A 72,089-nucleotide genomic window follows, 5' to 3' on the forward strand; every position below is an offset into this window, starting at 1 on the left:
AGGAGTTGACATTACCTAATTGTCTAAGACATTCGGCTCGATAAGTGGTGGTGTCAAGGATGACTATCGCACCACCCTTAACGGCCGGTTTGATTGTAATGGTCTTGTCTTTCGATAAAGTGTCCACAGCCATTTTCTCAACACGAGACAGATTTTGTAAGGTGTCATTTATCGACAGATCTAGAGAGTTGATCTCATGAATCACTGCTTCCTCAAACGCACCAACCTTAGGAGGTACTTGTTGGAGGAGAGGAGTAAAAGTTGACTTCTTTTTGAGGCCAGTATTCGTTTCAGTTTCTGTCTGGTCATGATCTTTTGAGGTGTTTGTAAAGAAAAAGTGGAGGCTCTCTTGGCTTTAGACTAGCGTACCAAGCGTTTTTTATGTAAGGAATAGTCTGGTCAGAATTGGCAAGTTATTCATTTATTTTGACCTTACCTTTGTTATACTGCCTATTGAGTGCAGGCTATTTCTACGCTTAGCCTAGTTTTGGATTGTACTTAAATACTTTATTTTCGTCGCTAGCTCTAGGCTTGTGATTCTTTTGCTACCCTTTCCCTTGACAACAGAGTGATTACCAGTAATTGGGTAAAATACAATAAGAATCTCAACACATATCTGTGTTATGTTACATTATCATTTGTAATTCCATTTCTTTTCTTCATGTACTTAGTGCGTGGCCTCTACTTACCTGAGCGAGCGCCAGGCGAGGGGAGGTGTCCTCCATACATTTGATGGGTGAGTTCATATCTGGCTGATAGTTTACCATTGTTGCTTGGTATGTTACCAGACCGCTATACACTGCTGGTAGTATAAATGTTTATTTTTGTCTCGATGCAAATCTTTTTTGTGTTTCAGGAGAGAGATTCCTCACAAACCATGACTTCATACCTCCGTTAAGTACACTGCTCTCGGTAGGTTTTGTCGTGTGGTCAGTGCAAAATTTCACATTAATATTTTTTCACTGTTGCAGTAGTGGTATATAAACTTAGGTCCTGACGAAAGCCATCATGGCTGAAACATGTTGACCACATAGACATCTTCTTGATAGTAATATTTGTTGTTATACTATCACCACTTTGTTTGTTTTTAACCTTGTCGTTATGATGACCACCCTATTAAAATGTTGCTTCTGGCATCACAACAGGCAATTTTAATCACTATTTTCTTTATGTTATTACACTCCTTATGCACTGCAACTTTAGACCCACCAGCTGTGACATCTTTTTTCTCTCACTGGTTGACTCCATACCAGTAAACCCACAATACCACCGAGTGGGACACCTGGATGGTACCAATCTATACAAAAGAACCCAGATGACGAGATTCCGCCTATGGGTGGGCTGATGGGTCTATATTCTATATTCTTCTCTTCTCTCTGTAACACATATACACATTTATATATCTCTCTTTTCACACTACTTGATGAGTGTTAAAATAGTTAGAGTGTTTTGAGACCCTGGCATTCTTTGTGTTTTGTGATTAGTAAATTGGGGGATAGGATGCTAGCAGGTCTATAAAAGGTTCACCTTTGACCCTTTCTAATGATTAGTGTTTTATGTGCAGAATAGTCCCTGCAACAGTAGTAGTATGTCTTCCTATCCAATCAAAAGGTAAACTAGTATCTTATTCTTGGTGGCCATTAACATTTTATTGCTGGGAATTGTCAAAGCATAAACATTTAGAAGACGTCAATAGACATTATGGACAACCCAGACGACTGCATTCAGTGCTTAGAGCTATTGCTGAATAGGAGTTTTGTTTAACAGTACACCTTTTGCCAACATTGCAAGCTTAGCTAGCTACACAGACAGACTAATAATAATCTAGTAGTAGCACAGAGAGTCATAGTAGAGGCAGGATAAGAATTTAGAAACAGTACAAGAAGATCAAAGACGATTTAGGAAAAAATAGAATTATGAGGAACGTTTGGAATAAATAGGTGCTGTAAAAGAAAGGGAAGTATAATTAATAATATTAACAGGAAAACTTACTGGGGCCAGCAGAGGAGCCCTCGGCGGACCTATCCTGGCCTTCCTGTTGTTGTTCCTGCTCTGCCAGCGCTGCTGCCTCCTCCTCTGTCCTCTTGCCCCTGGGGGGAGCTGATGTACAACATGAAAGAAAGACACAAACATGGATGATTGTTTGCAACCAAATCAAAGATTTCAAAAAAACAATAACAAATTATTTTGGGGAAATAGACAACAATTGCACTAAATTTATTGACTTATCTTATGTGGTCTACTAGGATTTTACTAGTATTGCTGGATTTGCGGACCGTCTACTTGGAAAGTTGTGTAAGTCACTAAACCAACTACAAAAAGGTTCTACTAGGACTAGCAGGCAGCTCTCTGCAGCTCGCGAAGTGACTGACACAGTCCGTCATGATTGCAGACCACTAAAAAGTTTCCTACTAAATAACCAGTCATAATATACTCAAACTATCAATCCACCACCACTATTTCGTCTTAGTGGCGGGAGTACAAAGGAAGGACTGGACTTGAGTCTCTAGTGTATAGCAGTTCTGTAAAGTACACTCATACATAATCACCCAGGCCAAATGAGCACAAAAATGAAAACAAGTAAGCATAGTAGCACTGCCAGTGAGCAGGCGAGCACCTGCAATCACAGAAGCTTTTGAAACATAATTTACCTGCAATGTCATCTCTAGTGTCTAGCATTACGCACTTCTGTATAGTACTCTCATACATAATCACCCAGGGCAAATGAGCACAAAATTGAAAACAAGTAAGCATAGTATCACCGCCAGTGAGCCGGCGAGCCCCTGCAATCACAGAAGCTTTTGAAACATAATTTACCTGCAATGTAATCGGCAGCATTCTTGCTCTTCGAAAAAAGAAATATTTGCAATATCATAATACAGAGCAGAAGACAACAAAGTAGTGATTAAATAGCTACTAGTACTCACCAAGCTCAGGGATCTCCACGCCAAGCAGGTCGAGCAGGTCGTGTTCCCGGTCCAGGATGTCGGACCACCGGTGCGTCGCCTGGTTGCAGGTGCGCCGGACCCCAGACTCCCGATGGATGGCCCGGCATATCTTCCCCCATAGCTGGTGACGCTTCCGGAGCCCGTACCCGGTACCGGGCCTGCCGCGATGGTCTTGGGGAGGTGGCACTGGATGAAGAAAACCAGTGCGGCCTCCTCCACCGCGCTAAAGATCTCCTAGGCAGTTACTTCCACCCCGCTTAAGCGCCCGCAAGGTTGCCGGCTACGGGGTGTGGGACCCTTCCCCTTAGACTTGCCGGCTCCCTTGTCCTGGGTGAAAAAAGAAGAAAAGAATAGGGAAAAAAGTATATAAAAGAAATGAGAGAGCTAATCAAAAAAAGTAGGTGTTAAAGTAACCAAAAGTTGAAAAAAACACAAAATATAGATGTAGAAAAATAGAGGGATAGATAATGAGTAAAAAAGATTTAAAAAAAGTTCAAACAAACAAAGGATTGCAAAGATGAAAGCAGGATAGAAAAAGCATGCCCAGAACCATAGCAATGAATGAAAAACAAGATGGCAGCGCCCATTGCGACCACGTGGGTAAGTTTGAGCAATAATTTCCCCGCGAGCACCCAAAAACGGATGAAAAAATGCAATTGCGGCCCACACGTAGGAAATACTTAACGCGAGCATGCAACTGGCGCTCGGAAATGGAAATACGCAACGCGAACACTGAAAACAAGATGGCCGCGCCGATGTACGACCACATGGGTAACTTCGCGGTCGCCGCACTGAAAACAACCCCGCTACATCGCAAATTGCGATTCGCAAATAAGGAATAAGTGGGATTCGCAATTAAATTTGCTAATCCTACATACATTTTGTTTTGCGATTCTCTATTTGCGATTCTCTAAAAATCGCAATTTGAGAATCGCAAAATGAAAATGACCTACATATGCCCCCATGTTTGGTATGTTTGGAATAGTAGTGATAAATTAGCTTATTGGTGAAAGCAGATTTATTATTACTGTTTTTAGATATGCCACTTTTAGAAGTGGGCATTTCTGTGAGCTTCTGTGTTTTTGTGCCCTGCCTGGATGTGTATTGACCATCTTGTTCCGATAGACAGGGGAGAGGGGATGTGCATTCACTCCAGCCAGTCACAAGGGGGATTGAGGTGTGTCGTGCCTTTCTTGGGTGACTCAGCGCTGGGCTGAATAGACCATGGCTGAATTGTGATTAGCGGATGGCGTTTCTCTTACTCCTGAAGAGGTCTGGTCTGCATTTGGAGCGGTGGAAGGAGTAGCACCTGCACCTGAATAGGGCTGTGCCTGCCTTCCACAATGCTGGCTCCACCTCCCAGTGGTCTGTCTGGGGCCTGGACTGTAAATGTGAATGGGGGTGTTGTGCACTTCAATATAGTGTTAAAAGTGCCCCCCAGAACAAGACATTGGTACTATAAGTACAGGGAAAGTGACCCCATGATTTTGGTGAAGCAATGCTTGGACTTGCACCTAGAAGGCTGCTGGATTGCCAGAAGGAACCTCCGGGGGACGGCTACACTGCATGGAGGACCCCTCATGCTGGCCTGCCTGTCTGCATCTATCTGGTGTGACCCAGTGCTCTGCAAATAGCGCATGGTGTGTGTTTTTGATTGCTCCTTTCTGTAGGGAATAGCGCATGGTGAGCGCTTTTACTTTTGTGGCCTGAGCCCAAGGAGGTGGGCCTACTAAGCCTTTATACTGGACAGGAGCACCTTCATTGCTGTGTTGCATGGGTAGTGCTACATTCTCCTCAGATGCTTATAGCAGCGAGAAAGGATAGTTACCGTAAAAGCTGCACTCCCCCGCTCCCTAAAGCTGGTGTGAGGACTTATTAGCAGCCGGGGCTCTGCTATGTGGCCCCGGCCTGAAATATGGTGCACCAGTAGCGAGGAATCCCAGCTGAGAATTCCTCAGAGACAACAGGGCAATGCTGACATCAGAAAGGAAACAAAGCCCAGCCGGGGGAGAAACCGGATGTAAAGGAGCCGAGCTGACAGAGACTTTGCTACTTGTCAGCCTAGTCTTGGGGGCCTGACCGGGTTTCAGCTGGTGGCCGCCCACAGACTTTCTGTCTCCAGTGCCCAGCCAAGGATGAGTCCAGAAGGGTGGGGTGGTACCGTGAGTAACCGGCAGCCCCAGCTGTGAAGTAACTGTCAGGAGACCAAGGCAGGAATTCCAACTTGGGTTGCGGTGTGGGTGTACCACATTGCTTCCTTGGCAAGAGGTGATTAGCAGCTGCACCGCCTGGGCTGCTGCTAAGGCAGATTTCTTCAGCAGGGGGGATCCAGTGAGGTCTCCCTCGTGGCTCCTGCCCATGTGACATATCCGGGGGAGCTGAGGAGCCACAACTGCCTTTTCGGCACTGAGGGGCCAGGGCTGACTTGCTGTGTGGATTCACGTCGGGCTCGCTGCTTGTCTCGGTTCCGAGGGGCTACAATTTACTGGCACTCGAGTGTCTGTGTAAATTACTGTATTGCCTGTTGTAGATGCGTAGGTGGCCCAGGAATCAGATACTATATAATAGCAAGGCAGGTGCCGCCCTTTATGGTGTTTATGGTGGTACGCCTCTGTTGGCACTGCATTGATGACCCCTGTGTTGGTTATGGTATATCCGGTTGCAGCCAGGATTGATGTATGACCTAACCTGCCTGTTATGCCCCAAGGTGGATATATGTGGTGTTACATTGCCAGTAAAGGTTTCCATAAAGAGTGCAACTTACAAGTGTTTACAGTTGTGCACTGCTGATGATGGTAGGAGGACTGCCCAATTGGCAAAGTAGTTCCTGATGCCTTGTATTGTTATGACATTTGCCCTATGGCAAAGTGATTATGTGATTCTGTGTGAAGTCATGACAAGTGCCCAATGGCACAGTAATATATGTGATTGTTCTCTACTGTGTTTTTTATGAATAATCCAAAGGATATTTTTATATAACCTTGTGTGGAGTCTCTTTTGTGGTGTGCCTAGTGTGTCACTTTTGTGCAAGTGTGTTGCGCAAACGCTTAGCACATTGCCTTTGGGATAAGCCTGACTGCTCTGCCAAACTACCAAGAGGGTGCGCAGAGGTGATCTTCAATGGTTAACTCCCTTGCCCTGACTAGAGTGGTGGGTTTTGCCTGGCTTAGGTGCATACACTAGCCAACCAGATACCCCATTTCTAACACCCTCTCTGTCCAAAACCAACATGGCTGAACCTGTCTTCTCCTCTGCCATGCTTTAAGGTCCATTCTAGTGATGTGGCCATGGAAATGTGCAACCCCTCCTCTTTGTTTAGTGACAACTGGTTCTGGAGGCAGCTCCTCTCCCACGTGGTGTGGACAAAGGAAGGGGCAGACTAAAGTGTTAGTTACAGGGTAGACCTCTTTGAAACTAATAAAGTGTCTGGGCACAGCCTAGATGGTCAGCATGCCAGAGAGATGGACCACCTCTCCCCAACTATGGCAGTTGTCTCAGCTCTGGGATCAAGTTCACACCTCTACAAAAGGACTATTCAGCTCCTGGGTGTCAGCCCGATACCCCTGCAAATCGGCTTCTAGAAGCTTTAGGAAGGTGACAGACGTCTTTCTACAAGTACCTTTCCTGAAATTAATATTACTAATCGTACTTTACCAATGAATTGGACTTTTATATACAGAAATGTCCAAGAATGAACTCATTCAGCAGTTTCCTAGGCAGATATAGCAATAGTAAGCTTAATATTGTATACTCATGCTTTCCTATGAAACAGCTAACTCTGCTACAATGCAAATAGCCTTTTGGGCCTTTTCACTTTAAGAACATGTTTAACGTTAAGCTGTTAAATACCATGCACCCTGCCTTATGAGCAAGAGGATCTACTTAAGGGTTATGTATAAATATTTAAAAGGAGGGTTTAGGCCTGTCAAAAATGGTTATTTTACAGGACCAATTTGCAGTTAAAGCCCAAACAGCTGTTTTACACATGGCAGTCCTGTAGTCATGTTGGCCCCATTACTATCTGCACATGGCAGGTCAGCAGTCATGTTTGCCCCATTACTACAATGGGTGCCACAATGGTTGCTACAGCCCACTTGTGACATCTAACTTACAGGCCCTGGCTACACTTTGGGTTCCATGTACTAGTGACTTTACATCATCAGTTTAAATATGTTGAAAGTAGGAGCACAGGCCCTTTACCTTTGGTTAGCAGGGGTAAAGTGCACAAAGTTCTATAGCTAGCAAAAACAGTCAAGGCAAATACCTGAGTGTGCACAACACAACAAGATGGTCTTTTATGTGAACTGAAATGTCAAAGCAGAAACAAGGTATTCGTGATTAGCTTAAAAACGACAAGCTTGTTCATCCAAGGCTTTATACTTCATGTGCTATCACACAAGAGTGAAAATACAGCTGTTTGATGACATGATTTATATTCTTGATCTGTAGATCCCACGTAGTGTTAATGCAATTTTGCACCGAGATTTCGAGAATACATATATTGCCGGTGCAAACTTAGACCAATAGTTTCAACATATCACAAGTTGAAACAAAATATATTTGTACTATCTGGGTAATACAATCATAACAAATACTGGTTGAAAACGTCACCAGTGCCGTTGTAATACACATAATCCCGAACTACCTACACAATGCGTGTAATCTCGCACCATCCAGAATCTCCTGTTCTCTTCATTGGGCATTGGGCTGTCAATGAACTGCAGCAATCAAACATGCACATCCTGGCACTCACGCTCACTTATGAACGGGCTTTCTTCCTAGCACTGTAGGGTTTATTGAAATGCACTGCACTGCCGCACATTCATTACAGTGATTGCTTCTTTGTTAGCCCAAAACAGACTTGGTTGGCAGTATTCAGCCCTCTAAGAGGATACCTCATGACACGCATAATTGGAAAGAAACATTAGAAAGTGAAGCTATCCTGATTGAATATCAGATTGCCTCACATTAACGGCATTACAGGTATTTGGAACAAGTTGGTTTAATTAGCTGCCTTTCTCCATCGTGCAGCTACTCTGCATCTGTGCTCATCAAAGGTTCACAGGAACATGTGATTCCACCTACTTGTGTGAGGAGGCGACAGAGCAATTTCCAAAAGCCTATTCAACATGTTAATGTAACTGCACTGAAAGGGAACTACTGTCTCTCATCGGAGAGACTCTTTTTAACTTTTGACGTGACTCAACAGACTCTGCCAATTGACGTATATCATGATTTTGAGATGCAAATTCAAGTGACTCTCGAAAGCAACAGCTGTGCTCACTTGACATATGATCTGCTAAGCTTTATTTGGGAAAAGTGTGCTTGGAGGTTTCTCGCAGTGTGTGGGGGTCAATAGCGAATTGTCATGTTTGCGACCATGGCACCTGCGAAAAAGGGAAAAAAACACATCGGAGAAACTGTTAAGCATGTTGTCCTTTCGGAGGTGGACTGTTGGCAAAGGGTGTCTGACAGCCGAGCCAGCTGACTATCCCTCGTTGGTAATCGAGCAGTGACTGCATGTTAGGGCTTCATTGAAGAAGAATGTACAGTCTGGGAACATCAGCCGAATAACCTTGCCTAGTTTAGTTGGTCAGAAAGGTCAAAGACTTGAATTGCCATGACTTCAGTACCTTCTCGGTCAGCAGCCTTGTAAAAATCCAGGCAATATATTGCTACAGTTCCAATCACTTTTAATCCATCAATATATCACCCTTAGAAGGTGCTTAAAGCATGCAAAGGGAGGACACTCCTCTCTTGAGCGAAGCTGTCATTTGGGGCCTTGTCATGATGGCCATCTTCAACTAGTCTTCGTTATTCAGCTGCAAACATGCTTGGATGTACTGGCCCTGAAAATAATCAGAAAATGAAATTACAAACCTGTGATGCCTGTCCTCTAGGTCATTGAGAAATCAGTTGTCATTGGCCTGTATTTGAGGCCCCCTACTGATATTTAGTAATTGTACACCTAGACCACGCCAATCAGATAACTGAGGGGCATATCAGCAACAAATAGCGATATTTATCGCTAAATGCCCTTAGCGCATTTTTTTTATCACTGTCTATCGCCGGATATTATCGCAGCGATAATGTGCTATTAGTAACGTTTATCTCTAATGCGATAAAATATCCGGGGATAGCAGCTCAATGCGTGAATATCGCTGGAAATCCAGCGATATTCAGGCATTAATGCTAATGGGGACTTAATCTGAATATCCACCTCCCATTGGATATACAGGTTAAGTCATGGTCTGAGCAGGCGTTAGGTTCTGGCGATAACCGCACTTAGCACGACTTTTGTAATCGCACAGCCTGCCTTGCTAATATTCGATAGCTGTATTAGCGACTGCTTTCAGTCGCTAACAGGTTGGGTACGCCCACTTTGCATGTCATTAGCGATAAATATCGCTGACATGCAAAGTGGGCCCCAAACCTTTAGCTATCGCCTAAAAGTTGTCGCTAACTGCTGTTAGCAACAGCTTGCTAATAGGGCGATACAATTATCGCCGCTTTAGGGGGAAAAAGTCCCGCTAAAGCAGCGATAGTGCCCGTGCTAATATGCCCCCTGGTACTTCATTCATATTGGTAACTCTCCAATGACAATAGTAGTTTCCTCATGGAATCAAATGCTGAAAATTATGTTTTCCAATAACTCAGTGATGTGGTAAAATGCACAGAGATAGTAAAAAGTGTTTCCAAATTGCATAAACTTATTTTCAAAAGAAGACTGCATGGCAAACTAGTCTGTCTCCATAGAATAGCGATAATAGATCTGGTAATTCCTTTGAAAGAAAACTACGGGGCATATTATCAAGAACAGTGTTAACATTATCGCCCGTTTAGCAGCAGAAAACTGCAGCTAAAACAGCGATAATGGGCTTGATAACATGCCCTGGAGAATTCCAATAGAAGCCCATGTTCACACCAGAACATGGACTTCTATTGGAATTCTCAATTTTTAACGCCGTTCTTGATAATATGCCTCTACATTTGGTAGAGAATTAAAAAAAATCACTCACACCTTAAAGTGTGTTTTAAACCCTAACACATCACATGAGCGCTCCTTTGATGCAAAGTCAGTGATGGTGCTAAAAGTGCATTTATTTATGTGAGCAAAGCTCCGACACAAGCCCTGTTCACATAAATAAATAAATGCACTTTTTGCACCAGTGGGCGTTGGTGTGTCCACAGTCTTTCTTGCAAATAAATGGCAAATAAATATATAAATTAATTACATTTTTTATATCCACACATATACATACATATAAACAAGGTCATCTTCCTTGCAGTCAAATTTCGTCTGTTCTTCAGTGAATGAAAATGATATCATGAGTCTGTAAACATGGACCATGCAACCAGTCCTGCATTGTACCATCATTAATAGGACATATAGAAGAAGCCTTGGCAGATTCTGGCTTCCACCTTGGGAAGCATTATGTATTGAGGTGTGCGATTGAGTTTCCTCATAGGTTAACCTTGTTTTTACCCATTCAGCAATCAAAATCCAACTTACATCACTAGTTTTTTGAGATCACAATTGTGACGGACTTGAAATATCAGACGTGTTTTGGAGTTGGGGTGTTCTCAGTATCATGAGCAAGAGAGTAATGGAAATTTCAGCATTGCACAGCTAAAACAGTATTTTCATTTTCAAAATGCACATTCAACAATACACCATCACTTGTTCAGAATACAACACAGTCCAGTACACACAAATGGTCTGTCCACAAAAGGATTGATGTAGTCCTGGGTGGTAAATTCCGTTTGCAGAATTTGTGGAATTTGGGTAATTTCACGTTACGCAGGGAACGCGGAATTGCCCAGAATTCTGCGTTCCGCGACTTCGTGAATTTTTTGCTTGTTCGCGTTCTCAAATTCGTGTTCGTGAGATATTTCCCCCCGAGCACCCAAACAGCGATTGCGAACAGTAAAAAAGCATCGCGAACAAGCAATTCTGCGTGTTCGAGGAGATTTTTTACCCTTTTGCGGAAATTTGCCTAACGCGATTATGCAAATTTCGCCCACCCCTAGTTTGATGGAGGGGTGGGATTCAGGAGAAATGCTTGCTGCTCTCTGATCATACCTGAAGAAATGGATAAAGGATCAGTAGTTTGTGAGGAACATGTTAGAAGTGCCAACTTCATCACTTATTTTGCCCGAAAGTGTATGAAATTCAGAGGTATTAGGGCTATTTAGCAACAGCGTCAATAAAGCATGAAATGTGTTTTCCATTCATGACACATCATATGTATGCCCCTATGAGAAATTGGGTTGTTGGTTGAAGTGGGATTGGGGGATTGGGGGGACACCTGTTCAACCAAAGCCACAATCCATGTCAGGGTGAAACACAATTCATTAGATTAACCTGTGTTAAGCCCTCTGGTAGCTTGGAACAACAAGGCAGTCAGGCTTAACTTAGAGGCAGTGTGTAAAGTATTTATGTAGTACACACATGGTGATAAAAGGAAAACACATACAATAAAGTTCCACACCAAGTTAAAAAAATGGTGTCAAACATTTTTTGACACCAACATGAGAAAAATCTAATCAGTAGAACCGAAGTTATGATTGTTGTTGTTGTTGTTAAATCTAGCACCTGAAAGATCACAGCACTAACTGCAGACATCTAGTTGCATGAGACTGGGTTGAACAAAAAAAATGTCTGACAATGATTGAGCACTGTTTGGATACAAAGAGTGAATTCCACCTGGTCAGTGCTTACCTTCGGATTTAAAAGAAATTCTTGAGAATGTAGAGTTCAGCGAGGAAAGGAGGCAGGCTGTGTCCGAGGAGGGAGCATCATCGTCAGGGAGCCGCTGGACAAAGTCATGGTGAAAATTTCTATGTTTGGACTTAGTCTATTTTGGAAGTCAAACATCTTCAGTGGGACAAAGCTGGAGGTTGTAGCCAACGACAGTACCAGGATGCTGGATACCCTTTCACCAAGGGATGACTGAAAAGGATGTCCTGCTGCAGAGAAGAACTTAGTGGCATCTGCGGCGAAGGCGGATAGACAAACATGTTAGTCTGGGACTTCCATCAGTTCTCAGTGCAGTTTTCAGCCAAAAACATATAAGTCCCAGGTTTTGGACGTTGGCTATCTTGGCACATTTAGCACCACCACCAAGGGCCAGTCCTTCCATGTGCAGCAAAGCAGTCTTCTGGAGTACACAGCACCACTTGAGGGGTTAGGACTCATTCAGGTTAGGTCCATGTGCAGGTTCAAGTTGGTTGTCAACTTTTCTGTCACTGAGGCTCCGGGCAGGAGGCCAGCAAACTAGCCCATGGAGTCACTCTAGTAGTCATGTGTTCATATGATGAAGCAGAGCTCAAGCGGCAAGGCAGACCTCTGAGGGAAGCAAGATAGTCCTTCCAAGGGCAGCAAAGCAGCCTTGTGGAGTACACAGCAGGCTACTGCAGTGGGAAATCCTGTGTGATGTCTTCCACAGGCCCAGAACATGAACTAAAGGGTGGTCCTGAGGGTCTCCCTTTAATTCATTATGTCTCCTTTGAAGTAGAAGTTTCTAGAAAATTCCCTATGAAGTGCTTAAGTTTCCTGACTCTGCTGCCCTGTATCCAGGCTGGCTGGATGAACAATGCAGGGGTGACAGGTCCTTTGCGTGAAGGCAGTGCACAGCTTATTCAGTTGCAAGTGGGGCTGTGCCCAGCTCTGCTCCCCACATCCTGCCATTTGATGGCTCATCCAAGCACACTGTGCTGCTGTCTGGGTGGAATAAACAAAGCCAACTGACAACTACATCCAGTCATGTGACCCAGGGGAGGCTGCAGGTACCAAACAGTCAAGGGTAGGAAAATGCCCTCTTTCTAAAAGTAGCGTTTTCAAAATAGTAACTTACAAACAACTTCACTATTAACGAAGACTTTTAATTACAATTTGTGGGACACTAAACATGAAATGTTCACCTGGTTTCAATCAAAATTTAGCACATATTAAATGTTATAAGGTAACCCACTGTTCCTATGGGACAGGTAGGCATCATAGTAGTGAAACTGATTTTTTGAGTTTTCCACTACCAGGACATGTAAAATGTTTAAGTATAATGCACCCTGCCCTGTGGGCTACCTAGGGCCTACCTTAGGGGTCCCTTATATGCAATAAAATGAGAGTTTAAGACTTGGCAAGGAGGTTATATTGCCAAGTCGAATTTTCACTTTAAAACTGCTTTCGGCTGCATTGTCAGACCTAAGACATGTTTTAAGGGGCTATTGAAGATGGTGGCACAATCGGTACTGCAGGCCCCCTAGTAGCATGACAGTTACCGGCACTGGTTTTGTGGCATACCACTCTACAAGGAACTTGTGGGTAAACGGAAAGAAACAATCTGGGGTAAACCAATTTTCCATGTTTATGAGGGAGAGCGAAAGAAAATTAGAACTGGGCAGCAGTGGTAAAGTGCACATAGTCCTAAGGCCAATAAAAGTGAATTCAGCAAAAAAAGGATGGGCAAAACAATTGGTGGAAGACCACTCTAAGGCTGACAGGTATAACAGGTCCTTTCTCGTCTACAAAAGAAAGTTCTGTGGGGGAGGAAAGAAATTAGATGGTTCTCATTGATCATGTAAACCCAGGGTTACTTTTAAACAATCTCACTTCCACTACTCTAGTTGACTAGAAGTGAAAATGCGTAGTTACCAGCTAGAGCAAGCTCTTCTATTCCCTGCATTGGCGACGTTTCCAATAATCCCTCTCCCCTGCCCCACCTACACTGCCCTCCTTGCTCACCATGTCTCACCATTACATGCTGACCAAACCCTCTAGCTGTTTTTTTGAAAGATTCCTTTTGAAATTACATTAATTTAGTTTCAGTAGATTCATCTTATTCTCCTTAACCACCACATAGGTGGATTTGCTACAGAAGCCAATTCACAAAGACTTTTGTTTTGCCAAACAATGTATATGGTTCTTAATTGCCCTTCTATTGTGGGCAATAACTGTTACACAAATGAGGCTCCTGCTGCTTTTTGAGCCAGCTATACAGCTTCACTTTAACAGAATATCAGTTTAATACATCTTTCACATGACGAAGTTAACCAGTTGAAGTGTTCCCACTTTGTTGTTTTTATAAATATTTATCTTGATCGAATAATTTTTAGTGGGACACAATCACCATTAGTATTCAATAAAAAAAGATTTAGCTGTAATTCGAGAAGCAATTTTGTGGCTGTGTGCTGCTGCCCAATAGATTACATCAACAGCATTCTCGCCTTCCATAATTACATGAAACAAGTGATTAACATCAGTCTAGTTGGGATTACATTACTCAGAAACACTTTGCAAATATTCTTGGGATTTCTGGGGGTTATCCTGTACTTTGGGAAAGTTTAGGTGCTATTCGGAAGATCAGATGTGGACCAAGAGGCATGAATCTTGACACAATCCTCTTTTTGAAGACACGAGTATCCTTGAAAGGACAGGAGGACATGAGGCTGGACATCGAACAGGCCATTTGAGTCATTACTATTATCCTCACTGGGTGAAGGGTCCTTTGTTTCAGGCCAGGGCACATGGTCAGATCCTGTGGCTTTTTGCTCCATATTCAGTCGCTGTCAATCCCTGGTAATGGTTAGACTGCATGTCTGACTGTTCTGAGCCAGTGTTTTGCACCAGCAGAGTAGGTGAAGGGTTTCCATCAAATGTGGTAAATTTCATGTTACTGTGTCAGCCTCTTTGTCGTGCCCTAGTGTTTGTTGCATTGTTAAACAGGAAGCCACCTGACACACTTCTACTCACCTACACTCATTATACTTGCTCCGCTTGCTTATGTCATTGCTGCCTGCCACCTCTCCCAGTACATTTTTGACATGTCTGGTGTTGCATGATTTCTAGTGGAGAAGTGTGGCTCACCGGTTAGAGGCGGCAGACCCAGAAGCAGAGGTCGGCCCCGGACCAGGGTTCAATTCCCGACGCGGCAGGGTACGGAACCAATGTCAGCGGGCTCGATAAATCTCGCCTCGGTGCCTCTCTAACCATGGGTCCCACGCTGCAACTCTGGGCAATAGCTTGCTTAATCTCCACAACAGCCCCCTCGCTGCTGGGGATGCCTGGCTTCACCTTGGTGATGCCCAACAGGGACCATCTCACAGGGAATGCCAGGACGGGTTCCCCAGCGGCACACAGCGCCAAGAAACCATGCGGTGAACGTGCACTCTACAAATTCAGACTAACATAACATAGATGTGAACGGTGGTGCAACCCGACATCCTCTAACAGAAAAATAGAGATCATCTTGTATTTCCTCCTTATTTTCTTCTATTGTTTTATAGATATCATTAGACATTTTGGCAAATAACTATGGGATCATGCGGTAGTACTACAGGCTCATTCTGTGTCTCTCAACTAGATAATATGATATCTCACTTCTGCATGGCCATTGTTAAATGCCCATACCTAAGATTCCTACCGATGGTTTATAGACTCCTTTTATCAGTTTAGGAAGCCATCCAATATTCTGGACTTGGTTTATTTTTACGTACTTTAAATCTTTTCTGAAGTTTAAAATCAAATGTGCTTTTTTTACAAAATGATTTTTTCCCATTGTCATTAACAATATATCTATTTTGGGTTTTAGACAATTTCTCCCGGCGCACAGAATCCTAAAGACCGATGTGTCCCCCTCAACTGTGTTTGCAGTGGCAAAATTCCTAACGGCACTGTGGTTCACTCGCACCCGCTTTTTGAAGACGGAAGTGAATTTTTAAAAATGTTCTACTAACTACGATTTTAAAGTCTCCCTGAGGATGATCTGACTTTTATCCTGTGTTCAATCTTTTTTTAACTAATGTTTGATTGACCGTACAATTTACAATGTTTTAACTGTATTGTATATCTTTTATGATCTAAATTGATCGAAATAAAGATTGAAAGTAAAGTATATATCTATTTCTCAGTATACCTCACATACTCCTACACTACTGATGGTACGTAACATGGGCAGGAGTACCTCTCAATGGGGTCTTACTGATTTCAAATTATGTGACTCTCATTTTCCCACTACATCCACATTCACAGCCAGGAAAACGATAAGGCCCTGGTTGTGAGGGGGTTAGTATTTTCTGGGCCATGGGCAATCCCAGGGGTCAGAATTCCGAGTTGTGTGGTGTTAGACCTGGCATCATTTGTGTGAGTCTCCCTTCCATTTTTGACGGATTGCCTCCTCTGTTTTGATATGTTTTTGCTGGTTTTATGCTTTGGACACTGTGCCACTGCTAATCAGTGCCACAGTGCAAGTGCTCCCTATATTAAATTGATGCACTAATTGGTTATTCCATTATTTGATTTATCTGTCAGCCCCTTGTACAGTGCACCATGTGTGCCCAGGGCTTGTAAATCAAGTGCTGCTGGTGGGCTTGCAGCACTGGTTGTGTCACCCACAGAAGCAGCTTGTAAAGTGTGTCTCAGGCTTGCCATTGCAAGGCCTGCGTGTAGTCTAGCACTGCCATGTCGACTTGGCCAAGTGCACCCACTTGCCAGTCCCTAAACCTTCCCTTTGCTTCATATTAGACACCCCTACGGTAGGCCCAAGGGCAGGGTGCATTGTAAGTATAAGGTAGTATAAGGTAGGACATGCTCTGATCTGTGTAGCATGTTCTAATAGTGAATTACAGCCGTTTTCGTTTTTCACTATTGAAGGCTACCTGTTCTCATAGGCCATAATGGGCAGTTAGATTATTACATTCTTATAATCCTAACTGACTCAGGGAACATGGTGGGAATTCGAATTTAGGATGCCTGAACTCAGAATAATAAAATACATCTTTTAGTAAAGTTGGATTTAAAATTCTGTGGTTGAAAATACCACTTTTAGAAAGTAGGTATTTTCTTGCCTAACTATCCAGGCCTGCTTCTGCTAGGTTGTGTATTCCTTGTCTGGGTTTGTGAGTGACAGGGCTGGGTGATTCCAGGAGACAGGCTGGGGCAGCCCGGAGGTGAATAGAGAGATCTGCATCTAGATGGGAGGGAGGAGTTGCACCTGGGACCTTAATAGGGCTGGGCCTTCCCTCTACAATGCTGACTCCACCTCTTGTGGCTTGTATGATGTCTCTGCCCTGCACTGTGAAAGGAGAGGAGGAATCGTGTCAACAGAGTGCTCCAGAGCTGTATCTTCCCTCCCCTGTGCAGGCTCCACCTCCTGTGGGGCGGCAAATGTCTCTGCCCTGCACAGTGAAAGGAAGAAGAGAGTCATGTAAACAAAGTGCTCAGGAACTGGTTTGGACTAGGCAGGTGCCTCTCTGCCTTCAGAGAACAAAGGATTTTGGGGTATAAATATTAGGACCCTGATCCCAAGAAATTAGATCACTTCTGGACACGAACCTTTCTGCCAAGGAGAAGAACCAAGGAAGCTGCAGGAGTTGGGTTGGCCTGCAGAGGTTGCTTCATTGCCAAAGGAAAGGAGAAGGAACTTTGTAAGGACTTTCATCTACAGAATATTCTCCCAGGGCTTGAACTCTGCTTGCTTCCTGCTGAAGTCTCAGGGACAAAAGACTTCACTTCCAGCTCCCCACTGAATTTCCTTGCTGGGAATTCTGACTCCAGACACTTGCGTGCCGCTGGGAGCTGGAAGCGCGATGCAGCTGATATCGTCGCATCGCCGGAGAAGCGAGCCTTCGCCCCATCTCCTTGGGAGCATGTGTTTATCGAAGCTGCCTGTTGTCGCATCACCAGAGAAGCGTGACGCCATCGTGAGAGTCGCCATCGCATCCCCGGAGAAGCGCGTCGCAGGGACTGTCGCGGCTCAAAAGTGCAGAGTCGTCACCAGGGCGTCATCGCATCGCCGTATCAAGGGCGCCATCTTCTCGTATCGCAACCGGATCATCGCATCAAGGTGCCATCTTGCGCACCGCAACGGGCCCGCAGGCCAAGAATCTATGCATCACCACTGCACCGATCAGGATCACGACTCATCCCCTACTCTGCGCAAGCATTGAGGCACGACGCCCTTTATCTCCCCGGATCACGGAACCGACGTATCTCCCCTTTTGCGAGCCTTTTGTTTACTTTGCGTTACGCATCCAGGTACTTTGTTGAGAACTTTGTCGCATTTACCATCAACTTGAACTAAGCAACTTTAATCATCTTTTAAGTAATCTTAAGTGTAGTATTATAGATTTTTGTCGTTTGTGGTCTTGTGTTAAGTCTACATTAAGAATACTTATTTTTTATAAAAACCCGTGTTGTGTCCATCTGTGGTGTTTTCACTGTATTACTGTGTATATTCACAAATGCTTAACACACAGCCTCTGAGATAAGCCTGTCTGCTTTAGCCAAGCTACCAAGGGGGTGAGCAGGGGTGTATTAAGGGGTGTAATCCCCTTATCCTTACTTAGAAGTAAGGGTCCCTATGTGGACAAAGGTGAATACCATTGCCAACTAGAGACCCCCAGATCTAACATGTGGTATTTAACATACCTGCTAACTACCAAGTGCATTAAATACCTTGCCCTTTGTTAAAGTTTGGCATGTCAAACCTGATGAAATTTAACAGTGCAATAGTGTATGTTGTTTACAATATCATGCCGATTTTGGAGCATTGTGCACCGACATCTGCAGGTTTTCCCCCAAAATTTGGACTATTTGCTACTTTTCACACCTGATAATTAACATACCCTGTGGTATCATTATTGACCAGGTGTGCTAAATAACACCTATACAACCAAGCCTATTCGACAACAAGAACGTATGCAAGATTCTGAAATAGTTTGCTGCTTCCTCATTCTGTACTTGGCTGCCCACTAACTATAATGTACGTATAAGCAATTCTCAAAATGCACGAGTGGCACTTATCAAGTTTTATATCTCAGAACATGTCTTTAATATTATTCATACAGCACAAAACTGGCCAAAACATATTTCATGACATAAAATTGCTTTTTTTCGAGGCCACAAGGATAATATTCATTGCACCATTCTGGAAGACAAACTACAAAACATGCAACACTTTAAAATGAAATCATATATAACTTAATCCATAAATCAACTATTCACATATGCTTCTTTGTTTATATATGTTGCTTTTCCTAACTCTATTGCATGCACCTCGTACATTCCAAAAGACCTCTTCCTAAAAGCATACTTAAATCGTCTAATTCAATTGCCTCACACTGATTCATATCTTACAGTTAATTTTACCATCTAAACTAATGATGAGAAAATTGTATTATGTAATGACATATGTCTGTAATCAAAGGCATAGGACTCAAGGGAGAAATATTTCACTAAGAATATATCATCTTCCCTGCTAAAGAACAGATTAAGCCGCATTATATCCCACATAACTTAAGCACAGCATCCTCTAAACTGCATTTCATTCTTTTTCTATTCTGAAACATATTTATTTCACTAAAATTCTATTATGTCTACAGGTTTACACTCTCAAATCACATTCTCAACAAATTAAATCAAAATTATAATTCATACATTCTTGTTCAATCATTTTTACACAGCAAATTTGCTAAGTTCTCTCACTTGTGTGTTTGTGTAAAAGCTGCACATAAGCTATGGGATTCCTGAAAGGCAGGAAAGTGCCAGATTGATACGTTTTCAATAGAGGGTGTTCAGCAAATGCCAGTTAGGACCAATGAGGTAAAGGGGAGCCACAGAGAATGCCTATTACTTACTGGTAATCTTCATTACTCCTGGTCCCATTGTCCTCGTCCCATTCATTACAAGTTATAGAGTCCCATCTCACCAACGGAAAAAAAGAACGAAGGAATGCTGGACCCCTACCCCAACTTCTCCCACCGGGAGGACATAAATGTACTTACCCAGCATTCCCTATAAACTACCAAGCCCAAGATGAAGGGCAGCAGATCGGGAGGGAGGTATGGGAGTAATGAATGGGACGAGGACAACAGGACCAGGAGTAATGAAGATTGCCAGTAAGTAATAGGGCATTACCCCCAAGTCCCTCCTGTCCTCGTCCCATTCATGACAAGTGAGAATATTCAAGCAACACACCAGCATTCATCAACAACAAACCACCAGGACACAAGGAAGACAGCAACACCCAGTGATTTTTTGGAACACAGAAGCAAAAAGTGAGGAGCTCACAGCCTGCAGCACCCCCAACCCAACATTAGCATCATCACCCTGGAAATTCTGGATTGATAATGCCTCACAAATGTGTTAGAGGACACACACAAGCAGCCCAACAGAGCTCAGAAAGGGAAACCTCCTCACAACAGGCAAGGATGCCACCATCCCACAAGTAGAATGTCCCTGCATCCCAGAATGAGGAGGGGAACCAGATAGGGAGTGAGCCAACTCAATGACCTCCTTCAACCAACGGCCAATGGATGAAGAAGAAGCCTTCCCCCCATGAGAGGAAATCCCAACAGACACAAACAGGGAGCCTGACCTCCGTAAAGGAAGAGTCCGACCCAGATAGACACGCAACGTATGACTGACAGCTTTTAATGACCAAGGAAGATCATCCCCAGAAACCTGACCCGCACTCAAAGCAGGCACAACCACTTCCTGGGAATGATGGAACTTTGAAGGTACTTTCAGGACAAAAGAGGAATCCAAATTCACGGGGGTCCAGCATTCCTTCGTTCTTTTTTTCTGATGGTGAGATAGGGCTATCTCACTTGTAATGAGTGGAATGACGACAAGAGGAACCTGGGGGTAATGATCATGTTGGTGGTGGCTATCCTATCCAGTTTACCTGAACCTGTTACTATAGCAGTTTTCCCATAACAACTGACAGTCTGAAAGATCATGCACACCAATTACGAATACAGTTACAAAATGTTAAAGGGTCCACAGTCATGTAGAAGAACACTGCTTAGGACAAGTCAATGCTGGTACTCAGCATCTGCCGCCAGATAAAGTAACAAACCTGGACCTTCAACCCCCATCGCCCCGTGCATCCGACCGGCATCATCGCACATGACTTCTTGAACTGCCACCACTGCCAGAAGTCAGGCAAAAGGAACCAGAAGAGCTTTAACTCCCCGGAAGAACAGAGCCAGCTTCTAATAGAAACCATTACAAAATAATGGGGTTGACCCAGACACGTCACTGGGACCTGGGAGGGATGCAGTACAAAACAAAGGGTAGTCCCAGTGGAAAAGCAATAGTAAATGAACATCAACATCACCTGTTAAATCAATTACAAACAATACTTACATCCTTTGTTTACCAAATGTAGATGACAGTGATAGATCCACTGTGTCTTCTCAAACATTATGGTTGTGTAAATAATTTAGCCTTGGTTAAGGCTGGATAGCCTTTTATGTTTTGGATGGATGTACTTTTCACTGCCCTCCCTCCCTCTCTTACCTTCTTTTTCTGCACATTGCTGCACCACTTTCTCCCTTCCCCTTTGGAATACCTCGGTGCAATTCCACAGGTAACCAAGCACCTCCCATCGTGCCCAGCAACTCAGGATGCGGGGTCTGCAAGGAGCAGAGGAAACTGCAGTAAACAAGTGGCCCAAAGGAGAACCCTACACGTCTCCCTCCAAGCCCAGCAGAGAGGGAGACATGACCAACCTGCAACGCCCCCAACGCCCGGCAGCGGAGAGTTATTCCGCTAGAAGCTACAGCTCCTGACTCGTCCCATTCTGCTGTAAGACAGAAAAAAAGCAAAACGGCAATGCTGGATAAGTACACTTATATGCTCCTGGAGGGAGGGGGTGGGTAAGGGGTCCGGCATTCCTTCGTTTTTGTTTCTGTTGGTGAGATAGGGCTATCTCACTTGTAATGAGTGGGATGAGGACAAGAGGAACCTGGGGGTAATGATCATGTTGGTGGTGGCTATCCTATCCAGTTTACCCGAACCTGTTACTATAGCAGTTTTCCCATGACACCTGACAGTCTGAAAGATCATGCACATCAATTACGAATACAGTTGCAAAATGTTAAAGGGTCCACAGTCCTGTAGAAGAACGCTGCTTAGTCAATGCTGGTAGGACAGAGAAACGTTCAGATAAGTATGCCAGCCACCATCTTAGCTCTCCATCCGTCACTTCATAGAACAGCCCTAAAAATTATAGAGGAGAGTTTAAAAGTAAATCCAAAGCACCAAAGTTCCTGACTACCACGCACCACAAGACATCACAACAATTCATACATATATTACGGGCACCGGGAGATTAAGCGATTTGCCCAGAATTATACCATGGGGAGTCAAGCACAGAAGGCTGTCACTCGAATCTGGGTTCCCAGGATCCAAGTCAGCATCCCTAGCCCCTATGTCACATCTTCTACATCAAAGCAAATTAAAATGGTAGCTTCCACCCCACATATGTAATGAATCTTTGAAAAGTAAAATCATATTGTTTTGTTTAATAGCACGATGATCGAGTGTAAAACCCTTGAGGATTTGGTTTGCAGCTCGAAGATACGAGACCCTGGGAGCCCCAGTTCTCATTCCTCCTTGTATTTTATATTTTAAAATTTTATTTCAGGACACTTTTACTTTATTGGAAACATTAACTTACTCCCACCTAAAGGAAGACATTTTAAATCTGTAATTTAATAGTTGCCATTGTGGCTGATTGCCCTAATTAATTAGCAAATAATTACTTTATCGGGATGATATTTCCATACATAATTAGCATAAGTGCACCACTGTTATCTCATATATCTTTAAGTAATTTCTCCATAATTAATACATTAGGCCAGTTTTATTTGAGCTTAATTACTAGATTAAAAACGAATTATGAGAAACATTTAAATTGATGCTGGCTATTGTTAAAGGCCCACCACAATGAAGAAGGAATGTGTGTTTTGCAAGATGGAAGGTTTAATTTACCTCTACACATATTGCTCCAGAAAGTAAACGATTTCTGTTACTTTTTTGATTTTTCAACTTTCCAAAAAGAACCATTACAGTTTCCTTTTGAAACTTGAACCTTCATTATATGTTTCCCAGTAAATGGTATTACGGTTATTATACCCGATAAAATCTGACTCCATTGAACTATAATTCTTTATGTGCGATGCGATCAATACCACTGAGTTATGTTTTTGGAGGGAATAACGTGCAAATTTTGATGGTTGCATGCTGCACCAAAATCCGGATGTTTCTCACAAATAAAATTCGCCCGGTTGGAACTGCTAACTAATTCTTATCGCAAAACTAGAAATTTTAACTGCTGTCACGTCACTTAACACAATTAACATAGCTGCCCATCACGAGGGCCTTGGAATGGCAGGTGTCCTTTGAAGGAGGGAGCACAATGGATCTTTATTTAAACACGTTTGGTAGCAGTTGACTGCGACGTCATTTCAGCAAAACTATTTGAGTGGACCCTTTGGGCTACGAGGACATTATGTGAAGTCACTCTGTATGACATTTGGACTAGATTACAAAAAATGTTCAATCAATCAGGGGGTCTCTATAGCGTGCTACACACCCGTGTAGGCGTTGGGGGCGGGGGGCGGCGGCTCCGGGTCAGTCAAAGAGTCAGGTCTTGAGGTCCTTCCTGAACGTACAGGGTCAGGGAGCGTCTGATGTCCACAGGTAGCTCGTTCCAGGTTTTTGCTGCGTTGTAGGAGAATGCTCTCCCGCCGGTTCTGTTTCTGCCGATGTGGGGGACCTCTGCCAGGGCGTGGTCGGCGGAGCAGATGTTCCTCTTTGGTACGTGGAAAAATAATCTCTCAAAGAGGTATTTGGGGCCAATGTTGTTGGGGGATTTGTAGGCATGGGTGAGGGGTTTGAAGATGACCCTCTTTATGACGGGGAGCCAGTGGAGGCCTCGCAGGTGTTGGTCGTGTGCTTGTGGCACGGTGTCCAGAGGACGGGTCTTGCTGTGGCTTTCTGGATGGTTTGGAGTTTGTATAGAAGAGTTTTGTTGATTCCAGCGTAAAGGGCATTGCCGTAGCCCAGTCTGCTGGTTATGAGTGCATGGGTGACGGTTCTTCTGCAGTCAGGGGGATCCATTTGAAGGTCTTGCGGAGGATGCGAAGACAGTTGAAGTTGGTGGAGGCAACGGCATTGATCTGGCAGTTCACGGTGAGGGAGGAGTCAAGGATGATGCCGAGGTTCAGAGCGTGGTCAGTAGGGGTGGGTGGTTTCCCGAGTGTGAAGGGCCACCAGGTGTTGTCCCAGGCAGCGGTGAAGGACCTGAGGATGAGGATCTCAATTTTCTCTGAATTTAGCTTCAAGCAGCTGTCCTTCATCCAGGCTGCCACGTTCTTCATTCCTTCCTGGAAGCAGAGTCTGGCGTCTTCAGGATTCTTTGTGAGCGAGAGGATGAGCTGAGTGTTGTCGGCATAGGAAACAATGCTGAGCCCGTGCTGTCTGAAGATGGCGGCCAGGGGAACCATGTAGATGTTGAAGAGCGTGGGGCTGAGTGATGATCCCTACTCCGCAGCCGATTTCCATTGGTTTGGAGAGGAAGTAGGGGAGTCAGATCCTCTGGGTTCTGTTCGGAGAGGATGGATTGGATCCAGTCGAGGGCGGCTCCTTGTATTCCTGTTTCGTGAAGTCTGGTTGCGAGTGTGCGATGTGAGATGGTGTTGAAGTCTGCAGTAGCATGCAGATGTCGCGACGGTGGCGGCGAGGAGGGCAGTCTCAGTGCTGTGGTTGCTGCAGAATCCAGACTGGGAGGCATCCAGAATGGAGTTCTCTTCCATGAAGGCGGTCAGCTGGGTGTTTACGATTCTCACAGTGACTTGGGCCACAAAGGGAAGTCGAGAGATAGTCCGGTAGTTTTTCAGGTCTGTAGGATCAGCCATTGGTTTCTTGAGGAGGGGTTTTACCCCTGCCTGTGCACAGTCATCTGGACAGATGCCTGATCTGAGGGAGGCATTGATGGTTTGTCCTAGTTCGGGTGCGATGACTGCGGCGGCCCTGTGGAATATGTGCAGTGGGCAGGGGTCCGTTGGGGCTCCTGAGCGGGTTTTCTTCATGGTCGCGGTGATGAGTTCGACGGTTGCAGAATCCCAGTATGTGATGGTCAACTTATTGCAGTGGTGGGTAGAGGGCCTTGATCTTCAGATGGAAGTAGGAGCTGAGCTTGTCGCAGAGTTCTTGGGAGGGTGTAACGTCCATGGCTTTGCAGGTGGGTTTGGCAAACTGCTGTATGATGTTGAACAGTTCCTTGGAGTTGGTCACGTTGGTCTGGACTTTGTCTCTTATGAAGGTCCGTTTGGTGTCTCTTATGCATTGGTGGTATTCCTTCAGGGCACTCTTGTGGTTGTTCCGTGATTCTGTGATTTTCCGGCTTCACCAGGTTTTCTCTAGGCATCTGCAGGACCATCTGGCTTCTTTAAGTTCTGTGGTGAACCAGGTAGCTTTTTGATGGCATTGTTTGGCTGGGGCGGGGGGGGGTGCAAGGTTGTTGGTGCAGTTGGAGACCAAGATGTGAAATTCCCTGGCTGCATAGTTCATGTCGTTCGTGGTGATGAGGGCGTTTTTATTCAGGGTGGTGCTGAAGTGTTCCTCTGTGACTTTGCTCCAGTTCCGTCATGGTGGGTGCAGGGCAGGTTTGGGTGCGGTGGTGGTGTTGAAGGTGAAGTGGACATAGTGGTGGTCAGTCCAGGGGAGCTGGACGGTGTGCCTGAAGCGGATATAAGTGCCTCCCGCAAAGATGGGGTCGGGGGTTTGACTCGCTCTGTGGGTGGGCGTGTTGACAGGCTGCTTCAGTCCAAGTTTGGCGAGGTTGTCGAGGAGAGTGCTGGAATCAGGTTGTTGCCGTTGTCGAGGTGGAAATTCAGGTCCCTGTGTAGAATGCAGTCCGTGGAGGTGATGGCCTGGGGTGCGGCGAGCACGGCGATGGTGGTTGCGTTGTGAGTGCGAGGTCCTGGCAGTCTGTAGATGATGGTGCCACATAGTATGGTCCTGGGGCTAGTCTGGACCTGGTAGTAGAGGTGCTTTGTGTTGGAGGGGGGGGTCACTCGTGCTGGATATGGAGAGTCAGAGGGGGGTCTTGTGTGCGATGGCGAGTCCTCCTCCTGGGCGGTACAGATGGTCCTTTCTCTGGATCTTGTAGCTGTGGGGGATGGGCGTGGCGATTTCGGGCCGGAGGAATATTTTTTTGGGGGGTGTTAGACCTGGTATCATTGGTGTGAGTCTCCCTTCCATTTTCTGCTGTTATCTTCTCTGTTTTTGATATGTTTTCCCTGGTTAGATGCTTTGGGCACTGTGCCACAGCTATTCAGTGCCACAGTGCAAGTGCTCCCTATGTTAAAATGATGCAATGGATTAGTGACGCCATGATTGGATTATTTGATTTACTTGTCAGACCCTAGCACAGTGCACCATGTGTGCCCAGGGCCTGTAGATCAAATTCTGCTAGTGGGCTTGATATTTAAAGAAAACAATGGTTCTATGGTGGCCTAAGTAGGTCCTGAAAAACGAGAGGAATCACTTAAATTTGATATTAAATCAGTATGGGAGCAGAACATGTAGGGCAGCATGTAAAATTTTAATCATTTCATATTTACAATATGTATGTATACGTTCAGGTGCTCGCATCAGTGGTGGAGTGTATATCGTGACATGATTGAAACAGAGAAAATAGACGAAATATCACAAATACAACAAGGGGTAATCCACAGGAATATATACATTGGGGGAGATTTTCCTTGGAGGGGGTCGATGACATTTCGATCTTTTGTTTAGTCAAGATCATCATCAGGACAGGGTAAGCATCCTGAAACTGGAGTAAGTTAGAATAAAATAAATTAGCACTTAGCCCTATTAAATTCATTCTTTCCAAGATCAGAGAAAAAACTCCATCCTAATCCTTCTCGACCTAACGGCGGCGTTTGACACCGTTTCCCACACCATCCTCATCAGCAGACTCAGGGACATCGGTATCTCTGACTCCGCCCTTTCCTGGATTGCGTCTTTTCTCTCTGACCGTTCCCAAACTGTCACTCTGGGCCCATTCCACTCTAAAGATAAACTTGTCTCCTCAGGTGTCCCGCAAGGATCTATCCTAAGCCCTCTCCTTTTCAACGTTTACCTCATCCCTCTCCTTAATCTGATAGAATCATTCGGCATACCTGTCACTTCGTATGCCGATGATACACAACTCATTGTGCCACTAGACAAATTATCCACCAAAGCTGAACTCAACCTGAAACACTGCCTGACCGAAGTATTTCGATGGATGGACAATAACCACCTGAAATGCAATTCTAACAAAACAGAGATCCTTCCAATTGGCACAAATATCTCTTTTTGTCCAGCACTATGGTGGCCCCCCCCCAGACAGTGTCGTCAGCCAGGAACCTCAGTATAATTTTTGACTCTGAACTCTCCTTTGACCAGCATGCCAGAACCGTCGCAGGTAAATGCTTCGGAACGATCAGATCCCTGAGAAAGTTCTTCGACTTCCTCCCCATCGATGCCAGAAAGACGGTGACAGTCGCGCTCATAATCTCACGGCTGGACTACTGCAATGGCTTGCTTGCAGGAGTCAAAAAGAGCACCCTCCTAAAACTACAGAGCGTACTTCACACAGCCGCCCGTCTCGTCCTGGGCCTACCCCGCAGATCCTCTATCTCTGCAGCGCTTCACTCACTTCACTGGCTCCCCCTTCACAAAAGGATTTTATTCAAAATCCTGATTATTGCCTTCCGTGCCTACAACAAGACTGGCCCTAAATACCTCACCAGGCGCTTTCCCCACTACGTGCCCAGCCGCCACCTTCGTTCAACCAATGACAACCTCATTCTTCTCCCGAAATACAATCTGAAAACGAAGGGTGAGAAGACCCTCAGCTTCCTTGCATCTAAAGCCTGGAACAAACTGCCCAAAACCCTCAGACAACAAACCCAGGAAAAACCCTTTAGAAAGCTGCTAAAGACATGGATCTTTAATCTCCCGGACGATTACTCCAAAGCTTCCATCTAACCCTCCTGGACTGGTTCATTTAGGTCTCAAGCGCCAAGATGCTCCCTCCGGAGCGAACGTCGCGCTCTAGAAATACCCCACAAATATCAAATATCAAATAGTGAATTGGTGCTCCCAGTGGCATGATTAGTTTAATCTATATGCACATTGTCCACATATTTACATAGTAACCGTGTTTTGGGGCACGCAGGCTGCTTCCTTGAGGCTAGGTAATATGATCCGATAAGCGCGCCTTTTAAAATTTCATAGAGTTTATAAAACGTACTCTTTTTGAGAGCCATTTAATGGGGAGTGTAGGAGACACTCAGTTTGGATAAGTCGCTTCTGCTGCTTTTCTTTGGTACTGTCAAGGGGTAGACCTATTATGTGGAAGAATGTAGTTAGTCATATTGGTCTCCCGAATCGTGCTTACTGAACTAAAGTTAAAGGAGGGAATTTATTACATGTAGAATGGTTCAATTTGGGTCTTAACAACTCCACCATTCTCATTTAAGAGAGGACGCAACCTAAAAGATCACTTAGTGAGGGCGTCTAGTGCCACTAAAAAGAACAACACGATCTAGGCATGTTTCAGTCTACCGCCTGTCCTTGGGCACTGCACATGCAATCACTGCATGGCGTACGAGTTCACAACCATTACCAAAGTATTTCAATAGGACAATTGTAAATATGTGTTAAAATCTTTCACCAACTGCAACTCTAAAAACGTGATTTACTGCATTGAATGCCCCTGTAAACTACACTACATTGGCCAGACAACCCAACAGATTAAAACCCAGATCTCCCAACACAGAAGCAGAATCCGATGCAAGGTTGTAACAGCACCAGAATGTGGAACATTTTTTAGAGCATGGACATTCAGAAAACGATCTCAAGTGGCAAGTGATAGATAGACTGCTGCCCAACACAAGGGGCGGCAACCAACAAACCATATTGAACCGTATTGAATGCAGGTGGATCTATAACTTCAAAACTATTGAGAGAGGACTCAACACTCTTGATGAGTGGAACACATGTGTCTGATACTATGTACTATAATTGGTTGTGTTATATATGCTTTAACAGTTATCATCTAACGACTTAATGCATGAATCATGTTCTGTGATATTACTGTCATGCTGAGTATCCTCCTATGTCTTTTTAAAGAAATGCGGCCCCCAAATGCGCCTTCATTACTGTGCATTCGGTGGCCTACAACAATATGTACTGCAATTGCTTTTTAATTGTAAATACTTGATTCCACATGCATAGCTAATGCTTAAACCCAATTCTAATGTGTCCTCTATATGCCTATCCTTACTGAGTGCCAAAATTGTGTATTGCGCAGGAATCTAATAGGCTGCACATTAAATGCATATGACCAACCATTCACCGCTTCTCCAAACAACACCAAGGACACTGCTTACACCCCAGGCTGTGTATGCGCAGATAGCCCTTTTTCCACGAGGCTGTGCCTGACGAGCCTCCCCGGGCATTTACAGTACACATGCTCGGAAAACACTTCTTCTGCGCATGCGCCGCCTCACGGAAACTATCCCCTGCGCATGCACCGACTTACTAGAAATGAATGTAACTTCGCCAACTTTATGCGTCTCCCTCCATTAGCAGCAGCCGAGTGAAGTGTAGGACGCAATAGAATCATCACGGCCGTGGACCACGGCTATTAAGTAAGTGCACGGGGCCAACAACTTAATATTGCCCAACTCGTCCGAACTTTCCTAGTTTTAATTTAGTTTCCTTGCTTTACTTGTTCCCAGCTCCCGGCGGGAATCCCAAAAAGCTCATTGGTAACTGTATTGGGCTTTTTACTCACTTTATGACACAAGCATGTGCAGCTAATGAGCATACTACTTTATTAATCAAAGGATGTTGCGCTAATTAAATTGTATAATAACCAAAGTATACACTGGCTCACAAGTAAACATTGTCTGATACATGTCTCCAGTAAGCAGCACGCCCGTATCGCTAATAAGTGTGCTTCAACTATGTCCCTGAATTACAGGTTGCTCCGAAAATCCCCTCAATTAATCCGAGTACGGCCAGAGCTTAGACACTGTTGCACAAGTAAGCGCCACAGAGACTATTTGAGCCTGATAATTGTCTCTAACATGCAGACGCCAATTGATTTACCTGTCTCACTTCACAGAGTATGAACAATCGCTGACAGATGCAAGCGGTCTGTTTGAGACTTAACTGAATTGGTCCCTTTTTATGTAAGAACCCCCTTCTACTGACAACTAGTATAGCAAGCATTAATAAGAATACCGAAATGATGATTTGCATTATCCCCTGAAGGAATTCAAACGAAGCAATAGCAGCGACTACTGAATTGATCACCCTGAATACTCCTTGACCTACACAAGCGGAGTTGTTAAGACCCAAATTGAACCCTTCTACATGAAAGAAATCCCCCCCTTTAACTTTAGTTCAGTAAGCACGATTTGGGAGACCAATATGACTAACTAATAGGTCTACCCCTTGACAGTACCAAAGAAAAGCAGCAGAAGCTACTCATCCAAACTGAGTGTCTCCTACACTCCCCATTAAATGGCTCTCGAAAAGAGTGCGTTTTATAAACTCTATGAAATTTAAAAAGGCGGGCTCTTCGGATCATAGTACCTAACCTCAAGAAAGCACCCTGCGCGCCCCAATACATGGTTACCATGTAAATATGTGGATAATGTGCATGTAGATTAAACTAATCATGCCACTGGGAGCACCAATTCACTATGGAAAGAATGAATTTAATAGGGCTAAGTGCTAATTTATGTTATTCTAACTTTCTCCAGTTTCAGGATGCATACCCTGTTATGATGATGATCTTGACTAAACAAAACTCACTGTTTCACTCAAGTGACGATATGCACTCCACCACTGATGCGAGCACCTGAACGTATATATACATATTGTAAATATGAAATGATTAAAATTTCACATGCTGCCCTACATGTTCTGCTTCAATACTGATTTAATATCAAATTTAACTGATTCCTCTCGTTTTTCAGGACCTAATTAGGCCACCATTGAACTATTGTTTTCTTTAAATACATTACAACACCAGGTTCGCTTTAAGGGGGACCCTTGTTTTCTTACATGCTAGTGGGCTTGAAGCACTGATTGGGCCACTCACAGAAGCAGCTTGTAAAGTGTGTTTCAGGCCGCCATTGGAGAGCCTGTGTGCAGTCTAGTACTTTCATGTCGACTTGGTAAGTGCACCCACTTGCTAGTCCCTAAACCTTCCCTTTTCTACATATCAGGCACCCCTAAGTTAGGCCCTAGGGCAGGGTCCATTGTATGTAAAAGGTAGGTCATGCCCTGATGTGTATGGCATAACCTGATAGTGAATTACAGACTATTTCCTTTTTCACTATTGCAAGGCTTCCTGTCCCCATAGGCCAGAATGGGCAGTTTGATTATAAGATCTTATAATCCTAACTGACCCAGGGAACATGGTAGGACTTCGAGTTTAGTATGCCTGAACTCAGAATGATAAAATACATTCTTTAGTGAAGTTGGTTTTAACATTCTGTGTTTGAAAATGCCACTTTTAGACAGTAGATATTTTCTTGCCTAACCATCCAGCCTGCCTCTGCTAGGTTGTGTATTATATGTCTGATTTTGTGAGTGACAGGGGCTGGGGTGGCTCCAGGAGACAGGGTGAGTCAGCACAGGGCTGAATAGATACATCTGCAGGAAGAGTGGTGGGAGGAGTAGCACCTGGACCTGAATAGAACTGTGCCTACCTTCCACAATGCTGACTCCACCTCCTGTGGTGTGTCTGATGTCCCTGACCCACCCTGCCAAAGGAACAAAGGAGTGATGTAAGCAAAGTGCTACATGACTGCACTGAACTGGTTTGGACTAAGTACAGGACCCTCTGCCTTCGGGGGACAAAGGAATTGGTAGTATAAAAATTGGGGCCCAAGCCCCAAGGACTTTAGATCACTTCTGGGAACACAAGACAAACATTTGCAGAGGAGAAGAACCAAGGAAGCTGCAGGAGTTTGGACTGCCCCTCTGCCAGTGTGCTGTTTGCTGGGTTGGCCTGCATTGGTCTCTTCATTACCAAGGAATGGAGAAGGAACTTTTAAAGAACTTTCATCATCTTGCAGAATATTACTCCAAGGACTTGATTTGAGTTTGCCTCCTGTTCGAAGTCTCAGGGATACCAGACTTCACCCCTTCTGTTTGCCTGCATCTGGAACTTGCTGTTCTAGCTGCTACAGAAGGAATTCTGCAACACCGACGCCGGCGAGCAGCGCCACCATCTGCATCGAAGCCGTGAGCGCTGCTCCGACTTGCGATGTAGGCCTGACGCCTGCTTCGGTGCCGCATTGACCTTGAAGCCGGCATCTTCATTGAGTCGATCGCCGACATCAGCCGTGAAATTGTACGGAACCGTGATTTTTACACCATCGTGACATCACCTCCTCTCTGGTCAGGAACCGACGCCTCCCCTGCCTGCGCAAGCATCCAGGACACCAACGCATCATCTCCCCCGAAGCAAGGAACCAACGCCGCAACGCACCAACGACACCGCACCACCCCGACGTTGTGAGCTGCCTTTGTTTTCACTTTTCCAAGGTACTGTTTTGTATGGGTCTGTTTTGACTCCGGGCCCGATGCCGCGCACCTTGCGGTCGGCGCCATACTTGGATTTCTTGGACCTTAGACGTCATAATAACTCCAGTTGGGGTTATCAGTTGCTAAAGACTGCATTTAAGTGAATAACCTATTTTTGAACTACCTCTACCATATTGCATTATTTTCGATTACAGTAGTGTGGATTTTTGTTGTTTATGGTCTTGTGATAAGTCTATATAAAGAATACTTATTTTTATAAAAACCTATGTGGTGTCCATCTGTAGTGTTTCACTGTCTTACTGTATGTGTTCACAAATGCTTAACACACTGCCTCTAAAATAAGCCTGTCTGCTTGTGCCAAACTACCAAGGGGGTGAGCAGGGGTTATCCAGGAGTGTAATCCCCTTTCCCTGACAAGAAGCAAGGTTCCCTATTTTGTCAAAGGTACCTACCTCTGCCAACTAGAGACCCCCAGTTCTAACAGGGAGCATTTGTTAACAGACAAAGATATGTCTAGAACTTACACAACCAGAAAACAGTTTCCATGTTCGCTCAAGAAGCTGACTGGCAAAATAATGCAGGAGCGCTGTGGGAAGTAAGAAAGTGGTAACAATCGCTACCTTGTCACTGCCAGAAATTACGCCCATTGATCAAGTCTTGAACACTGCCGTGTGTTTAATAAGTTCTTGGGTATTAAAATAGGATTCCAAGGAACTTTACAAGCAAATGAAGACGCATTCCAATTTTTCTGACCAAGGCAACAATAGTCATTTTGCCCAAGGCAGCCAGCTGAGAACTCGAGTTTGCAATGCACATGCATTTTAAACTCTCAACATCATTTTAAAAGAGGGTCCTCAATGCCTTCATCAATGTTCTATCATCTCCATTGGCAAGAATACACACACACACGCACACTCACACACACAAACACACTACTCTTTCGCTTTAAATCCAACTGAAATATTAAAACAGGAGCCAAACTAGCCCACAATCTTCTTATGATGTCTGTTAAGCCCCTTACCTGATTCTGCTTTAACCCGTTGGACGCGTCGGACGGCCCCCGGCCTTCCGCCGTCATGGTGGGCATGTGCGGAGGACGGCTGGGGGCCGTCCGAATCATGGCCAGTCATTATTTTGCCCGCGGCGGAATTTGCACCATAGTAAAAGGGTAAAATTGTTTAAAATGCAACACCTACTCATTAAAAATATAGATATCCCTGACAACTTTCTAGACATCACCATAGCTTGCCCAAAGAACACCAATGCACTTAATTTGAGCCGGTGATTGCTGGTGGGAGGGCACTGCACTTAATTTTGGTCACAAGCACTTATTTTCTGCATCGGATATATACCGAGAGCAAGAGAGGGTGAAAAACAAAGATCGGAAAGAAAAAGCAAAAGACAGCAAAATCTTAACAAAGAGAGAAAACAGGGGCCTGAAATAGCAAGAAAAAAGGGCCACGGAGGGGCATATGTACAAGCCCCTATCCCCACCACAACGTCACTTTTTCTGGTGTTGTGGTGGCGATAGGGGCTTAGCCTTATTTACATAACGCTGCCTTTTAAATAAGGCCCCCGTTTCACTCTATGGTTAGCGTGAAAGGGGTGGGCAGTGGGTGTTGCAGTTGGTGTTACACTGCAACACCCATTGATTTTGATGCTGCCCCTATGTACAAGGACAGCATACAATGGAGGCATCGCCAACATTAAGACCAGGAAAAACCTGGTCTTAAGTTTGCAAAACGCGGAGAAATGCATTATTTCTCGTTCTTTTTGCTTTTTCTATGTGTGCTGCCTTGTGGGGAAACATCACTTACAACGAAACTTTTACAACGCACTACCATTACAACGCGGTCATTACAACGCAAACTATTAGAGCGCATTGCGCTGGGGGGCGCTCTAGGATAGGGAATAGGTTAATTTACTATCCAATAACTTTCCCTAGTGTCCACGGGGACTGGAGTTGGAATAGTAAATTAAACTATTCACTATCCAACACCCAAAAATGCTATGCGTTGTAATGGTATGCGATGTAAAAACCGCGTTGTAACAGCATGCGTGGTAAAAGCATGCGTTGTAACGTCATACATCCGCCTTGTGCAGCACACATGGAAAAAGCAAACTGCCATGGATTTTTTATGTATAGGAAGGTCCCCCTTCCTGTACATAAACAATCTGTAAAATAAATGCCATGTTGTGACTTTCATGTGTGCTGCATGAAGCAGCACACATAAAAGTGACAAAATGGCATTTTAGGATTGTTTATGTGCAGGAAGGGACACCTTCCTACACATAAACAATCCTCCCCTGCACACAGATACCCTGGCACTATGGTGCAAGGGTGCCTGCATTGGCGCTAAACTGCTAAGAGTAGCGCCAGCGCAGGGCTACACCATATCCTTGTAAATATGGTGCAGCCCTGCATTTCTGAAGTGGTGGAGTGAGGCGTTATGCCATGACGGATAACACCTCACTCCGCAAATTCCTCTTCATATACCCCGGAGTGTCTGGTAGTGGATTAAAGACTACAATCCTTGGATTTCGGCGTGACAATGTTTAATTGCACCGCCAGTCAGCTTTTGAGCAGAGCACTTTCTTCCACATATTAACCACTGCCACTAACTCAGACATGATCTGTCCTCTAGCAAGAACTGCTCACCCTGAAGTATTTACAGTAATGGAAATGAACGAGAATAAAGACAGAACAATCCACGTTTAGTTAAACCGAATTGACTGATCTTACAAATGTTTTTATCATGTTTTAGTCTTAGTGTAAAGTTGTGATGTTTGATCTTTCAACCCCCTTCTTCAAATCTTAATTGTACAGTAAAATTATCTTCTATGACTGCAAGGTGATCATGATCTCAACCTTGGGCCCAAAATGTGTTCTTGCAGGAGCCCCATGCCACACTTTCTGAATAAATGAACGGATAAATACAGAAATGAGTGGATGAATGAACGGAGGAGCAAATCAATGGAAAATGAGGTGACTTTTGCTTCAAAACACATGGTGCTGAATCATATCTATGAACTCCTGGTTTGAGGATGTGGTACTGAATGACTAGAGCTGGTGAATTATCAGGTTCTTATTGAAGGCCAGGTGACTTCACATAGCGTAGATGCTACGGAGAAGTTTGTTCACAATGTGTTTCACTAAACTGATATGTTTCCTTAAGCTTTGCAGTTGAAATGAGTTTGGAAATGAGAAACCTGATTCACAAAGGTAAAGTTAGACCAAAAGTCTAACTTAGACCAAAAGTCTAACTTTACTACAGTTTAGTACTCACTAAGCTAAGTTAGACTTTGGGTCTAACTTTATCTTGGTGAACAAGGCCCTTAAACTTCAGGTCTAAACATAGGGTCTGTAAACTGTAAAGTTAGATCAGAAGTCTAACATAGACACAAATCTTGCTTGGGGTGCAAGGAGCAAGATGCAACAGATGTGGCAGTCATTAAACCCTTTCTAGGCTGGTACTCACTAGCCAAATCAGCAAAAACTCTGGTCATTGTACACCCATTTATTTTGGCACAATGGTCAGGATGGGTGGGTATTGAACAGTCACTTAGTGTGAAATCACTTGGATCTAATGACTACTCCCGTGATGATGAATAGTCATGTCGTGGATTCTGTGTCCACTGATGTTTGGTGTAGTGTAATTATATTACATGTATGGTTGTTTGATAAGTACCTAATCATATTCCAAGGTATAAAAGGTGATCTATTTCAAAAAGATAATTGAAGAACGGTCTACTCAGTTTACATTGCAAATTATTGTGAGGTGCATTTTCAAAGGTGTAGATGCTATATCTGCTAATTTGACTGGGACACATCTCATCCATAGACAGCAATACATTTCATAGGCAGAGAAGAGAGGTAGAGCTCACTCTGCCAAGCTATTTCCTTAGAGACATTTTAGGAATGAGATATTTAGTAATCTGGATTCCAAAGACTCTTCGGAAGAGTGGGTATCATTTTGTGTTGAGAGTTTATCAGGGACATTGAACAGAATAGAGGTTGCAAGAGGAAGCTCAACCTCTACTCCCTTAAGAAGTTCTTCTGAAGGAACGCCAGATTCCTTAGAATATATTTGCAGCCACTGATATGTGATTTAGAGGACCTTTGTATAAACCTTATTTGCCATGCTAATTGTTCATTTTGATGTATTTGCCTGTGTGTGGTGCTCATTGTTCCTAAGCAAAGCTGTTACTGATTTATCAAACTGTCGGCATGCACGGTTCCGGTTTTCCAAGAAGGGCCAACACAAACAGGTGTCGTCACGTATTTTTATTCCTTTAAGTTCATATAACACAACTAGTAGGGCAACCATAAAGAAAGCACCTGCCTGGCGCTTCAATCAATGCTAACCCTCACCTACATTCTGCATTTTAAATTCCACATTCCCTAACGCTAAGACCCAACAGTGCAGAAAATATCACTGATTGAGTATCTGTCTCAGAAATAGAAAATGAAGGAGCATATTATCAAGAACTGTGATAAAATTATCGGGATTTAGCAGCAGGAAACTGCCGTTAAAATGGCGATAATGGGCTTGATAATATGTCCTTGTGAATTCCCATAGCAACCCAGGTTCTGGTGTTAACCTGGGCTGCTATGGGAATCCACAAGGGCAATTTCCTGCCGCTAAAGTGACGATAAATTTATCGCAGTTCTTGATAATATGCCCCGATGTTATCTGTCAGAGAGGCATCCCAAGCCATGATCGGCTGCCTGACTGAATATCAAAAATGAGAGTAAGAGGAAAAAACAAAAGTACACTTCATGTGTGTTTGTTTACATCTCATAGAGACTCAAAAAAAATGATTAGTTAAGGCAATTATAAAAATATATTACCAATCAATCACTTTTTCCTCTAAGGTGCATGCTGGGGCACCCGCTCAAGCTGTAATTATTCTCTGCACAGGAGGCCTTCTGGAGCGCATATCAAAGGGGTCCTGCTGCTTACAAGTAGCAGAGCTCTTTCTACACAGCTGATAGCAGGCATTAAATACAAATAAAAGACCCTAGCAGCATAAATACAGAAGGCTAATTTTCATATTTAATATAAAAGTTACTCTCATATTGCTAGTATCTGGTTGAACACTCAAATGATTTTAACTGTGGACCCCTTTAGGTTAGGAATCTATTGCTACACAGGACACGTTTTGTACTGCTTAAATACATGAACGGATTAAAAAAATAATGCATACATTAAAGCAGACTTCTCGAAAGAGTAGCTTGTGAGCTATAGGTAGCTCTCCAGCTACTTGTGAGTAGCTCTCCCGTGCGCTAATCAGCCTACTGAAGCTTTATTGGCTATATTGATAAATGCATACTAAAATAGAAAAGCGTGTATTTTTCAGAACTCATAAGCTGTTGTTTGGAAAAAAAACTTTTACTTGGCTGAAAATAATTGTAACAAAATTGAACAGCGTGTGTTCAAGACAAAAATGTATGTCATTATCAGAACTCATAACATATTTAGAGGAAAATGCTTGAATTTAAAAACATTATTAAAGCTAATATTTAATTGATAACTCTTGTAGTGATGCGGAGACTTATCATGAATATTATTAACTCTGTGCCACATTAATAGAACCTATGGCTGTAGGTATTCCAGATAGACTAAACCTATGTTTCACATTGCTACTGACAACCCTTAATGATACACCGAGGTGATCATTGCTAGTAATCTAGCATAGCGTGGTCACGAATGCAATCTTGTCTGTTGTGTTCACTATTACAACACTAATACTACTAGTAGCTCAGGATAATTATTGTTGAACATACGTAGCTCTTGTTACAGAAAAGGTTGGAGACCCCTGCATTAAAGTCTGCTCATCCACTCTCATTGAAAGCATATTGCATGCAAGTAAACTGTGCAGTCATATATATATATATATATATATATATATACACAAGAAGTTTCCAATAGCGTGAGCTCTCAAAAACGATAGTCCACACCAAGAAGATGCATAAAGGGTGTTTATTCCTCTCACAACATGTTTCGGCTGTGAAGCCTTGCTCACGTAAAGGAAAGTGCAAACTGAAGTGTCTTAATAAAGTATTGTTTGAAGTGACAAAAAACATAACCATAGACATAGGACTGCTCGTTGTAATGTGGCAGACATCTTGTAATGTGAAAGTTGTCTGAAGTAGCCCCCACGGGAAATATAACTTTGCAAAGTGTAACACATCGTAGGAGTAACAAAAAATAAAACATAAATGCATCAATGGCAATTAATTTTGGAGCAAAAAATGGAACATAAGTCATAATGGACATGGGCCCATGTTTCATGCATTGAAACTGGTTGCGGCATACATCTTATGATAGTAAGATGTTCTGTAGCAACACATACACAATGTGTACATAAAGAGAAATCATAACATCATGGACAAATGTCCAGCGAGAAAGCCAGTTACCAGGTAAAATTCCTGGCCTGTGGATTATCTGCCTCGGTGTTCCCAACACACCCAAGTCGCGATTAGCATGTCAGATTATGCTAACAGATTACAATCAATAAACATGAAATAATGTACGGAATTAAAAATCAAAAGCAAAATAAAAACTGTCATATGCTATGCACTAGGCAAGTTGGGTTGCATGGCTTCTACTGGATACAAATCAGTTATCATGTAAAATACATGGTTGTACATGCTACCTGCCAATAAGTGAAGACGTACAATCACTGTCGCATATGATGCAAAATTCAAAAGTACCGATGTCGCCTAATTTTTACATGCAGTCCAGATCTTAAAAAAACAGTGGAGGAAGTGAAGAAGTGCTCAGTGCCTCCGCGTGGAGAAGAAGCGGATTTGCCCGTGCAAGTGAATACAGTGATAGGCCTCTACCTCTTCATCTGTAAAATAGCAGAGATAAACAAAAGTGAATGTGATTAAAATGTTTAAAAACAAGAGCATGTTCATTTTCTCATATCTAATTGAATGGATAAAAACCCATAGGAAATCAAAAGGAATGTATCACAGGAAGAACATCGAAATTAAAAATTGAAATTGAACAACTTCAGCCCCCATCTGATGCTGTAATGCAGGGAGAGACACAGCAGAAGAACAGTAAGCAAAGAACAATAAAGGGATACAGTGCTCATAGAGAACAGGGTGTAACAGACCTAATGAGACAACCTACACCCCATCTCTAAGTTCTGAGATGTATGGCTAACTCCTCATCCTGGCTGAGGCCTCCCGGATCTTTAGTTTGGAACTGAATAATGTACTTCGATTCCCTCTGTCTTAAACTGAGTTCTCTATTACCTCCTCTGGAATGTCTGTTAATTTGCTCGAGGATAAAGAATCTCATTTCAGCTGGGTTAGAGAAATGTATATCTCTAAAATGTCTGGCCACCGGGTATTTCTCATCTTTATGTATGATGGCACGGTAGTGTCCTAAAACTCGTTTCTTGGCCATCAGAGTAGTGCTCCCTATGTACCACTTCTGGCAGGGACATACTATGACATAAATGACGTATGTGGTGCTGCATGTCAAAAATTGATTGATATCTTTGTTAACCCCATTATAGCTGATTTGTCTGGTAAATATACTGTTTTTGCATGCCTTGCAGTGCCCACAAGGAAAAAATCCCTTGAGGCCATGTTGGTGTTTGCTGCAATAGTTGGTGATATCACTATGTACAAGCATGTCCCTTATTGTTCTGCTCTTCCTGTAGGTGATACAAGTTCTACTGGGGATGATGTCTCCAATGATGTTGTCATTTCTCAAAATTTCCCAGTTTTTGCTCAACACTTTCTGCACTTGTTTGGACTCAGAGTGGTATGTCATGATGAGACGTGTTTGATCATCAAAATCATTTTTGGCAGTTATGTCTGCCAGTGTGTCAGATCTGGATACTCCTTGGGCCTTTTCTGATGCCTTACGGAGTACCCATTCTGGATAACCCCGGTTGCGGAATCTTGTAAGCATGGTTTGGCATACCAATTGGTATCCCCCATCTGTATTGCAGTTCCTCTTTGCCCTCAGCAGTTCTCCGTAAGGAATGCTCCATTTCAGAGGTTCGGGATGGCTGCTGAGGGCATGTAGGATGCTGCTACCTGCGGTGGCCTTCCTGTATAGGGATGTCGTGATTTTATTGTCAGAGATTGCTATTCTGACGTCCAAATAGTCATCTGTTGTCTTATCGATGTTGTATGTGAGTACAATATTTCTGTCATTGTCATTTGGTACATCGATGAAAAGTTTGGCATGTTGCTCACTCCCCCTCCAAATGACGAACAAGTCGTCAATGTATCGCCACCACTTGACTACATGATCGAGGTGAGCTGCACAGGCAGGGCTGGCAAAGATCTCCCTCTCCCAGCTTCCCATGAAGAGATTAGCAAAGCTGGGAGCAAAGCACAAACCCATCGCGGTGCCAATCACCTGCCTGTTCAGCACCCCGTCGAACAAAAAATTGTTATTGACCAACTCATGGGTGTAATCCATTCAAAGAATGAGGATTCGGAGGCTCCGCTCCCCAACGCACCCAGTGTATGCAGATCCCGCAATACCCGTCCAGCACTAGCATAGCTATTCACATAGACGTCGGTCTACTCCAATTATCCACGTGGGGTGGCAGTATTGATAAGACCTGGGCTAGATTGGAGGGAGGAAGAGGTACATGCGGACCCTGGGGGACAATATGTCATCTTACTGGGATCCCTAGGGGGTGTCTCGTTGGAGCTGGTGACGATATATGGCCCAAATGTAGACTCTCCTGGGTTTTTTCAGGATGTGTGGGCAAAAGTCTAGGCAACCCGGAGCACCAGGTTCCTTTGGGGAGGAGATTTCAATGCATTTCCTAATCACAAATTGGATAGACAGGGTACGACAAGGATACACCACCCAGCAGCTAGCAAAAATCTAAGTACTATCCTGGATGACGGGGATTTGGTTGATATTTGGTGCAGGCAAAACCCACTGACTAGAGAGGGCAAATGCTTTTCAGAACACCGTAGGGCCTGGTCTCAGATAGATTACTGGCTCATGACTAGAGATATGGCAAGTTGGGTATTAGGGGTATCGCACCTACCAAGAACGTTGTCTGATCATGCACCATGCTTGTTAAAAATTGCACTTCCCGATACTAGACGGAGGCTGTTCTCCTGGAGGCTGCCGCCCCATGCACTGTTAGAGGAGGCATTTCGAGAGGAAATACGTAAAGATATTACGGATTATTTAACCCTTAATACCAGAGCAGTTGACACTATGGCCTCCTTATGGGAGGCGTTTAAGGTGGTCATTAGAGGCCAGTGCATCTCTAGACAGGCAGGTGTGCTTAAAGCTATAAGGACCACTTTGGAGAACATAGAGAAGAATATACATGATTTAGGAACACGTTTGTATTCTGAAGATTCACCCACACTTCTAGCTCAGCTGAAGGCTAAATTGTTGGAATATAATAAGGAGGCACAGAGAGAGGTGAAGTTCCTTTGTAAATATGCGGAGGCGGGTAGGTACGGCGCAGGGAACAAACCTGGACGGATGCTTGCATGTATGCTTAAAAAACCAAACACTGCTGCCTATGTCCCTGAATTGAAAGCCAAGAGTGGTGACATGTCCAGGGGCCCAGTGGATGTCCTTAAGGAGTTCTCCACTTTCTATTCCCCTCTGTATACAGACACGCAAACCGAATGCCCCGGAGGGAATGCAGTCTTTTCTTCATTCACTGGCGTTGCTCTGGTTCAGTGACCGACACCGGGAAAATATGCACCTACCCTTCACGGTAGAGGACGTATCAGCAGTAATAAAGAGCCTACTGTTGGATAAGGCCGCTGGGTCAGACGGTCTGACGACTGCCTTTTATAAGGCATATGCGTCTGAAGTTGCACCTCAGCTCCTGGTGGCTTATGAGGAGGCCCATGAAACGGGCATCTTGCCACAAACAATGCGGGAGGCTATCCTTGTAACCCTGCTGAAACCTGGGAAACCAGAAAATGATCTTGATTCATAAAGGCCGCTGTCGCTGCTCAATGTCAATGTTAAAATTTGGCAAAACTGATTTCAAACAGGTTGCAACCAATGCTTCCATTAATAGCCCTACCAGGCCAATCGGGCTTCATACCCGGCAGGTCTACCTCGCACAATCTCAGAACGATCTTCTCAGTCCTCCACTATTTACATCAAGATGTACAGACGAAAGCGGTAATCTTAGGTGCAACGGAAGCGTTTGATTCGCTGGAGTGGCCATATCTGTTTAAAATCCAGAAGCGAATGGGGACAGGTACTTTTTTATCAGATGGATAGGGTCGTTATATACTAAACCATCCGCGAGGGTTTGTTCAAATGGCCTGCTATCGGATCCAATTCAAATTACAAGGGGAACGAGACAGGGCTGCCCTCTGTCCCCTTACTATTCGCCATTGCGATGGAGCCTCTAGCTGCAAGTATACAACACCACTCAGACAAAGGGATGAGGTTTAGCGCTAGGAGCCTCTTGATATCAATTTTTACAGATGACGTTACCCTCTATATCTTAAACCCTGCACAAAACCTAGACACATTCTTAGGGGAATTTATCCAATTTGGTGGGCTGGCTGGTATATCTATTATATTGGGCTAAATCAGCGGTATTCCCCCTAACAGACAGCACTTTGGCAGTGACATCTGAGTTCCCGATACAGTGGGAAAATGAGAAAGTGAAATATTTGGGGATCTGGATGTGCAGGGACCTGCAAGATGTGTGGAACTTAAACTATGGCAGGGCCATTGCTTGGCTAGAGTGGAAAGTTACACTGTGAACTAAATTGCCCCTGTCGCTAGCTGGGATTATTGCGTTGGTAAAAATGGTGGTGCTACCAAAATTCTTATACCTCTTTGTTAATCTGCCAATCATACTAACACAATCGTTTTTCAGTACACTAAGATCGCTGCTGCTCTCCTTGGTGTGGGTGGATGGGCAGGCCCGAGTTTCGTGGGAATTGCTATCTTTACCACTTACACAGGGTGGACTGGCCTCCCTGGATATGAAACTATACGCCTTGTGTGCGCAGGCACAGTTGACAGGTGGCAATATACCAACCCTAAAAAGACCCTCAGAGGGCATAGACTCCTCTGAAACTTTGAGATGGGCCTAGGATGGGCTGAGGAGAAGAGCAGGAGACTGGGTACTATATGCTCCCTCCATCCCACTAGCGCAGAACCCAATGCTACCTAACATTAAGGATGAGTTAAACAAAAAGGTTTCTCAGAAGATGTCACTCCACACTTTCTCAGACCTCTATCCAGGGGGGGTGTTTTGAGATCCTCCAGCGGCAGAGGAGGGTCAGGTGGTGCCCTTCGGAGAGACATTCTTATATCACAAGATTAGAGCCGCATGTCGTGCGCTGCATGTTGAATTTCCTACCCAACCACATATCCTGGCGGCTCTAGAAAATTTGCTGCGCACACCTTCTCAACGTAGATTCTTCACCAGGTTTTATACACATATGCAAATAGATGCCCCGGTGACAGTACCTAGTGTCAGGCATAAATGGAATTCAGAATTAGAATCCCCATTGACAGACGACCAGTGGACGTATTGCTGCACTCAATTGACTGAACTCTACCCAAATTACAAACTACCACTGATTCACTTCAAATTTTTACATCGATATTACAGAACACCCCTTAGCCTACATAGAATGGGACTTAGGGAAGATAGCTGCTGCTGGCGCTGTGGGACACATGAGGCTTCATTCCTTCATATGGCATGGGAATGCCCCAAACCATCTGACTATTGATCACATATATTCCTGTCCATTAATCAAATCCTGGGATTAGAGTTATCACCCACTCCAATGGTGGGACTGTTGGGGTATGTTAAGGAAACACATGTAAAGAAAGGAAAACTACATGCTCTCCTGTTACTGTTTGCAAAACGCCAAATAGCAATATATTGGGGAAGGAAGAGGAAACCCACAATCAAAGAATGGATCAGGGAGATCGCATACTGTCAGGTACAGCTTTCAACTTTCTGGTAGTTAATGCCACCCGCTTCAAGACCACATGAGATCTGGGAACCGTTTCTGGACAGGGTTCAGGAGAAGACATGTGTAGTTGAGGATGGAGGAGAGATGAGTGCTCAGAATGAAGAAGTGTAATCCACTTGTTGTGTGTACTAGATAACTGTATAAGCAGGAACTGCAGATCTGTTTGAAATGTCCTACTGGAAAACTCAGAAGTCACACTATGTCATTGTATAACTCTGAATCTCTGCAGTCCCATGCATAGGGGTCACATTGCATTTAATGTGTACATTTTGTAAGATGTCACGTATACGTGTTCTGCATATATATTCGACAACTATACACCAAGGTGTTTTTGTTGTTACAACTGATATGTATTGTATCTATACGAAAATGGCAATAAAGAAAAAGTAAAACAAAAAATAAAGAAAAGTTAGATGATACCCATATGTGCGTGCACTGTCCATCATTGCAACTTTTCTGGGCTGATGGAAGTAATGGTATCTCTACAATGCTTGAGGGGCAACTACAGGTAAGCCCAGAGGTTTTTTTTGGGGGGGGGGGGGTTCCGGTATGGCATAAATTTATATCCATTGATAGCAAAAATCTGATATTTTATTTAATTTTCCTGGCCCGAAAAGAAAAATGTAAAAATTTGATAAAAAATGTCCCTCCAATGGTTAAAAGACTGGGTTAACACAGTTAAATATGCAATTAATTTGGAAAAGACATCACTATAAAAGAAGAGAGATTTTTGGTTACCATGTGTAAGTTGGTTAGAATCTGTGGTCCTATGATTATGCTTCTACACTGAGATACTTCACCTCTCTGGTTACCTGCTGGTCAGTTCCAAGGGAGAGCTGAATTGAAGGAGAGATTCTGTGTAAAGTGCAATACCTTTGGAGCAGAGTTCCCTGGTCGGCGCCAATTAAGTAGGGGGGCCAAAGAGCTTCAATTATCTCTGGTTATTATTATTACCAAAGGCGAATGATGACTAAAAAATAAATTAAATTAAAAATTAAAAAATCTGAGGAAATCTGCTAGGACAACAAAGGGCTGTACCTTGAAGTAAGACCTCAGGAAGAAAGTGATTTTTATTTCCTCTACTTTGTTTGTTTTTTCTCCCCCCTCCTGCCGCTGTGACCCTTCACTTCACACTGCAGAGACTACTCATTCTTCAACAACTTGCGAAGGGTTTTGTGAGAGAGGTGGGGAAAGCCTCCCCCTCAGCTTTTGGCACCCTTTCCCATCATTGAACTCCTTTTTCTCCCTCCAACTGTAGGCTTGAGTGAGATTGGAAACAACCCCGTGCCCTCTTTTGGTTGTTATAGTGCTCCTAGTTGATGTAAAAAATCTTCGGGCGTGTTTCCCTGGTCTAACCTGGTGGGATCACCTCCTTTGCCTCCTTTACCTCCCTCTTGATCTCTTGCAGATGTTGAGTTGTGCGTAAACTACCAATATCTGTGGCCGGGCAGACTGAACTTGAGCCACTACTCCCCCGGAGGCGACCGTGCGCTACTGCTCTGTGGCTCCTCCTGAGCTCCAGTGCTGCCTCTTGCCGACGGGACCCGGCTCCCAAGACTGCTGAGGCTCTACTGGGTGCTGCAAACCCATGACACATCCCCCAAAGAAGGTAAGAGGGGGGCAAGTCCATGAAATTTTGCTTCTCCGCTATCTATGCGGGCTTTATTCAAGGCATTGGTGCGGGCGCTCTCTCCGGCGTGCAGCAGCCAGCTCAAGCGGCTGCACCATGTTCTACCTATTGTGTGCTGTGTTGTTTCAAATGTTGATCTTCTTATTGAAGTCACCTTTTAAATCATTACTTTTAACTGGAATGACACAAGCCAATGATGGTGGAATTTACTTTGTCATCACAATAGACTTGAAAGAGCATCTTTATCATCTACTTTTCAACTTCTTCAGAAGGACATTTTCTGGTCACCTCTGACCACATATCTCTGTACTCCTCCTGCAATGAAGAGGGATAACAGTTTTTATTTCCAGCTACCTTGAAATATTAATTTAATGCTAAAAATGTAAATTGTGGCTATTTGTTGTTCTCGCTATTCATAATAATTTCACCAATTCATGTATACTTTATGAATATTTCTGTATCACTAAGTTCATTATTATTTTCTTTCTTGTTTCTCCTCAGTTCAATATTCCTTTTCTATCTTTTTTTCTCATTATTCTTATCTTTCATCTTTTTCCTTTTCTTTTCTTTTCTCTCTCTTCTCTTCTTATTCTAAAATACAAAAGGCAATTTTCTTATGATACAATGTTTTACTTTGTAGTATCTTTAATACGTTCTTCATGTTGGTTAATGCTTTTATTGTATTTATCTGTCCTACTATGTTAAATTACTTTTTTCAATTGGTTCTTCACATGACTCACTAAGTAGTACCCTTTGATGAAACATGCAACAATACACATTGACACAGACAAACTAACTTCTCAGATACTTTGAGTATTGCATGTTAGGAAAGTCAATAAAGAACTTAGTAGCAAAAGCAGATTTGAGAGCAAACAGGACATTATGATATTGTACCAGTTACTGAAGTGTAATGTACCAGAGTCTATTTCCCCAGCTATTTCAACAAGCACTCAGAATGCTGGGTAGCCAAAACCTTCTCTTCCCAGGGACAGAATTGTATTGGTGCACTCAGAGGGCCAATGCCAGTCCTCTGAGCCTCCAGGTGGTAGCTGTTGTACTGGGTAGGCAACCTCAACCTGAGGTCATTCTGATAGAGCGCGCGAGGCCACCCGACCAATAGTTTTCGCCGTTTCCGGCTTCAGGGCCCATATACTTTTCAAATCACCATATACATCGATCAGGTGACTTCACGAGCTCTACCAGGTTGGTGTGTGTGTGTTCCCTGCTACCAATTTTCGGTGCACCCGACTTACCATCCACCGATGCGGGTGCCTAATGACCACAATGAATCAGGGAGCTAGCTGTAAAAGAAAAGCAGCAAAATACAAACCCAACCAATAACATTCAAATACTGTTTAAATGACCACGGACAACTGGAAGTTTTAAAATGTTTATCTAAAGTTCATTATTTTCTTGCATGAGGTACAATAAAACAAGGCAATCAATAACCAAGATAACGTAAATTATATATGCATAAAGAAATAATGAGTAATCATCAAGGTACTAATAAAATGTAACGAGAAAAGATACTATGCAAGTCAGTATTATCTAAACAGGGATACCCTAAGTGTGGGTGACTATAGGAGAGCTTATAATGAATGACACGCTTCACTTAAGGTGAATGGACCTTTGAACAATCTAGGCAAGGAAGTTCTAGACCATATCAGGAAATGACACACTGCTATGCAAAATATAATTTCTAACAAATGAGAAGACATAAGAATAAACTTATGGAAAATATAAATGACTTTCAATAGTTGCAGAAAGGCATGGAAAATATCACATGTGCAATGTTGAACTTTATTAAAGCAAAAGTTAGAAATTCAGAAGGTGCAAGAATTTCAAGAGGTTCAGAGCAATATTTACCTAGAAAGGTGTGGAAACCAAACCCTGGCCACGGGTCAGTTAAGGACAGGAAACCCTCAAGGAAGGATACCCCTCAAAGGACAGCAGGTGCAGAATGGACACCCAGGACAGGACAGGATACCCTCAGAATAGGAATCAGGACAGGACCCTCAGGACAGGACAGCAAACCCTCAGGACAGGACCCTCTTCAGGACAGGACCCTCTTCAGGACAGGACCGGAACCCACAGTTCGGAAGCAACGCCTGCGCTCCACCCGCTCTGCAGCTATCGATCAAGACCCCGATTGGGTCAGCGAACTCCCAGCAAAGTGCTTCGCCAGCACTTTAAGGTTCAGTAGAACCTCAGTCTATGGTCAAATTCGGACAGAGTGCTTCGCAGCGCTCTGTATCTTCAGTCACCTATTGAGTGCGTTGGGTCAGTGACAGGTCAGCTAAACCAGACAAGTCGGACGGTTCACTAGGTGAACCCAGGGTAGATATACAGTTTGGGGACAGTGTACCACCCCCCAATGTTGCAAAGTGTCAGAATCCCTCAATTTCGATTGGTCCTAAGGTAGGATTTGGGTAACACACCAATCACAATACACGATTTGAAGCCTTCATTAACATATTTGGGTACCGCCTAGCAGGTTTGGGGTTCCCAGGAAAAACTGTGCAGAAACACAATGACAATTTAACATTGTATCATATGAGGAGCAACATTCGCTGTTCTCGCAGGGCAGAGGTGACTTTCTCAGGAGCATCTTGCCCGTCACTGCCAACTGGCGGTGTTCCATCTGTCAAGGTCCCTCGTGCTACCGAATGTCGCACAGGCGCAGAAGGGACCTCCAATATGGCTCTCCTCTCACTCAGACCCCCATTTCCCGCGGTACATGAAAAGTAAGCGAAAACAAATTAATACATAATAATGTCATTATGAAAACACATCACAGGGTTTGTACTTTTAACTCATCATCAAGAAATAAACTTATTGCATCTAAATGTTTAGCTACATTGATACGGGCACAAGAGCAGTGGCACGAGCAGTACCACATGATAAGCACAGCTATGAATTACGCATGCGCATAACTTTCCCTCCACTTCTGCAGACGCGTCAGGACACGTGAGTGTGGCTGACGCATGCGCAGTAACTAAAATACAAGCGGCGGCCATATTAGAGGACACGGATTAAATTCATTAGAAATACACATAGGCAAGCTTCGGGAACGTTGCCTAAACAAAATAAATGTTAGTAAAACACACACTTTTGTTACCTTATTACACATAAACGAGGTTCTTGACTTCGGCAAGCCGCAAAATATGCGAAGCTTTGCTTCATCAATCCCCTCTTTGATGATGTTTACTATCATCACAACTTATAATGGAACCAGATAACAACTTTCTTTCATACCTTATAAAGTTCTATTTCTTCCAGCAGCCGTTCTAACTTTTCTCTCTCAGTTTTAGCAGGGTGAGAAGTCTTCACCTTTTTGTATATCTGATCATTCACTTCCTCTAATTCAATCTCATCCACACTTCGTTTCACTCCTCTTGCATTTACCTCGTGCTTTTTGGTGCGCTTGCGGCATTTACAGCATAAGAAAATGGAAAGTATAATAAGACCTATAATACCAATTGGCATCAGAATTTTGAATAATAAGCTTTTACCTATGCTAGCAAGCCAATGACCTACATTTGAGAGACCATCTACCAGTCTCTTCCAGGCACTATCAACCTCGAGTGGTTTGAGTTCCTTTGCCAAATTAGTAATGTTTTTCACATATCTTTTGATCTGTACACTTTTATCCGGAATATAAGTGCAACAATGTTGCGCCTTCAACATCCGGCAGACTCCGCCCTCTTTCGCTAATAAGGTGTCAAGAGCAAGTCGATTTTGTAAAACCATTGATCTGATCGCAACCATTTCGGTATTGACCAGCAGAAATCCATGAGCTGTTTCAGTAGACAGCACATCTACTATAGTAGACAATTTGCAAATTCTGTGAGTGTTCAGAACCACTCCCACTCCAGGTATCAGTGCACTGAAAATACTACCCATAATTTCACCTATACTTTCTCTTTTACTACGCACTAAGCCATTAGTATCTTCATTGCTTCCAGCTTTTCCATTCACATGGTATATTTTCGGGAAGACAATGCCAAAGTAGCAGCTTCCATACCAGTGATCCGGCAATTTGAAATAAGCCTTGTCCCCACAAATATAATAAATTCCAGGAAACACAGGCTCTGACCCATTTTTGAAACCCCAACCTCCAATTACCTTGTAATTATGTTCGCATTCACTGGAACCAATGAAAACATTATTATAATAGCTAGTCTTCTCGCGGTGAAGACATAGCTTGCCTTTCTTTTCAAAATCCAGCAACAGAGCAGGACCCGCTCCACCAGATGAGGTGCCTTCCATGTTCTCTGCCCACTTGGGCTTTTTCTGACTTTCGTCATTAGCCTTCTTCTGAATTTTAATTCTCCTTTTCTCTGCCATGTTCAGGAACATCTTTTCCTGCTCACGCAAAGAACAAGTCAAGTTATCTCTGTGTGCGTCTGCTATGTCAATGTTACCTATAGTCAGAAAGTAGTCTCCCATATATCTTATGGTGTCAGTCTTGGTATGTACAGGATTCAAGTTCCCACGTATAGGAAGTTCAGAAAAGATCACGTCATTGTTAGAGTAATAGTACTGTAACGGTCCTCTTTTATAGAATAAACTAGCTAAAATGCTACAGGAGATTCCATATGTCAATGGCAGATGATGGTATGTCACGCCTTCAGCCACAGAAGTAGGTAGCTTCATGCAGACATAGCAATCTTCAATTTCCATAGTCTCTACATAGTGTATTAATAAGTTTGCGAAAACGTTTAAGTGTGTCCTGTTCTTCATTCCATGATAATGTAGTCCTCCCTCATCTGATGCTTCTAAGTTCTGTTTTGTTTGTCTCAAAGCTCTTTCATGTCGTGCTACACTCTGTGTTGTTAGCTCCTCATTGTCAGTATTTACAACTTCAGTAGGGACAATGTTAGTATCTTTACTTACAGCAAAGGGAATGAAAATTGTTAATCCTATCCAGATAACTATCAGTACTACTACACTACATATACACACCTTGCAACACGTCTTAAAACGGCTGCAACTAGGTCTACCATTCACTGTTGAATCAGACATTTTGGCTCAGAAGGAGTGTTCTCACCCCTCTTTTTGGCTTTTTACACAACTAGCTTACTTTGTGCAAATTCATGGTGGTTCGTCTTCCTCTTCAGCTGAGTACTCTGGGACGGGTTCTCCGTCGCTCACGTCAGTTATATCAAGATCTTCAAGCTCCTCCAAAACCAGTGTCCATTCAGGAGACTTGTACTTTTTATTTTGTCTTTTTATTCGCTCACTCCTTCTTTTGGAAGAGTCTTCTTCTTGCTCTGCTATCCGAGCACTTCTTCTTGCTTCTGCACGTTTTTCTTCCACTGTCTTTATCCTAAGTCTCAATCTTTTTACAAACCTAGGCTCAAGGTTGTTTCTTTTCTTTAGTCTCTTAGTCGGTACTTGGACTTCACTTTCTTTTCTTATTCTCTTGTTCTCTTTATCTTGTGGTAATTCTTCTCCACTTTCTTCTCCTACTTCCCTTATCTGACTAGTTCCAGGGCTAGCATCAAATTCTTCTGCCTGGTTGCTAATCTGGCCTTGTTCAGGAATATTTTGTTTTTGGCTTTCGATTGTCTCTGTTTCTGTTTCTGTTTCCTGAACCCGTTCTTTTAACCCTCTCTGATCCTGTTCAAGCACTTCGGTCTCTTGATTTTCTTCTGCTCGAACTATCACTCTATTTCTAGTCTCTCCCTTATCTGCATCAGGTGTTAGCGGTGGTGTATCGAATACCTGCTCTGTCCCTGTCTGACCTTCTCCTTCCTCAGTTTTGATGTGAATCTCAAGCGGCTGAGGTTCTTCGCCTGTGCCTTGCTTTTCCTGACTAGTCCACTCTCTCCCTTCACTAAGTCGTTCTCTTGTTCTGATAGGATCTTCGGTCAGATCAATCATCGGTATCCATTCTTCTGGCCATATGCTTGGCAGCTCGTCTTCAGCTACTCCTGGCTCAGTTTCCTGGACCTCTTCAGCAGGCTGGATTCTTGGCAGTTCGTAGTCAACTACTCCTGGGCCAACGTCTGCTGTTCCTGCAACCTGACTGGTGCTGGGCTGCTCGTTGTCAGTTGCTTCTGGTCTGGCTCCTTCAGGGTCCTCTGCTGGTTGCCCTTCTTCTTCAAATCCTTTGTCTGGCAATACCTTCTGGGTGTGTCCAGCGTGGATCCACTGAGGAACACCTGCGACCTTCACTGCAGTGGTTGTCACCAGGATTACTTGGCGTTTCTTTCCCCACCTTGGTGCCAGACAGCTCGATCGAGTGTGCTTCTTTATTTTGACCCAATCTCCTGGAACCAAGCTGTGGAGAGGAGTCGTTGGATTGAGGATGCCGTCGTCTCCAATCTGGCGAGAGATAGAACGCACTTGGTCACCCAATCTTCTGCAGTATTCAAGCACCAAATCATCAGTAATACTCAACAGTTTGCTTCCTGGCACCCATGCTTGTCTCATCACTCTTCCCATAATGATTTCATGGGGACTTAGGCCTGTCTTGCGGTCAGGAACACTTCTCAGTCCCATCAGGACCAGGGGCAGGGCCTTCACCCAGGTCATGCCAGTTGCATCAGTCAGCTTTGCTAGTCTGTTTTTGATAGTTCCATTTACTTGTTCCACTATTCCAGAAGCCTCTGGGTGGTATGCACAATGGAGTTTCTGCCTTATTCCAAAGGCCTTACACAGTTCAGCCAGTATTTCATTCTGGAAATGTCCACCCTTATCTGATTCAATAATGCATGGTATTCCGAATCTAGGTATCAGTTCTTTTAGTAAACACTTCGCTACTGTCAGTGCGTCACTTTGAGGAGTAGGGTAAGCTTCTACCCATTTTGAAAATACGCAAACAATGACAAGGACATATCGTTTCCCTTCACAACGGGGCATGGTGATGAAATCAATCTGTATCCTTATAAAGGGACCCCCTGATCTCCCAATCCTGCTCAGTTCAACCATTGTCCTCTTGCCTGGGTTCATCTGTTGACATGACAGGCACCTCTGGCAGAGGGACTCTGCTACCTTCCTGAACTTTTTACTGTACCAAGTCTGTTTAAATACCAGAATCATGGCATCCCTACCAATGTGTGATCCTTCATGTATTAATCTTGCCATTGTGCCAAGCAAGTGTCGGGGTAACACAGGCATACCAGTTGGGCCCAAAATCACACCATCCACACGTCTCGGTCTACACCCATCCTCCTTCCATTTCTCTCTTTCTTGCCAAGGAGCCGATTCCTGCCACTCTCTCACTTCATCCCACGTAGGCACTTCTTCAAACACCTGAAGCTGGCAGCTGGTTCCTGGCCCCCCTCGTTTTGGATTTACAATATACCGATCTTTGGCACACCATTGGGCCACTCGATCAGCATAATCGTTTCCCAGTGATACTCTGTCCATGCTCCTTTGATGAGCAGCACATTTTACCACTGCCAGTTCTTTGGGCAACTGGATGGCCTCTAAAAGGTCATGAACAACCTTTGCATTCCGAATGGGAGTACCTGAGGAAGTCATGAATTCTCTTTGTAGCCATAATTGGCCAAAGTCATGCACAACGCCATAACAGTACTGACTGTCAGTATACACTGTTATGCGTAAGTCCTTCCCAATTTTGCAAGCCTTTATCATGGCTATCAATTCGGCTACTTGTGCAGACTTGATGTTATATAGGTAACCTGCTTCTTCAATTTTGGTGAAAGACACTACTGCATAAGCAGCACTCAAGCCTCCTAGTTCATGTCTTAGACAGGAACCATCCACAAATAGTTCTTTATCATGCTCAGGCAATGGTACTTCTTTTATGTCTGGGCGTGGCTTAGTACTGAACTCTGTCAGGTCAATACAATCATGTTCATCATCATCCCCACCTTCTATTTCCAAGGGGTCGGGGAGTAAGGTGGCAGGGTTCAGAATACCGCACCTAACAATGCTTACATTTGCTGCACCCACAAGAATCCTCTCGTATTTAGTCAGCCGACTAGGGGTGAGATACTGTGTTTTAGTTCTGGTCAATAGAATTACCACTCCATGTGAAACATACACGGTCACAGGATGTCCCATGACAATGGACTCACTCTGTTCCAAACTTGCACAGGTAGCAGCTACTGCTTTCAGACAGCCTGGTAACCCAGCAGCTACTGGGTCCAATGTGGCAGAGAAATAAGCCACAGGCCTTCTGGTCGTGCCATGTTCTTGAGTCAGGACTGACAATGCGCAATTATCGCGAGTGTCACAAAAAAGGGCAAACTCTTTGGAATAATCTGGCATTCCCAACGCAGGGGCTGTACACAGACAGTTTTTCAGTCTTGTGAAAGCCATTAGACTTTCATCGTCCCACTCTACAACATCTGGCATTCCTCTTGTGGTCATTTTTATCAAGGGCCTGGCTAAGGCTGCAAATCCCAGAATCCACTGTCTGCAGTATCCTAATACCCCCAGGAACATTCTGACATCTTTTTGAGTACGGGGCAACTGCATCTTTTGAATTATTCTCACTCTTTCTGATGTGACTTTTCTGACACCCTTTTCTATCTGGTGTCCTAGATATTTTACTGATTTCGCACAGAACTGTAGTTTGTCAGGGGCCACTTTGTGCCCTTTCTCACACAGATGATTTAGGAGGGCAATGGTGTCAACTACACAGTCCCTGTGACTTTTAGACGCTAGTAGAAGGTCGTCTATGTACTGCACTAACACAGAGTTCCCAGGTAAGATCAAAGTCTCTAGACATTTTTTCAAGATCTGATTAAAGATAGAGGGGCTCTCTGTATACCCTTGAGGGACCCGGTTCCAACAATACACGTGACCCTCGAAGGCAAATGAGAAAAGAAATTTGCTGTCGGGGTGCAGGGGTATCGAAAAGAATGCATGACATAAATCAATCACAGTGAACCATTCAGCATCCCAAGGAATCTGGTACAATATCACTGCAGGGTTCGGGACAATAGGGCAGCAAGGAACTACAATTTTGTTAACCTTTCTCAGGTCCTGCACTACCCTATACTTGCCACTAGGCTTTTTGATGCCCATAATCGGTGAGTTACATGGGCTGCTCATCACTTCCTGTATAATGTCTCCTTCTAATAATTTTTGTATTTCCAGAGTGACACCTGCTTTCACTTCAGCATTCATTCGGTAGGGCCTAGTGTTAGGATATACTGCATTGTCCTTGATGGCTATCTGTATGGGGTCCACATCTTTCATCAACCCCACATCCTTTCCAGTGAAATCCCACACCTCTGGCTTTACGGCTTCCTGTAGTTCTTGGGGCAAGTCCTGCAGGGTCAATCTTTTAATTTCTGAGTCAGGTCTAAGTAACAATAATTTATAAATGCCATCTTCATCTGGGGTCTGTATTTCCACACCTTTTGGTGTGCAAAAGATGGTACAGTTCATTTTGCACAGCAAATCACGGCCCAGTAGATTCACTGGACTGGTGTCACAGACGACAAATCTATGCATCTGTTTAAAATTTCCAATTGAAATCTCCATTGGTTCGGTAACAGGAGTACTAATCAATTGATTAGATACACCCACTACTTGGATATTTTCTCCCGAGAGGGGTAGGTTTGGAACGTCCACTGTTCTTACAGTAGAACGGGTAGCACCAGTGTCCAACAGAAAGGTGACATCATTTCCGTCAACCTTTCCTTCAATATATGGTCCAGACTGGTCTACCGGCAAGGAAGCGCCAAGTACGCACTCCTCGTCCTCCCCTCTCAGGCCCCGTCAGTCCTGATCATTACAAAGGAAGGTATCATTCAGCAGATACTGCGAAGTTGCTGTATTTCTGTTCTCCCCGCTTTCCCAAACCTCTATCTCTTCATCTTCTGCCTGTCTTCCCCTGTATACCTGCTTGGGTGCTCGAGGCACCTGAACTGTTTTTACCTGGGGTTGAGTCTTTCTTGGTCTTTCTTTCTGCGTCTGTGGAGTTAAATCAGGAGTTTTTTCATTAACATCGACTAATTGGGGACACTCGTTTCGCCAGTGTCCAATTTCGCCGCACTGATGGCAGGGAAATTTTTTCATAGCCTCTTCCCTGCTAAATTTGGGCCGGGGCTTTCCTCCACCCCCTCCCCCAGGACCTTTGTTCTCAGCATTTTTAACCATGTTACTCAATTGTTTTTCCTGCTGTTCTGCGAGCTTCACCTGAGCCCACATCACCTTTTCCTTGAGGGCCTTTTTCTTTTCTGCCATCTCATCCTCGCAGTACTTAGCGTACCGCAGGACCTCATCCATTTTCTTAGTATGCCAACAGATTTTATTATCTTTTACCCACTGACAAATTTCAGGTCTTAAACCATTTACAAACCTGTAAATAAAGTGCGTCATATCCTTCAGGTCGATGTTATCAATACCACTGTATGTTTTAAATACCTGCAATAACCTCTCATAGAAGGAGTGCACTGTCTCGTCCCTTTCCTGTGTTGTTCTATCTATTTTTGTCCAATCAGTTTCCTTTGCGGGCACCTTTTCTTTCAAGTGCTGAATTACCTGCTCATATTTTCGCATGACATCCTTTGATGGCTCTCCAGTTTCCTTGTTTCTGGGATACTCCTCACTGGGCCAGTCTATGGCTATTTTACACTGGGTCCATAAATCTACTGGAACCACAATATCGAAAAACCCATCCAGGTCTTTCCACAGACATTTCTGTACCTTCACGAACCTCTCCACCTGCCTGTACCAGTCAACTGGTTTCTCTCGTAATTTTGGAAAATCGTTCGTGAAGGACACAATATCCTGCCTAGACCAGGGCACATGCACATATTTCCCTCCTGGAACTTCGCGCATGGGGCATAACTGCTCAGGTTTTTCTACCTCTCTTAAAGCAAACTCAGGAGTCACTTGTCGGGAGCGAACCTCTTCTCTCTTTTTCGCCCACCTGCTTCTCCATCTTTCCACATCTCCCCATTTCTGTAGTACCCCCATTAATTCTTTAATCTGCAACTTCTTCCCTGCCACATTCAGGTGTTCTATATCTTTGTCTGAGAAGTCTGCTCTGTACGGTTTCTGTAAGGGCTTGGATTTTGAGATATCTACCCCCATACTAACTGCTGTTTCGGTCAGTTTTTCGTGGAGCACTCTGGTGTTCCTTGTAAAGCTTTTACATATGAACGACAATTCTTCTTCAGAGTAGGTATTCAATCGATCCAACCCCACATTTCCTGCCATTAATTCTTCTATTTCGACCCTCAGCTTGTAGAGGTCTAAAGGTTTTGTTTGCGGAGTCTGTTTCTCTAATTCACGACTCCAACTCTCAATTTCATCCGGAGTTACCAGAGAGACATTCCTAGTACCTGTTGCTGTCTCTAATTTAATTTCTTTTGTATTAAAAGGGTTATGCCTCTGCTGTATTCCCTTTCCAGTCTGTTTGTTTGGCAATTCCAAAAACGCAACTTCAGACTCGCACTCACTGGACTGATCATCTATGATGATCGGTTCCTGTCTCGGGGTTGCCATGCCTGGGGTCATAACTGGAGTAATCGGATTTCCCTGACCATTTCCGTATAACGGGACCACCGGTCCAATAGTTACTGGAATAGTCAATGCCTCAGGACTGGTATTTAACTGGGAAATTTTCTGAATTATTTCTGTCCTTTGTCTAGCTAGAGCCTCTTGCTCCTTTTCCACTAGTACCCTTCTTAAAGTTGTGTCATGTAATATCTGTGGGGTCAACGGAGGAGTAAAACTCGGGGCAGTAGGATGCGTTTCGCTTGGTCCTCCCCCATAATTAGGTTTCGGGAATAAAGTTCCAGTATTAAAGGACCTGCGCTCTTCCCCATATGGAGGTTGAACAAAAGGCAGTCCTGAATTCGATGGTTTCTCTTCGCTTTCATACAAGGGTCTGGGAAAAAAGATTTTCGTACGTGAATATTTTTCTTCCTGGCTTGCGGGCACTTTGGGATATATATCCCTTATTTCCGTTGGTTCGGGTTTTTCAGGATAGGGCAATACTTGACCACCCCCTCCCAGTCCCAGGGACCTGTCTTCTTCCTTTAGGAAGTGGCGTCGGGGAACATCTCCTACACTGGAAGGTCGGGTTCCCTCATTGTAAGGTGGCGGACTTCTGGTACAGATGTCATCTATTAATTCATCATCTGAATCCCCCAGGGCCCCCCAATGCTTACATTTTTCAGTACTTTTTTCACCCGCTCCAATGTTATGACATGCCGGCATCATGGGAAACAGACCCTCAACAATCATGCTCTGCCTCCACTGTTTCATCCTTTTATCCCTGGATTCCTGTTTCTGCCTGGGGTACCACTTGGTCAAACCCTTGTCCATTCGGGGTCTTTCTCTTTCAAAAGCCTCAATCTCCCATTCCTCTAATGCCTCATACTGCGTTAGTCTCGGTCTGGGATGCAGTTCATTCATTCGGGTTCTTAAATTAAATAAGATCCTACCATTGAAAGTACCATCTAACGGAAAAGCCAATACTCCGTCATCTTTTGTGTACTTCACCCAATTCTCCAACCACACACAGGTATTGTACCCTCGGTCAAACATCATGAATGAGGCAGGAGTATTGGGTGCTGGGACAAGAACACCTTCCCTAGATTTAATCGGTTTGTCCGTTTTGAAATAATTTTTCACCTTACTTACAAGGGACATTTTTCTCTTGGTTCCGTACATAATATCGTATCTATTAGTCTTCCACTGATCCCTTTCAAACCCTAGGTGCCTTGGATCAGGTCGAGTTCCTGTAGTCTGCGAGTGCCACATACGACTTCTGCGCTAAACTTTGTTTACAAACTACCTCCAATCAGAACGCGCTTCAGAAATTCGTGCAACCAATGGGTGCGCGACACTAAATAAGCTCCGCCAATGGGTGCGCGGCCCCTTCGTGAGACAGTTCCCGCGCTCCGGCGCTCACCCCTCCTTTACAATTCCAGCTCCGCTACCCGCCCGCTGCTTCTACCAATCCCAGCGCGGCACAGAGTGACGTCAGAGGCGCTTCGCGACTGACTCCCTCCCTTCACAAGGTAACGGAAACTTTCTTTCTTTTAAAGTGCTCAGTGCTTGGTTATTTTACAACAAATACACATTCGCCACAGTGTTCAAGTGTCTAGACAGAGAAAGAATTGTTTTACTGCAAGTAAACTACTTCCATTTACTTTTCACTCGCTGCGGGCAGATCTCTTCCGCCTACCCTTCACTCTAGCATCGGTGAACCTGTTATTCCCCTAAACTCATCCACTTCTTTCCGGGATATATTCCGAGTTTAAGGTTTCTCAGCGGACCCCTCTGCTTTCACGCTAGCTCCGAGGAACCTGCTACTCTTCCGATGTGACCCTTACTAGGTTACGCCACTATGGGAATTTTGCCAATGAATCCCGTTACTGTCATTTATTCACACATGTATTCAGAAAACCCTAGTTAGTGCTTCCCGGTTATCCTAACCTGCACCTAACTTTCCTCGAACCTGTGACCTCAGGACAATGGATTCTATTCACCACTTGCCCTTTCAATTCCCCGGGGAGTTCGGACAACAAGAAACAATACGGTTTACTAACGCATGGATTAGTACATATAACAATATAAGAACAAGAATAATAACAATACAGCAATTCATGAATTCCAAAACAGCGTATTCACAAGAGAGTGATCAGTTCCCTCAGAACAGCCGCTCTTATAGCAGCATTAATATAATAGCAGCTTCCGACTTAACTAGTCCAACTAATCCCTGCCTTACTCTCAACTAGTCCCTAACCATCCTCTAGCTACCAGAAAACTGATAGAGCGCGCGAGGCCACCCGACCAATAGTTTTCGCCGTTTCCGGCTTCAGGGCCCATATACTTTTCAAATCACCATATACATCGATCAGGTGACTTCACGAGCTCTACCAGGTTGGTGTGTGTGTGTTCCCTGCTACCAATTTTCGGTGCACCCGACTTACCATCCACCGATGCGGGTGCCTAATGACCACAATGAATCAGGGAGCTAGCTGTAAAAGAAAAGCAGCAAAATACAAACCCAACCAATAACATTCAAATACTGTTTAAATGACCACGGACAACTGGAAGTTTTAAAATGTTTATCTAAAGTTCATTATTTTCTTGCATGAGGTACAATAAAACAAGGCAATCAATAACCAAGATAACGTAAATTATATATGCATAAAGAAATATTGACAGAGTAATCATCAAGGTACTAATAAAATGTAACGAGAAAAGATACTATGCAAGTCAGTATTATCTAAACAGGGATACCCTAAGTGTGGGTGACTATAGGAGAGCTTATAATGAATGACACGCTTCACTTAAGGTGAATGGACCTTTGAACAATCTAGGCAAGGAAGTTCTAGACCATATCAGGAAATGACACACTGCTATGCAAAATATAATTTCTAACAAATGAGAAGACATAAGAATAAACTTATGGAAAATATAAATGACTTTCAATAGTTGCAGAAAGGCATGGAAAATATCACATGTGCAATGTTGAACTTTATTAAAGCAAAAGTTAGAAATTCAGAAGGTGCAAGAATTTCAAGAGGTTCAGAGCAATATTTACCTAGAAAGGTGTGGAAACCAAACCCTGGCCACGGGTCAGTTAAGGACAGGAAACCCTCAAGGAAGGATACCCCTCAAAGGACAGCAGGTGCAGAATGGACACCCAGGACAGGACAGGATACCCTCAGAATAGGAATCAGGACAGGACCCTCAGGACAGGACAGCAAACCCTCAGGACAGGACCCTCTTCAGGACAGGACCCTCTTCAGGACAGGACCGGAACCCACAGTTCGGAAGCAACGCCTGCGCTCCACCCGCTCTGCAGCTATCGATCAAGACCCCGATTGGGTCAGCGAACTCCCAGCAAAGTGCTTCGCCAGCACTTTAAGGTTCAGTAGAACCTCAGTCTATGGTCAAATTCGGACAGAGTGCTTCGCAGCGCTCTGTATCTTCAGTCACCTATTGAGTGCGTTGGGTCAGTGACAGGTCAGCTAAACCAGACAAGTCGGACGGTTCACTAGGTGAACCCAGGGTAGATATACAGTTTGGGGACAGTGTACCACCCCCCAATGTTGCAAAGTGTCAGAATCCCTCAATTTCGATTGGTCCTAAGGTAGGATTTGGGTAACACACCAATCACAATACACGATTTGAAGCCTTCATTAACATATTTGGGTACCGCCTAGCAGGTTTGGGGTTCCCAGGAAAAACTGTGCAGAAACACAATGACAATTTAACATTGTATCATATGAGGAGCAACATTCGCTGTTCTCGCAGGGCAGAGGTGACTTTCTCAGGAGCATCTTGCCCGTCACTGCCAACTGGCGGTGTTCCATCTGTCAAGGTCCCTCGTGCTACCGAATGTCGCACAGGCGCAGAAGGGACCTCCAATATGGCTCTCCTCTCACTCAGACCCCCATTTCCCGCGGTACATGAAAAGTAAGCGAAAACAAATTAATACATAATAATGTCATTATGAAAACACATCACAGGGTTTGTACTTTTAACTCATCATCAAGAAATAAACTTATTGCATCTAAATGTTTAGCTACATTGATACGGGCACAAGAGCAGTGGCACGAGCAGTACCACATGATAAGCACAGCTATGAATTACGCATGCGCATAACTTTCCCTCCACTTCTGCAGACGCGTCAGGACACGTGAGTGTGGCTGACGCATGCGCAGTAACTAAAATACAAGCGGCGGCCATATTAGAGGACACGGATTAAATTCATTAGAAATACACATAGGCAAGCTTCGGGAACGTTGCCTAAACAAAATAAATGTTAGTAAAACACACACTTTTGTTACCTTATTACACATAAACGAGGTTCTTGACTTCGGCAAGCCGCAAAATATGCGAAGCTTTGCTTCATCAATTCCACCTCTCCCTAATGGAGGGTTGTGTGCATAGTTCACTCTGTTGACTATCCTGTCACACATTTGTTTTCCTACTGTGAGGAGTATGCTGGACATGGGAACAAAAACTGTGTGGCTCTATTCTAATGATTTCATTCACCATTACTGTCAACTCAAGTTCACTGAAGTGTGGCTTTTTATGGCAGGCATGATGATACAATGAAATGCGAGTGACTACATAAAAGGAAAAATAAACAAGTGATACTGGTAAAAAGGTGCAGAACAAAAATAACAGGTGGTGGAGAGTTCTAAATGGGAAGAGGAAAGAGGGGTGCCTTAACTCAAAATGCACTAAATGGTGGTTCCCGCCTTGTGGACTGCAGTTAGGAAGCAAAGGATGCTGGTCAGGAATGGTATGTGTTTTATAGTGTGATTTCCAGGTGTGTCTACTTGGCCAAAGCACATCAGCTGTGCAGTTTTTAAATTCATCCAATGGTCACTTTTGCGGTGTTTTTTTTGCATGCGTACTGCGGCAGTCTACCGTAGTTGAGTAACCGCCATTTGTTAACCACCACTTGAAGACCGCCAGTACAACAGTGTAGTTGTAATACGCTCTGCGGGTAGACTGTGGACCTGATGCATTGGTTGATGCAATATTGCACACTGCCGCGGTCCCGGAAGAAGAGCACCGTGGCCAGTGTTTCCAACAGCACAACTCATAGACAGCTGGTGCAGCAGTGTCGTAGTGGATGTGGATGAAGCGTTCAGGTGCTTAGACAGCCAAATTCATAATCAGGCCCTGAAAATTACACATATAAACCATAGTATAGAAGGTAGCAGTAAAGAAAAAAAATACCCCCAAATGAAACAAAAAAAAGACTATCCCTCCATTTGAGTCAATGGAAAAAATGGCAAATTTTTATTAAAAAAAATTAAAACAATTGTAGTGTATAAATTAAATATTTGTATAAAATATATACAATTATTTATGATACACGGAAACAACTTAGAAAATGGTACAAATATGTTGAACAAGGGAAAAGGGTAGAAAATGTACAACAAGCAATAGAATTTAAATATGATGTACATGTTTTAAGTAATAATGAACATATACTACAAATGTTTTATTTATTTATCTATATAATGAATGTTTCATTTTTATTTGAAATATATATGTTAAAAACTGTAAAACAAACTATGAAAATATAAGTCAATTGGAAACAATCTTTTGCATGCACTGTTGTGAATGTATCTAGGACCCTAATTAAATATTCCCGATTCATGCCCTTATGTGGTTATAACAAAACATATCCTTATAAAGGCCTGCCGAGAAATCCAGCCCCGGTGTTTCCAGTCACCCATGCGGGTTTCTGGGAGATCGAGTCCTGCGAACGAGATACAAGACCTCCTTCATTCTATACCCAAGGTACGGAGCTGATTAGATCCTTAAGAGAAATCTTGATGCAGATTTTTGGCAAAAACAAACTTAACTTAAACTGCAGCTCACTTACTCCTTCCCACGTACTAGGCTTAGGTTAGGTACACCGGGGTAGGCGTACCTTAGAAGCACCAGTTGAGTACGTTTAGTCAATGATTTTACGTATGTATGTATTTTATCCGTTTTATCATTTATGTTATTCCAATGCGCAGAGCCTATTGGGAATATAGGAACTACACTACATGGCGCCCAACGTTTGGTAAGGCGATAATATAACGCTAGATACTAGAGTAACTCAGTCGTGCTTTTCACACAGACCTTTTTTTCCCGTAAAAACTCCAATAGACGTCTGGAGTGGGTGAAAGGTTAATATCCGCCGGAACTTAGTAGGATGAGAATCCTATGTATTAGTTTTTGGTTTAGTCAACATTGAAGGATACAGTGTTTCAAAATATTGTGCACCTAATCTTTGTTTCCTTGAAACTTGCTCTGCAAACAAAAACTTTCTGTCAGAAATTGGGGGAAAGTGAGGATGAACGGGAGAGAGCTAGAATAGCAGCTCAACTTTTAGCGGATGACACAAGTCTCCAAAATGAAGACCCGAATGTTATTATCATTCCGGTAAACGTAAGAAGAACTATAACTCTTAAACTTATAGAAAATGGACTATCACCAAGAGGTGGTACAGTCATATTTGTGGTAGAGGCCCATGAATATCGGCAGACAGAGGCATTCTATTCATGGATACATTTTCCAGCAGCAAACGCTGTGACACAAGATTTCCACTATTACAAAATAGAGGAATCTCCAGAGGAATACGCTCCTTTCGAGGACGTTGAAATTCCACTAACATACCAAGAGCACCTGCTCTGGTTTAATGGCGCCCTAAAACATCAAAATCACATCACCAGGCTCGGTCCACTAGGTAGACCAGAAGCCACATGGCCGGTTCTAGCCAGCTACACAACACACCCTGACAATGAAAAAATGTCTGACCGAGAACTTTTAGCTCAGCTAAAACAACTCATTAAAATACATAGACAATTGGTCCAATATGTCATGCGGACTTCAACAGTCCAACCAGCAATAAAAATTGCACAACACACCCCTCAACAGGGGAACACAAATAAAATCACACCACAGAATAGACAATCAGCCATTGGCAAAATACCCGCAAAACGGGAACAAATTCCATTCTGGTTAGCTCAAAAAATTACTCAGATAGAGGCAGTATTTCCTGATACTACACCTAATGAGAAACACAGAATTCTGACAATCTGCCTTTCAATGGGGATCACACCACATGTGGAGGACTGTGACACTTGGGGCACAGTCTTTGCTTCAATATACACAAAAATACATGGTGTTCCGTCTATGGCGGTTATACCAGACGTACTAAGACTGGAATACGGTCCGGAACCTGCTTTAACTCTAGGTATGAAATTATTAAAAGACTTTAAACAGGTCTCAGCTATATTACTAGCAAACATAAAAGGAGAAGCAGCATCTGTGGCAATCCACCAAAAATTGAAAGAAACAGATATAGCAGAACAACCTTTTGAACTTGCCAGAATCATAGAAAAATCCTATGAAGAATTAGGTAGAGATAGTTTGGGTGGGAAACCACTAAAACCCCAACTAACTGAAAATCCTGAAAAAACATTTATCAAAAATAATCTCTATACTTCAAAAAAGAAGTGGGAAGGTAATAAACAAACCACTCCCAGAGAAAAACAGTTTCAGTCCAGAGGAAGGTCTCCTTAACAGAGAGATAGATCTCCAGAACGAGGAGGTAAGCCTCCCCATAGGGAGCCCTTTGAGAAAAGATACAACCTTAGAGATAGGGATAAATTAAGAAAACCTGACAGATATCAAGATATTGATACACGTTCCTCTCGATCTTTTCAGACTTCCTCACAGAAATCAGAAAGAAGAGGACGGTCAGAACACAAAGAAGAGCACGTCAAGTCCAAAGACAAGGAACCTGCTCATCAAAGTAAAAAATTACAATTTCCAAAGAAGAAGGTAGCCAGTATTAAAATAAAACATGCCAAGCATTTTGAGGACACAACTGAAAAACGGAGAGTGGGCCCAGACAATGCTAGACAGCGCAGCAGAAGTGACCATAGCTCGCAAGATCCTGATGAATCTTCTGGAGACAGTGGACACGAATGAATACATTCAAGTGGAAACTGCAGACACCAAAGTTAGCATACCCCATAAATTATATGAAATAACATTACGTATAGAGGGGGACAAAACTAGGACAATAAAGGGTCTCTTTTGGGATAACCTTTCAAAAGGCTATGATATCCTTCTAGCAGAAAAAGACTGGCCACCAGAGTTTGTCAGGGAGTGCCCACATGGCGAAGAAATGATTATGCCTGCCTTCTCAAATCAAATTCCAATTCATAAAAAATACACATATGCAAGAAAATGGGCAGTGGCCCAAGCCCCTGCATTATATAAAAATCATGTAGGGTGGGATGAGGATTCTCCTCACCATAAAATTCAGTTAAAAAATAAATCAACCAACTGAACAGAGGCAGTATCCTGTTAAGCAAGAAGCTAAAAAACAAGTCAGGGAGATCTTAGATCAACTTGAATACCAGGGGGTGATTGAAACATGCACCTCACAAATAAACAATCCTTTGTTTCCTGTCTCCAAGCCAGACGATTCATATCGTCTAGTTTTGGACTACAGACACCTAAACTCTTGTTGCAAAACGTTTGCAGTACAAAACTCACACAGTGCAGCACTAATGAATAACATTGTGCACAAAAAATATAAAACGACATTAGATATCTCAAATGGCTTCTTTTGTCAAAACATTGCACCAGAAAGCAGGTATTTGACCGCTTTCTCCTGTATGGGGGCACAAAAACAATTCTGTCGACTCCCACAGGGATTCAAGAATAGCCCAGGATTATTCTCAGCCAGGGTAACAGGGTTACTACAAATGTATGATGATGAGGCATTATCCTATGTCGATGACATCTATCTTACAGACGACGACCTGGAGACACACTTGAAAAGAGTGAACACCATAATACTTGGGTTCGCAGCTGAAGGGTACAAATTCAACTTTAAAAAGTCTCGAATTGCCCACCTCACTGTCCTGTTTTTAGGATATGAATTATCAAGTGAAGGCAAAAGCCTAGCAGACAACTTCTTAGAGAAGTGTGCAGTACTCCAAGCACCAAAAACGCTGAAAAACTTACAATCAATTTTAGGTTTCCTGAATTTCGGAAGAACATACATTCTAAAGTATGCAGAGAGGGTTAAACCTCTCTACGAATTAATAAAACCTGATTTCAAACCAATTAATTGGACTCAGAAACATACAGAAATTTTACAAACATTACAAACAGACATGTTAACTAAAACAAAATTGCAAACACGCGCAAACGAACGCAACCTTGTAATCCGAGTCATCCCAGGAAGATGCGGATTCACATACCTGACCTCTAATGAGGGAGAAAATGTACCAATAGCTTATAAATCACACTTGTACACACGAGCTGAAATGAAATACAGTTCTTCTGAAAAAATTCTGACTGCGGTTCAAACTGCTGTAGCAAAAGAAAGAGCCCAAGCTCAAGGCAAAAGCATATCTGTTTTACCAGCAGTATCAGCCCTTGAGGCAGTAACGAGACCAAGCATTCCAAATGCAGTGGCATTAGATCCAAAATGGATACAATGGGAAAGTTCTCTTGCTGCAGAAGACGTGAAACGCGCTTTTGATCCAAAAATGAAAAGACTAGAAGATATAGAATACGAACATGAATATCCTCTGTCAATCGAAATTCTGCCTCTCGAACAATACACCTGTGTAATTTACACGGACAGATTTGCACAACACTACGTTGTGAAAAAACAAGTTTACAATGCAGCATGCGCGATTGTTAAAGGTCGCTGGCGCTTAGGTGAATTCAGATCGATGGTCACCAAAACTGAATCACTCAGAAACTGTACAGCTCAGCGAGCTGAAATAAGATCTTTAAAGATGGCGCTCGAAAATGCCGATCGCGAATTCCCCACACTAATAGTGTGCGATTCGCATTACTGCATCCAGTCTTACAATAATAACATGCAGACATGGATCAAAAATGGTTACAAAGATGAGACTGGTGCAACAATAAAGCATAAAAAACTTTGGGAACAAGTAGTTCTTTTGCAGAAAGAACTACAAAAGACTCACGTAATACATACACTGAGTCATCGACGTGATGGAGTTCACGTTGCAGGGAATTCATTGGCTCACAGAGCCACAGCGGCAGCTGTCAAACCGGCTTCCGTAGCTACAAAAAAGCATACTAAAAAACATATAGACGGTGAATCACTACTAGCAGTAAAAGCCTCAATGGAAGGCAACTATGTGGCGTTACCTCCACTCGGAAATAAATACATAATTGATGCAAACTCCGTTCAATTTGCTCAAATCCCTGGAGTAGGGGATAGAGTAATTCCAAATACGAACCGGTGAGCTTACTTGTTTCAAGAAGCACACATGGAAATGAGGCACCAAGAGATCTTGAAATCTCTAATAGAATTACAATCACAATACTGGTGGCCGGGGATTAACGTGCAAATTTACAACTTTGCAATGAATTATCAGGACTGCAACAGAGATCGCAGTTGTGAACCGGACCAGACACCAGCTTGGACACCTCTATTAGAAAGCATTAGGCTATCTATACGCAAAAATCCAGATGGAAAAAGGCGATCCCATAATTATTAAGACGAGATTCATTTAGATGAGGCCCCAGCGCTCGGCTGACGCCAGAACTGTTATAAAAGATTTGCGAGTCTTTATCGGCACATACGCAATTGGCATGCTACATTCTGACCAGGGTCCTGCGTTTAGCTCTCGAGCTTACAAGGAGGCCATGACCAGCATGGGCATTGCATTGCGGTACTCAAGTCCATTCCATCCCGAAGGAAATGCGGTAGTGGAGAGAAAAAACCGGGACATAAAGCAATCTATAACGGCGAGGGTATTAGGTTCAGGTGATGGGTGGGTCAAACATCTGCCAAGAAATTCTCTAAGAGGTATCACTCCATACGAACCTTTGTTCGGTACTAGAATGATAATCCAGGACTTAGATTGTCAGACTTCAGTGGTGAAAGTAAAATCCTTTGACATCAAAGATCGTTTGGCTGTTTTACAGGACTTAAATGAAACAAGAAGAAGTCTAAGTAACACAAAGCTAAAGCCAACAACCACCGAAGAAAAACCACCTGTCCCAGCAAGACCTGTCTGGATTCCAAAGATTGGGGATCTGGTCAGAGAAAAGATCGCGGTGAAGAAGGAATTTGGGCCTTCTTACAGAAAAGCAATATCTGTCTTAGCTGTCAGCGGAACAAGATCAGTAGTACTACCGCCCCTTGCTGGTGAAAAGGAGAACAGAGTTGTATCAATCGACCTGGTAAAACCACAATCATGTGGCCAATAATAAGTAGTAAGCCCAGTGGACTCCCAAGAAATAGCAGAAGACCAAACCTTGCTACAATCCAAGAGGTTCAAACTGAGAGACTAATCACTTTTGATAAACCTACAGTGAATAAAAAAGAACTATGCAACAAAGCCATGGAACTTGTGCCTCTTGAAACCCAAATTGCAACAGTTTGTCAAGAAACACCAGTCTACAATGATGTAGCCTCTGAACATACAGAATCAAAGATTAAGAACAATCCAGAAGCAATTCCAACAATTAACAGAACTGCATCTGGCTACTTCATCAATTTCGATGACTTTTCGGATGATCCAAGTGAACATGAAGAAACGCCAGCAACAAAAACTTTGAAAGAAAAATTGACTGAACTCTTTCATCAACTCAAAGAAACATATCTGATTTCACCATGGATTGAATTATGGATTGTGTTAGGTGTACTTTTCCTTCTACTTTGGCTCATCATGATTTTATGTTTGGGTAGATTTATTCATGGAAAATATAGTGCAATGGAAACAGCAAGTCAGAACATCAACTTGGCCCTAAAGCCTCACAGATCCTCTCACATTGAAAAAAGATAACTATCATCAGTGAACATCACTGCAAATCCTATACCTGGGGGTGTAGCATGGGACAAAACGGATTACGAAATCTATGGCCCGGTTGAACTTGTGAAATATCCACATCGGTTCAAGGTTTCCTTAAGTGACTTTGTGACACCAAGAACTTTCTCTGATGATTGGGACTTTGAAAATATTAATAATATGATGTCAGATTTAGAAATGTCAGCAAAATTAACAGAACATGACTATTTGCAGGGTTCATCGAATTATGAAGAAATGTATTGTTATAATCATTATGGTCATCACTATTTGCATAAATCTGCTAATCCTAGAAATGTTTTTACTTATAATCAATGGGAACATTGCCCAACACCGCCAAAAGGCAGTACAAAAACATTTTATGAGAAATTTCCATACTTCTCAGGGTTTAACAACACAGATCCAGAAACGTTTTATTACAATATGTTAAATAAGACAGGAATGAAAAACATGTTGACAAATACTAAATTGATTTATTCTGAAAAATGTTATGAAAAAATGTCTACATTTGGTTTTGAATTTTGGAAAAACAACATTGAGACAAAAAACCATCTGGGGTACAAAAGATTGGCAGGTACAAGGTCTAGAATCCTTATTTAGAGCCTGCATGATCCCAGAACAGATAATATTCCTGAATGACACCATTCAACAAACAACCTGTCTTGGCTTAGCCAAGATAAAAAACTTAAACAAACCGTCTATTCCAAAACCAATGCCTGATAGTAATAACACTACAGATGTTGAGATAGACGTATCCCATATTTTACACCAAAACAGAACAATTCCTGATTGGAAAAAATGGTTGATCTGGCCCACAGACACTAATAACTGTCAAGATGGATTCCTGAACAAAACACAGGAGTTCAAACAGACCAGGCCAGACCCAAGATATTCCCAGAGACAACATCCAGGGATAGTTACAACATACAGTGTAGGGAAACTATGCCTCGAATGGCTACAGAGATCTACACTGCAGGAAATTAAGCAACACTTGACTTTACTTAAAGAAGGTGCTGACTTGCGAGATTTCATACTGGGACCTCACAAACAACGTCAAAAAACGTTTTATATACGCCGGTATATACGCTGCTTACAACGAAGCTTGGAAAGTAATGCAAATTGAAACTGCTGAAAAAATACGAGAAATTGATCACTGTCTGTAGTGGACAATGGGTTAACGACTCTGTCCTCCAGAATTTATTCACTGGACAGCATTGTATCATCTGCTATTGATATAATAGAGCAGGACTTGCTAATGTTACAAAATGGCCAGTCCCAATTATGTTCTATTGTACAGCTAGGCTGGACGCTACAAAATCTGCGTTCAGTTCACGTGCCATGGCGTCTAATCAACAAAACGTCATTATTTTCTACCTTTAACCTTACTGATAAACAAATGAGTTTGGCACAAAAAGGAGCAGACTATACGATTCTGAGCATTGAAAAACTTGAGAGATTACCATTGACAATGTCAGAGAGACCTGTCATTGAATGGATAATACATGGTACAATTACAATTCCGATAACAACTTTTCGGTTTCAATATTGCCAGAAGTATATACCAGCAGGCCTGTATGAAAGGTTGGGTAAAGGATACATCAAGTCAACATGGAAATTACCTTATAGACATAAATGTTATAGTGAAGGGAAAAAAAGAGGTATTTCTTGGTGGTAATAACTGTAAAAATGCACTAAGCGGTACACTTCTGTGTCAAGGTATTAACTTGCATGGAGCCTCCGAAGGTTCATCAAATAACATTTCATGTCACCTGCATGGCACTCCTGCAACACAGATAGAGTATTTTTTCAGACAGCTTTCCAACGGCAGCTACGTTGTAATAAATGACTGCAGCTGTTGTGGCATGGTGCCAGGATTAGCCTATCTCGTGAGCGTTACTTCCATGGTCATTTGCTGTATTCAAGTATTGTATCCAAACAGCAAACCAGACAAGGAGGCAGCAATATGGCCATCTCTAAATATCTCTTCTATTCTAATTGATACTTTAAGCAGAATGAAGTCCATTCTTTTACAGACAACTGTGCCTTTAACCTCGTCCAAAGAGACGTATGATCTGCAAGTTGCAAGGACAGCAGCAGATATACATTCCCTATTATCTACAAATTTCCCCGTACATTTCCTAGAAATGTTAGGTCGAATTTTAAACATGTCTGATACCACTGGCATCGCACATGTATTTAAGACCATTTTTTCGGGACTCTTAGCACCCTTTGAAACAGTTCTGGGCATCTTCCCGAATTTTGTGCATTCTGTATTTGGCGGACTACCTCTTCTTTTGGGACTCGTAGCAGGAATTTTATTTTTGTTCCTTCTGCTCCGATATGGTAAATCAAGCCACAGACAAAACTCAGGCTATGATGGAAGAAACGATCCTGGCCATACGTTACCGAGAACGGATCACTAAAGTCCTCGGCTTTACCCGGCTAAGAGATCTGAGTACTACCTGGTTTCTTTCATTCAGACCAATCAGGCAAGATTGCATCCTACCTGTGCTTCGATGTCTGCTATGCGGAGAAGAATGCGTGTTGGACGTCTGTCTTACACTACCATCAGCAGTACCTATGGATATCGATACTTTGCTTGGATATGTGACGGCTCATGCAACGTGTTGTCCCCAGCGGCTACCTATTCTGATGACGGCATTCGTTGAGACTTCACCATTACGATTAGGTGGCGGTGAAGTACGAGATGAAAGCAGCAGCACAAAGGTACAACCTTCTGTGAGCATTGCTGATCCAGACATCGATGATGGCAATGATTCTCACATATGCACTATTGCAGCTTTTTTGAATCTGGTTGAACTTTCAC

The sequence above is a fragment of the Lissotriton helveticus genome, chromosome 9, assembly GCF_964261635.1.
Source record: "Lissotriton helveticus chromosome 9, aLisHel1.1, whole genome shotgun sequence".
NCBI classification, from domain to species: Eukaryota; Metazoa; Chordata; class Amphibia; order Caudata; family Salamandridae; genus Lissotriton; species Lissotriton helveticus.